Source organism: Hyla sarda, chromosome 2 (genome assembly GCF_029499605.1).
Source record: "Hyla sarda isolate aHylSar1 chromosome 2, aHylSar1.hap1, whole genome shotgun sequence".
In the NCBI taxonomy this organism is placed as follows: domain Eukaryota; kingdom Metazoa; phylum Chordata; class Amphibia; order Anura; family Hylidae; genus Hyla; species Hyla sarda.
Window position 1 is genome coordinate 373542172 of NC_079190.1, and position 72089 is coordinate 373614260.

General features: G+C 41.8%; 1 protein-coding gene across 1 annotated transcript; it reads right to left on the minus strand.

Annotated features, from left to right (window-relative positions):
- Positions 1-37416: 37416 nt before the first annotated feature.
- LOC130357478 (peptidyl-prolyl cis-trans isomerase F, mitochondrial-like) lies at positions 37417-37866 on the minus strand. The gene has a single exon (XM_056560174.1). The coding sequence runs from the start codon at positions 37864-37866 to the stop codon at positions 37417-37419; it is 450 nt and encodes a 149-aa protein (XP_056416149.1).
- Between the last annotated feature and the right edge of the window lie 34223 nt (positions 37867-72089).

Here is a 72089-nt window from a genome sequence, read left to right on the forward strand (position 1 = left end):
GTTCTATAATATATCAAAAGTTTTTCACAAGGATAATGCCTCTTTTACCCCTTAACAGCGAGCGCCGTAAATGTACTTCCTGGTGCGTTGGTACTTAACGCACCAGGATGTACGTTTACGTCCTAAGCATAACCGCAAGCATCGGAGCGATGCCCGGATCATGCGTGGCAGGTCCCTGCTGCTGATCGCAGGCAGGGACCGGCCCGTAATGGCGGACACCCGCGATCCCGCGGATGTCCGCCATTAACCCCTCAGATGCCGTGATCAATACAGATCACGGCATCTGCAGCATCGCGTTCACTAAAATGGATGATCGGATCGCCCGCAGCGCATGCCGCGGCAATCCGATCATCCTGCACGGCAGCCGGAGGTCCCCTCACCTTCCTCCGCTGCCTTCCCGGCGTCTTCTGCTCTGATCTGCCTTCCCGTAGACCAGAACAGAAGATGACCGATAACCCTGATCAGTGCTATGTCCTATACATAGCATTGAACAGGATTAGCAATCGAGTGATTGCTATAAATAGTCCCCTATGGGGACTATTAAAGTGTAAAAATAAAAGTAAAAAAGGTATAAAAATAAAGTTTAAAAAATGTGAAAAACCTCCTCCCCCAATAAAAACGTAAATTGTCCCATTTTCCCTATTTCAGCCCCAAAAAGTGTTAAAAAAATATTTTATATACATATTTGGTATCACCGCGTGCGTAAATATCTGAACTATTAAAATAAAATGTTAATGATACCGTACGGTGAACGGCGTGAACGTAAAAATTTAAAAAATTCAAAAATAGATGCTTTTTTATAACATTTTTTTCCTAAAATTTTTAATAAAAAATTGATTAAAGTTCTATATAAGCAAATATGCTATTACTAAAAAGTACAGATCACGGTGCAAAAAATTAGCCCTCATACCGTCGCTTTTACGGAAAAATGAAAAAGTTATAGGTCTTCAAAATAGGGGGACTTTAAACATACTAATTTGTTTAACCCCTTAAGGACCAAGGACGTACCGGTACGTCCTTGGTCCTGCTCTTCTGATATAACGCGGGGTTACACAGTAACCCCGCGTCATATCACGGCGGGCCTGGCGTCATAGTGAAGCCGGGACCCGCCTCTAATAGCACGCAGCGCCGCGCGCGGCGCCGCGCGCTATTAACCCTTTAGCCGCGCGCTCAGAACTGAGCCGGCTAAAAGTGAAAGTGAAAGTTCCCGGCTAGCTCAGTCGGGCTGTTCGGGATAGCCGCGGCTAATCGCGGCATCCCGAACAGCTGACAGGACAGCGGGAGGGCCCCTTCCTACCTCCTCGCTGTCCGATCGCCGAATGACTGCTCAGTGCCTGAGATCCAGGCATGAGCAGTCATGCGGCAGAATCGTTGATCACTGGTTTCTTATGAGAAACCAGTGATCAGCATAGAAGATCAGTGTGTGCAGTGTTATAGGTCCCTATGGGACCTATAACACTGCAAAAAAAAAGTGAATAAAGATAATTTAACTCCTCCCCTATTAAAAGTTTGAATCACCCCCCTTTTCCAATAAAAAAAAAAACACAGTGTAAATAAAAATAAACATATATGGTATCACCGCGTGCGGAAATGTCCGAATTATAAAAATATATCATTAATTAAACCGCTCGGTCAATGGCGTGCGCGCAAAAAAATTTCAAAGTCCAAAATAGTGCATTTTTGGTCACTTTTTATATCATTAAAAAATGAATAAAAAGCGATCAATAAGTCCTATCAATGCAAAAATGGTACCGTTAAAAACTTCAGATCACGGCGCAAAAGCCCTCATACCGCCCCATACACGGAAAAATAAAAAAGTTATAGGGGTCAGAAGATGACAATTTTAAACGTTTTAATTTTCCTGCATGTAGTTATGATTTTTTCCAGAAGTCTGACAAAATCAAACCTATATAAGTAGGGTATCATTTTAATCTTATGGACCTACAGAATAAATATCAGGTGTAATTTTTACCGAAAAATTTACTGCGTAGAAACAGAAGCCCCCAAAAGTTACAAAACAGCATTTTTTTTTCAATTTTGTCGCACAATTATTTTTTTTTCCCGTTTCAACGTAGATTTTTGGGCAAAATGACTGACGTCATTTCAAAGTAGAATTGGTGGCGCAAAAAATAAGCCATCATATGGATTTTTAGGTGCAAAATTGAAAGAGTTATGATTTTTTAAAGGCAAGGAGCAAAAAACGAAAATGCAAAAACGGAAAAAACCCCGGTCCTTAAGGGGTTAAAAAGTTTGTGATTTTTTTTTAAGCACAAGAGTAATATAAAAGTACATTATTTTGGGTATCATTTTAATCGCATTGACCCAAAGAATAAAGAACACATGTCATTTTTACCATAAATTGTACGGCGTGAAAGCAAAACTTTCCAAAATTAGCAAAATTGTGGTTTTCTTTTTAATTTCAGTTATTTCACCCCACAAATAGTATTTTTTTGGTTGTGCCATACATTTAATGGTAAATTGAGTGATGTCATTACAACGAACAACTGGTCGTGCAAAAAACAAGCCATCATACTAGTCTGTGGATGAAAAGATAAAAGACAAAAACGTAAAAATGTAATTGTCTGCGTCCTTAAGGCCCAAATGGGCTGTGTCCTTAAGGGGTTAAGTCATACATAATTTAGCAATAATATTAACAACATAGGTTTAAAATTAAATGTGATGATCACAGCAATTCTGTTATCACCATGCTGAGCGTCACAAATATGACAACTATTTATTACCAGTGCTCAACAGCTGCCCTGATGTGACCTGTTTCCTCCAGGTCTTGCCATGAGGTTGGGGGGTTGTAGAGCTGAGGTACTTTTGTGCCTCGGGGAGTGGTGACCCTGAGGTGCCGAAACTCAATGGGTGTTATAGCTCACTGAGTAAACGCACTGCACCATATACTCTTCACCTTTGGCACTCACCCTTAGTATCCCGGCCTTCTGGCTAGGATCAGAGAAATATTTATCGATCCGGCCAGATGACCAGGTATTATATCTGCACTCATTCACTTATTTATTATTTTTGTATGTCACTGTGCCACTTCACATGTTTTGTTTGCACTCAGGATACGGTTGCCCTTCTGGGTGTCCCTTCTGGTGGTCTAGAGGAGGTGTCTGTGGACATTCGGTTCCTCACTTCCCTGCAACCCCTGGGCATCTTGGCTTCGGTCAAGATGCCATCAGTATATGGCTCCTCGGTTGATACCTTGGTTAACGCCTAGGTTGAAGCCACCCCCCCCCCCCCCCAAAAAAAAAAAAGACCACATTTGGTTTATATTCTCAAAAGAGGTTTACTAGTTTCTCTACATTTCCTGATACTACTTTCTTTGCAAAAAAACTAGACACAAACCAGTGGGCTCTGTGCAGCATTCCATCACTATTGGGCTCTATGCAGAATTCCATCACTATTCATTGGATGCCATCTGCATGGCTTAGCAGAATAAAACATTTGGGTTTGCAGAAATGTAGTCCTGGGACATAGATGTTGGTTTGGTCAACCATAATCTGGGCAGGTAAAAAATATTAAGAATGCATAAAATTCTGACAGCCTTGCTGTTTGTCCATAGGCAAATGCAGTAGCAGTAAACTTTGATACTTGACAACCAATGAGGATTAGGCTCTATGCTAACACAATCTGGACACTAATCCTCCTGTGGCTGTGAGGATATTGCTTATTGTCACTTGAGGAGAATGACACTGTTGGTATCTGATGCAATGATTGTGTACGCTGCTTAACAGTTCATGTTCTTTGTGCCGTTTTAATTTTTTATATGTATATACAATAGGTAATCTATCTATCTATCTAGCTAGCAAAAAGAAAGAAGTTGCAGCACATTCACAGAAGGAGTGACGTGTTGTAATGGGTACAGCAGTTTTTAGTGGGACTTGTTCCAAAAGCCCTAAGTTGGATCCAAATAAAAAAGGTATTGACTATAGCACTTCATTGGTAGTTAATGGGGTATTCCGGCTTTATACATCTTATCCCCTGTCCAATAGACAGGGAATAAGATGTATGATTGCAGGGGTTCTGCCACTGGGGGCTGCTGCGGACCCATGCAATGATACATATTATCCCTTGCCCTTTGGATAGGGAATAAGATGTATAAAGCCCGAATATCCCTTTAAAAGGATATATGCAGCAAAAATGTTTTAACTCATCCTGTGCCGTGGCTTAAAAAAAAAAAAAAAAACTTGAACTCACCTTCCTGCATTTCCCCGTTGCGGAGATATCACCATCCCGTTCCTCCGGTACTGCTGGCTTCAGGCTTCGATACGCTGACATCGCTGTGACGCTTTGAGCCTAAGAAGCCCGAAGCCAGCAGCACCAGAAGAACGGGACACCGATGTCTCCACAATGGGAAAACGTAGGAAGGTGAGTTAAAATTTTTTTTTTTTGCAGCCCGGGCACAGGATGAGTTAAAACATTTTCTCTGCGTATCTCCTTTAAATAGTAGCAAAAATATATTCCACCAAAAAACATAATTTTTTAATAACATTTTTATAATTTTTTAGTACCATTGGTGTGTTACAGTTAGTAGTTTTCTATCTGTCTGTGTGTTTATCTATCTATCTTCCCACCTAGTTATCATCTATCTCATTATGACTGTTACTAGAACATTAATGAACAGTAACAATATAGTGTAAAATATAAAACATTTTTTAATTTATTTTTAAATAGAACCCTAAAAAGCTAATTCTTCCTAAATGACCTCAACTATATTATTCCTAACTATGCCTAGCTATCCCTAACTACTTGCTCTATACCTATTGATGCCAACTGACTACCGGCAACAGGCTGATGCATGCGGTTTGGTATACAACATGCAAATTCCTAGTGCCCACAGGCAACCACAGACTTTTATTGCTGACTTTTATAAAGAATACATTTCCAATAACAACAAATATTATAGAATAAAAATTGTGGTTTTATATATTAATACAATTTTTTTACATGAAAGATGTGTCTAAAGTATACAGCATTATCACTCTACCTCAGTTAACCATGAGGATTTCAGGTAGTGGCAAAAAATATTGGGCAAGCTCTGTTTATAGGTCTTAAACACTACCATCTGTCCTTTACAATCGTAATGTGATAATGGTGCTATGTTGTATGGTTCTAAGTTGTAACATTATGTTGAGAAACATAATGTTGCTCAAAATATTAATGTACAATTACATTAGGATGCTGGAAGGGGTTAAAGGTTAGGTATGCTTGGACAAGCTCATAAATTCAAAATGCTGTCCATCATTTAAGCAGCCAAGTATAGCGCTGCACTTACTACAATGTCACATTTGTCTATATCCAGCTTAGCTCACAAACTTCATGTGATCTGTCCATACTTCCTCCACAGCCCAAATCCATCTGGTAAGGTTAATTGTCCTTAGAGTATGCATCCATAATTGCCTCAGGTAGGTAAATTAGATTGTAATCTCTTCTGAGCCAGGGATCAATGCATACATTACTTGTATAGAATGTCAATGAAGCCAAAGCCTAGGAATAAAAATAAAATGAAAAAAACCTTCCTGCCAATGAGCAATTTCTGATTGTATATATTGAACAAGCCATTATTATTTTTTCAAATAGTTTTAACTTATACTGTCAATATACACAATGTGCATGAATATATATCTATGATTTTCTACTCACAAGTAGTAGCTCTGTCATAATGGTTTACTAATATGCTTGTCAGGGCTTACAAAGCCTATTGTGCTGAACAGTACCACTCTTGCCCATGTTTCAGTTCAGCCCAAAGGGGATTGACATTCATGGTATTCCCTATTCATGGTATAGACATCTGATTCATGGAACAGTCCCCGTTCCGACATGTACACTGCTCCATGAGCTGGCGTAGATAGAGTACAGTGCTCAGATATCTTCATTCAGCCGACAACAATCAGACAACCCTGCGATATCCAGGCAGCAACCCGGCATTCTAAACATTTTTGTTCAGAACACCGGGTTCAGGCGGCCATGGTCGCGATGTTACGCCATGCCCCCTCCATTTATGTCTATGGAAGACCAAATTGTTCAGTTAGGCTTAAAATGTAACAATCACATTTATTGATGTATAAATATGTAGAACAGATATGCAAGACGCGTTTTGAGGGAAAATTCCCTCTTTCTCAATTGCAAACTGGAATGTCTAAAAACATACAATACAGTTGGATTAAAATAACAGAAAGAGCGCCAAAAATCTGGGTCAGGGGTCGGCCCGGGGGGTGTGACAATAAAGGTTGTATAGCGCTTTTGTAAAAAATAAAAATTATGCAATTAAAACATGTAATAAATGATGGATTAAAAGAAAATATGTGTGGTTTCAAACATTATATTATAATCGTATGTTTGCAGTACGGATCTATTCTTAGTGATTGAAGAGCAAGGCTTGAGAGTTCCGTAATGAGGACGAGGCTTGGAGTTGTTTAGTATGAGGTTTTGTATAGGATTTGCGCTGGCTCATTCATAAAATCAGGTAACTAATCCTACAATTGGGCAGCCGTTACATAATTTTCTGTGTGGAGGATCGGGGCCAATACCTTCTATTTATATAGTCACGTGCTTCAGTGGTGGCCAATTAGTGGTGCCTGGTAAAATGTCTTCAAATTGTAGGCAGCCAATAGTAGTGATGTTGACAAAGATGGTATGATATCATAGTGAGGAACGCGCTCATTCATTGATTCAAAATCGTACGTTCAGCTAATTGGAAAAAAGAAAAACCAAGAGCAATTGCTACTGAACAGTCAAGTATAAATTTTATTAGAATATATTAAAATTGTCACTATGTGGGACTAACAACGATTAAGACAAAATGACATAACAATGGAATCATATGAATGATGGGATTAGGATCTACCCTGGTATGTAGGTAAGACAAATGTCAGTTATAGGTTTCAGTAACTGACAGAATACATCTTAGGGAGGGAACAGTGCTGAAAGGTTCTATGTAGATTGCAGTAATTACAAACAAGTAATAGCTATTGCCCCATGGTCTTTTGTGGGCTAGCAGTTTAGTAACTAATGAATATGCTGCAAAATAAATGATATAAAGAAAATGAATTAGTTCCTCACTTACCCATAGATGTGTAGTGTCTCCACCGTCCCTAATTGGGTACATGCCGACGTTGGAGGTGCCAGTTGACCTATTCAAAAGAGAGCTGTTCAGCCAATCAGATTTCAACTCGTATTATTCTTGTTGTAGTAACAATATGTCTGGGAACATAGAAGTGGCAGCTAATCGGCTACATCTTGAGACGGAGTTGTAACCAATCAGTGTGGTGCTTCCTCGATACTCAAAGCAGGAGGAAATTTTGAAAGAGTATTATAATTGATATGATTAGTACTGTATACGCCGAAGTCCTGTGAACAAGAGTGGTGAAAGCTGAGAAGGAATAACATCGTATATTACGACATATTAAAGGTAAATGGCTCAGGGGAGAATGAATTTAAACAGTGTGTTCAATGTATTCATTCAAGCCTAGCGGAATGAAAGTTTTCAGCTTGAAGATCCAGACGTTCTCTCTTCTGCATAATTGTGTATAGCGTTGGTGACTGGTAACAGGAATTTGCTCAATTGGTAGCACAGAAAACTTGGAGAAGTTGCAGTCATGTTTTAGTGCAGCATGGCGGGAGACACTGTGTGTCCAAGTGATATCCATTTTTAACTACGGAGGAATGTTTGTTGAGTCTGGCACTCAGCATTTGGGTAGTTCTTCCAACGTATTGGATGCCACAGGTACATTAGAGAATATTCTTCTTGGACCAGTTTTTTCTAAACGTTACTTGAGGAAGTGATCGTATGATATCCTTTAGGAAAGGGTCCATCAGGAGTACATTCCAATGCTTCTGGAGTTTTTGTTTAACCCCTTCATAACCCGGGGTTTTCCGCTCTTGCACTTTCGTTTTTAAGTCCTTACGTTTAAAAAATCATAACTCTTTCAATTTTGCACCTAAAAATCCATATGATGGCTTATTTTTCGTGCCACCAATTCTACTTTGTAATGCGTCAGTCATTTTACCCAAAAATCTACAGCAAAAAAGAAAAAAAATCATCGTGCAACAAAATTGAAGAAAAAACACAATTTTGGGGGCTTCCGTTTCTACACAGTACAGTTTCCGGTAAAAATGACACCATATCTTTATTCTGTAGGTCCATACAATTAAAATGATACCCTACTTATATAGGTTTGATTTTGTCGTACTTCTGGAAATAAATCATTAACTACATGCAGGAAAATGTATACGTTTAAAATTGTCATCTTCTGACCCCTATAACTTTTTAATTTTTCTGCATATGGGACAGTATGAGGGCTCATTTTTTGTGCCGTGATCTGAAGTTTTCAGCGGTACCATTTTTGTAATGATCAGGCTTTTTGATCGCTTTTTATAAATTTTTTCATGATGTAAAAATAACCAAAAATACGCTATTTTGGACTTTGGATTTTTTTGCGCGTACGCCATTGACCATGCAGTTTAATTAACTATATGTTTTTATAATTTGGACATTTCCACATGCGGCAATACCACCTATGTTTATTTTTATTTACACAGTTTTTAGTTGTTTTTTTTTATGGGAAAAGGGGGGTGATTCAAACTTTTATTGGGGAAAGGGTTAAATGATCTTTATTCACTTTTTTCATTTTTATTTTTGCAGTGTTATAGCTCCCATAGGGGGCTATAACACTGCACACACTGATCTTTTACATTGTTCAATGGTTTCTCATAGGAAACCATTGATCAATGATTCTGCCACTTGACTGCTCATGCCTGGATCTCAAGCACTGAGCAGTCATTCGGCGATCGGACAGCATGGAGGCAGGTAGGGATCCTCCGGTTGTCCTGTAAGCTGTTCGGGATGCCACAATTTCATTGTGGCGATCCCGAACAGATCCCTGAGCTAACCGGCATTAGTTTACTTTCACTTTAGACGCGACATTCAACTTTGAACGCCACGTCTAAAGGGTTAATAGTGTGTGGCACCGAGATCAGTGCCACATGCTATAAGCCACGGGCCCGACCCACTATGACGCTATAGAATGGGAGCCAACCCATGACGTACATGTATGTCATGGGTCGGGAAAGAGTTCATGGTTCCTGAAGAATATTCTGGCTCCTAGCAAACTGTAGAATATGAAGAAACCTACCTTCACAAGTGAAAAAACGACAGGTTCCTTCCAATGTTGCACCCCAAATTGCAGATGCTTCCTGAACATAAAAAATCGATGCAGAGAGTTCACATCCAAAACCACAGGAGAAACATATAAAATAAAATCTCTAATGTCTTGCAACTTTAACTGTCCCTGTGGCATCCAATACGTTGGAAATGCTGAGTGCCAGACTCCACATATGTATCACTTACACAGTGTCTCCCACCATGCTGCACTAAAACATGACTGCAACTTCTCCATATTTTCTGTGCTACCAATTGAGAATATTCCTGTCACTAGTCACCAAAGCTATACACAATTATGCAGAAGAGAGAACTGGATCTTCAAACTGAATACTTTAATTGCGCTAGGCTTGAATGAATACATTGAACATACCTTTAATATGTTTTAATATACAATGTTATTCCTTCTCAGCTTTCACCACTCTTGTTCATAGGACTTCGGCGTACACAGTACTAATCATATCAATTACAATACTCTTTCAAAATTCGAGTATCAAGAAGGCGCCACACTGATTGGCTACAACTCCATCTCAACATGTAGCCGATTGGCTGTCACTTCTATGTTCCCAGACATAATATTACTACAACAAGAATAATACGAGTTGAAATCTATTGGCTGAACAGCTCTCTTTTGAATAGGTCAACTGGCGCCTCCAACGTCGGCATGTATCCAATTAGGTGAACGTACGATTTTGAATAATTGATTGAGCGCGCTCATCACTATGATATCATACCATCTTTGTCAGCATCACTACTATTGGCTGCCTACAATTTGAAGACATTTTACCAGGCACCACTGATTGGTCACCACTGAAGCACGAGACTATATAAATAGAAGGTATTGGCCCCGATCCTCCGCACAGAAAATGATGTCACTGCTGCTCATTCGTAGGATTGGTTACCTGATTTTATTAATGAGCCAGCGCAAATCTTATAGTAAACCTCATATTAAACAACTCCAAGCCTCGTCCTCATTAGGGAACTCTCAAGCCTCGTTCTAACAGCAATCCCATCCCTAAGAATAGATCCATATAATATAATGTTTGAAACCACACATGTTTTCTTTTAATCCATAGTTTATTACATGTTTTAATTGCATGATTTTTTATTTTTCACAAAAGCGCTATACAACCTTTATTGTCATGCCCCCGGCCTGACCCCTGACCCAGATTTTTGGCGCTCTTTCTGTTATGTAAATCCAACAGTATTTAAATATTTTAGACATTCCTGTTTGAAATTGAGAAAGGGGGAATTTGCCCTTGAAACGCATCTTGCATGTATGTCCTTCATATTTATACATCAATAAATGTGATTGCTACATTTTAAACCTGACTGAACAATTTAGCCTCCAAAAGGCAGTGCCACCGCAGATCACATTTTCCCTTTATACTATATACCCTTTGGATAGGGGATAAGATGTCTAGGGGTGGAGTACCCCTTTAATCCCTCTCCTGTGGATAAGGTATAAGTGTCTTTCAAGTAAAAATCCTTTAAAGTTTTAGTTTATTATTTTTAACTAGGAATTAATATGTTACACTTTTTGTGTGAATAATTCCCAACATCTCCATGCTGATGTCTAAATGCTTTATACAAATGTTGAAATATATTTATTCTACACTGCACCTTATTACTTTAGATGGTATTTTCTCCAGTCTACTTTTCATCTCAATGTTCTTGGCTCTGTTGTTATCTTCTAGTCTATTCACATTATATCCTATGGTGATGAAGAAACAGTGAGTAGTGTGACATTAACAAAGGTTAATGACCCATTAAATAATGCTTTATTGAATCTGGTCCTTAACTATAAAGAGATTTTCTTACACTGGGTATGTAAATGATAATGTTATGCAAATTCATTTTGATAAGAATGGTAACTCAAGGCACAGTTTACTCAGCCCAAAGATGACAGCCAATGGAATGTGATAAAAAATGTTCTACAGAATTTACTATAGTGTCAGCTGTGAATGTCATCTTTTTTCTGCAACTTGAAGTGATTTGGCAGATTGGAAGATTAAAAAAATGTGAATTTCTGTATATTGCTTCAATATAATAATATAACATGTACAATATAATTGTTAACATGGGATACTACAGAAGTTATATACCTACATGTTGGTTACTATCATGAAAAACTCCTGTTTACATCTTAACCTCTTTACATAAAGGTAGGAATAGCCCATAAGATCAAATACTAACTGTGATAGGTACATATCATAGTCATTTGCTTAATTCTAAATTTATACCAAATACATAAACGGTGCTACTATGTTAGCAGAAATGCATTGCTGGTAGAAACACGCCAGTGTTCCGACTGCTAAGCAGTTGTTTGTACTGTATGGACATGACAAATTAAAGGGAAACTCCTGTACATACATTCGTATCCCCTATCCATAGGATAGTGGATAAGTGTCTGACCCCGTGATCTCCTGCCTGACACCCTGGCTCCAGATCCTCATGCACGGAGCTAGATCCGCTTTGTGAACAGATTACTGTCAACCAGCGCATAGAGCCATGGCCAATGTGCCTCCTCCATGCATCTGAATGGGAGATACAGCACTCGTATATAGAGACACATGAAGGGTGCGTGTCGGCCACTACTTCCTGTGGTGGTCGACCATAATCCATGCAGGGAGTGGAGCTCGCTCTGCGCATAAGGAGAGCTGGGGTGTCTGACAGGAGATCACAGGAGTTCCAGCGGTCAGACCCCCCACAATCAGACACTTATCCCCTATCCTGTGGACAGGGGATACAATTGTATGTGCCGGAGTTCCTCTTTAAGTAAGAAATCTTTTAACTGCACCCTCTGGATCCATCTGTTGTTTACCTCTAAGTCAGTGAGTGGCCAGGATTGTGAACACAGGATCCATGCAACTGTCAATTGGGACTTTGGAATGGTGAGCTGGACAACACTCTTTAAAAAAAAAAAAAAATATATATATATATATATATATATATATATATATATATATATGTACATATTTTGTCCATGTCTTGTCAATGCAGCTATTGCCTGTGAGCCACTGGCGTATCACAGAGTCTTGGTGCACAGAGCAGCCAGTTGTCAGTTCTTTTTGTGAACTGGCTATTTCCTGTTGGAGCTCCTTCCCTCCAACTACAAGTCTGAGGATCCCTTGTTTGTAGGTGTGAGGTCACTTTTCTTACTCCCACACATTAGCCACCCTACCCATTGCAGTACAGCTAAGCTGTCTTGCAAGCTGTGCTATGATTGAAACTACTATTTCCTGTACGACAGAAGAAAGAGGAGTCCAGCGTCCAATAACTCAGAGGATGATATTTATTTCACCAGATGGTCATAGCAGGAACACAAGGTACAGTGACGCGTTTCGGCCTTACAACATGGCCTTAGTCATACACAACATATAGTACAAAAAGACCGGTTTTTATACATGTGGGTGGGCGGATATGACACAACGGCACACCTGCATTGACATGAACCACACCTACAGATTCAGGTATATCCACCCACTTGTAGAAACTAATGGCAACCGCCACTGCGAAGCATGTAAAACATTGATTAGAAATCTATAAAATTGTATATAATTTACCAAATATAGACGCTTTACATGAAAACAGTATAAAAAAATGTACATAGACAAAGCAGTTTCTTTATTACAAAAATATATTAAATATAAAAGGGAAGAAAGATGTCAGCACCATATATATGTTGCAGAAATCTATCTACCATAATAATAATAAAAAGAAAAAAGAAAGAAAAGAAAAACCGCATATCCTAGAAACATTCACACTCATGATTTACATATGTGAGTGTATCGCGGAATTATGCTATCGCACTATGAATATAACAGCTTGAACCATGATAATACATTGGAGAACATTTAGACACAAGGGCAGTGACCCGGGAGAGAGGAAAAAAAAAATGTATCAATAGTGTAAAATCGTATCCATTCTTTTGTTCAAACCCCGTGGATATCTAGTCCCCAACTTCAGGATCCAAAAGACCTCACGGTCCAGAATCTTATGTCTGAGATTACCGCCTCTAGCTGGAACCATGACTCTTTCGATCCCCTGAAGCCGGAGACTAGAGGTATCCCCAGCATGTGCCTCCGCACAGTGCTTAGATACCATTGAAACATTCCTAGATAGGAAATGTGGTACATCGGAAATATGCTTCCGAATCCTCATTTTCAGAGAGCTCGTAGTGCACCCAACGTATTGTACCTGACAGCTAATACATGTAAACAAGTACACGACACCAGTTGTATTACAATTCACATACTGTTTGATAGGAAAACTAGTATTATTAGCTGTAGAAACAAATGTGGTAGAATTTGAAATGTAGCTGCAGCAAATGCACCTTTTAGCCCCACACTTTAATGAACCAATATAGGTCAGCCAAGTGGGTTTGGTAGAAGCCTTATCCTGGAACAGGCTAGGAGAGAGTCGTTGGCCAATGGTGGGTGCTTTCTTAGACACACATTTGTCTTGATCACTAGTTAAGATAGGCATATACTTATTGATGACCTTCTTGATTTTCTGAAATTCTGTGCTATACTGGGTGGAAAACACAACCAGTGAGTTACTTTTATTATCCAACTTGACATTTTTATTGTCACTATTGCTGTTAATAATATTTCTATCCTCACCATTGTGTGTTCCACCATGCATATCAGAAGTAATGCCCATCAAGGACTTGCGGTCTTTGCCATTGGCAACCGCAAGGGCCTTATCAATGGTCCAATGTGGATAATTCCTTGCTCTAAGGCGGTTGCCTATGGAAATTGCCTCCCCACTAAAATCAACCTCCCCTTAGGCCGATTGTGGCGGGGATATCTTCTCTCAATGAACGGATGTGTGAGTGGATTGATTCACTTTTGCAGCCACTCATTCCCACTATCCCAGGCTACATCAGGGACACGAAACACGTGTTAGAAATGTTGGACCTCATCCAATGGCATGATGGGTACAAGTGGGTGACAGCTGATGTCATCTCACTGTACTCTGTCATACCACATCATCTTGCCTTATCAGCCTTATCCTGGTTTCTGGAAACCTATTCTCGATACCCCGGTGGTCTCCGGGAATACATGCTATTGGTAGTGGATTATTTGTTAAAACACAACTTTTTTATGTTCAATGGCGTGTTTTTCCTGCAGACCACCGGGGCTTCGATGGGGGCGAAGTTCTCCCCCTCTCTCGCCAACATTTATATGTGTTGGTGGGAGAGGGGGATTCTCTTCGCCCCCAATAATCCCCCCAGTCACGCCCTGGTGTGGTATGGCCGCTACATTGACGATCTCCTCTTTATTTGGAGATCCGATGTAGCGGCCATACAGGATTTTTCAGAATATCTCAATCAGAATGAGCTGAATTTAAAATTCACTGTGACTGTGGAGAAAGAATTGATAAATTTTTGGGATTTGCGTCTGTGGGGTGACAGAGAAACCGGCCAGGTTATAACATCCACCTATAGAAAAAATACTGCAGTGAACTCTATCCTGCATGCCGATTCCTGTCACCCCAGACATGTTATAGAAAACCTCCCAACTGTTGAGCTTATTAGAGCTCGGTGTAATTGTACCCGAGAGGTTGATTTTAGTTAGGAGGCAGTTAGGAGGTAGTTTCCATTGGCGAGAGAGGGGGAGAACTTCGCCCCATCGAAGCCCCGGTGGTCTGCAGGAAAAACACGCCATTGAACATAAAAAGTTATGTTTTAACAAATAATCCACTACCAATAGCATGTATTCCCGGAGACCACCGGGGTATCGAGAATAGGTTTCCAGAAACCAGGATAAGGCTGATAAGGCAAGATGATGTGGTATGACAGAGTACAGTGAGATGACATCAGCTGTCACCCACTTGTACCCATCATGCCATTGGATGAGGTCCAACATTTCTAACACGTGTTTCGTGTCCCTGATGTAGCCTGGGATAGTGGGAATGAGTGGCTGCAAAAGTGAATCAATCCACTCACACAACCGTTCATTGAGAGAAGATATCCCCGCCACAATCGGCCTAAGGGGAGGTTGATTTTAGTGGGGAGGCAGTTTCCATAGGCAACTGCCTTAGAGCAAGGAATTATCCACAGTGGACCATTGATAAGGCCCTAGCGGTTGCCAATGGCAAAGACCGCAAGTCCTTGATGGGCATTACTTCTGATATGCATGGTGGAACACACAATGGTGAGGATAGAAATATTATTTACAGCAATAGTGACAATAAAAATGTCAAGTTGGATAATAAAAGTAACTCACCGGTTGTGTTTTCCACCCAGTATAGCACAGAATTTCAGAAAATCAAGAAGGTCATCAATAAGTATATGCCTATCTTAACTAGTGATCCAGACTTTAAACAGGCTTTGACAGGGGGCCACAAATGTGTGTCTAAGAAAGCACTCACCATTGGCCAACGACTCTCTCCTAGCCTGTTCCAGGATAAGGCTTCTACCAAACCCACTTGGCTGACCTATATTGGTTCATTCAAGTGTGGGGCTAAAAGGTGCATTTGCTGCAGCTACATTTCAAATTCTACCACATTTGTTTCTACAGCTAATAATACTAGTTTTCCTATCAAACAGTATGTGAATTGTAATACAACTGGTGTTGTGTACTTGTTTACATGTATTAGCTGTCAGGTACAATACGTTGGGTGCACTACGAGCTCTCTGAAAATGAGGATTCGGAAGCATATTTCCGATGTACCACATTTCCTATCTAGGAATGTTTCAATGGTATCTAAGCACTGTGCGGAGGCACATGCTGGGGATACCTCTAGTCTCCGGCTTCAGGGGATCGAAAGAGTCACGGTTCCAGCTCGAGGCGGTAATCTCAGACATAAGATTCTGGACCGTGAGCTCTTTTGAATCCTGAAGTTGGGGACTAGATATCCACGGGGTTTGAACAAAAGAATGGATACGATTTTACACTATTGATAAATTTTTTTTTTCCCCTCTCTCCCGGGTCACTGCCCTTGTGTCTAAATGTTCTCCAATGTATTATCATGGTTCAAGCTGTTGTATTCATAGTGCGATAGCATAATTCCGCAATACACTCACATATGTAAATCATGAGTGTGAATGTTTCTAGGATATGCGGTTTTTCTTTTCTTTCTTTTTTCTTTTTATTATTATTATGGTAGATAGATTTCTGCAACATATATGTTACGCCGAGCGCTCCGGGTCCCCGCTCCTCCCCGGAGCGCTCGCTTCACTCTCCCCGCGGCAGCGCTCCGGTCACGTCCTCTGACCCGGGGCGCTGCGATTCCGCTGCCAGCCGGGATGCGATTCGCGATGCGGGTAGCGCCCGCTCGCGATGCGCACCCCGGCTCCCCTACCTGACTCGCTCTCCGTCTGTTCTGTCCCGGCGCGCGCGGCCCCGCTCCCTAGGGCGCGCGCGCGCCGGGTCTCTGCGATTTAAAGGGCCACTGCGCCGCTGATTGGCGCAGTGGTTCCTATTAGTGTGTTCACCTGTGCACTTCCCTATATCACCTCACTTCCCCTGCACTCCCTTGCCGGATCTTGTTGCCTTAGTGCCAGTGAAAGCGTTCCTTGTGTGTTCCTTGCCTGTGTTTCCAGACCTTCTGCCGTTGCCCCTGACTACGATCCTTGCTGCCTGCCCCGACCTTCTGCTACGTCCGACCTTGCTTTTGCCTACTCCCTTGTACCGCGCCTATCTTCAGCAGCCAGAGAGGTGAGCCGTTGCTAGTGGATACGACCTGGTCACTACCGCCGCAGCAAGACCATCCCGCTTTGCGGCGGGCTCTGGTGAAAACCAGTAGTGGCTTAGAACCGGTCCACTAGCACGGTCCACGCCAATCCCTCTCTGGCACAGAGGATCCACTACCTGCCAGCCGGCATCGTGACAGTAGATCCGGCCATGGATCCCGCTGAAGTTCCTCTGCCAGTTGTCGCTGACCTCACCACGGTGGTCGCCCAGCAGTCACAATAGATAGCGCAACAAGGCCAACAGCTGTCTCAACTGACCGTTATGCTACAACAGTTACTACCACAGCTTCAGCAGTCATCTCCTCCGCCAGCTCCTGCACCTCCTCCGCAGCGAGTGGCCGCTCCTGGGATACGCTTATCCTTGCCGGATAAATTTGATGGGGACTCTAAGTTTTGCCGTGGCTTTCTTTCCCAATGTTCCCTGCATCTGGAGATGATGTCGGACCTGTTTCCCACTGAAAGGTCTAAGGTGGCTTTCGTAGTCAGCCTTCTGTCCGGAAAAGCCCTGTCATGGGCCACACCGCTCTGGGACCGCAATGACCCCGTCACTGCCTCTGTACACTCCTTCTTCTCGGAAATCCGAAGTGTCTTTGAGGAACCTGCCTGAGCCTCTTCTGCTGAGACTGCCCTGTTGAACCTGGTCCAGGGTAATTCTTCCGTTGGCGAGTATGCCGTACAATTCCGTACTCTTGCTTCAGAATTGTCCTGGAATAATGAGGCCCTCTGCGCGACCTTCAAAAAAGGCCTATCCAGCAACATTAAAGATGTTCTGGCCGCACGAGAAATTCCTGCTAATCTACATGAACTTATTCACCTAGCCACTCGCATTGACATGCGTTTTTCCGAAAGGCGTCAGGAACTCCGCCAAGATATGGACTCTGTTCGCACGAGGCGTTTCTTCTCCTCGGCTCCTCTCTCCTCTGGTCCCCTGCAATCTGTTCCTGTGCCTCCCGCCGTGGAGGCTATGCAGGTCGACCGGTCTCGCCTGACACCTCAAGAGAGGACACGACGCCGTATGGAGAACCTCTGCCTGTACTGTGCTAGTACCGAACACTTCCTGAGAGATTGTCCTATCCGTCCTCCCCGCCTGGAAAGACGTACGCTGACTCCGCACAAAGGTGAGACAGTCCTTGATGTCTACTCTGCTTCTCCACGTCTTACTGTGCCTGTGCGGATGTCTGCCTCTGCCTTCTCCTTCTCTACAGTGGCCTTCTTGGACTCTGGATCTGCAGGAAATTTTATTTTGGCCTCTCTCGTCAACAGGTTCAACATCCCGGTGACCAGTCTCGCCAGACCCCTCTACATCAATTGTGTAAATAATGAAAGATTGGACTGTACCATACGTTTCCGCACGGAGCCCCTTCTTATGAGCATCGGATCTCATCATGAGAGGATTGAACTTTTGGTCCTCCCCAATTGCACCTCGGAAATTCTCCTTGGACTTCCCTGGCTTCAACTTCATTCCCCTACCCTGGATTGGTCCACTGGGGAGATCAAGAGTTGGGGGTCCTCTTGTTCCAAGAACTGTCTAAAACCGGTTCCCAGTAACCCTTGCCGTAACTCTGTGGTTCCTCCAGTAACCGGTCTCCCTAAGGCCTATATGGACTTCGCGGATGTTTTCTGCAAAAAACAAGCTGAGACTCTACCTCATCACAGGCCTTATGATTGCCCTATCGACCTCCTCCCGGGCACTACTCCACCCCGGGGCAGAATTTATCCTCTCTCTGCCCCAGAGACTCTTGCCATGTCCGAATACGTCCAGGAGAATCTAAAAAAGGGCTTTATCCGTAAATCCTCCTCTCCTGCCGGAGCCGGATTTTTCTTTGTGTCCAAAAAAGATGGCTCCCTACGTCCTTGCATTGACTACCGCGGTCTTAATAAAATCACGGTTAAGAACCGCTACCCCTTACCCCTCATCTCTGAACTCTTTGATCGCCTCCAAGGTGCCCACATCTTCACTAAATTGGACTTAAGAGGCGCCTATAACCTCATCCGCATCAGAGAGGGGGACGAGTGGAAAACGGCATTTAACACCAGAGATGGACACTTTGAGTATCTGGTCATGCCCTTTGGACTGTGCAACGCCCCTGCCGTCTTCCAAGACTTTGTCAATGAAATTTTTCGTGATCTGTTATACTCCTGTGTTGTTGTATATCTGGACGATATCCTAATTTTTTCTGCCAATCTAGAAGAACACCGCCAGCATGTCCGTATGGTTCTTCAGAGACTTCGTGACAACCAACTCTATGCCAAAATTGAGAAATGTCTGTTTGAATGCCAATCTCTTCCTTTTCTAGGATATTTGGTCTCTGGCCAGGGACTACAGATGGATCCAGACAAACTCTCTGCCGTCTTAGATTGGCCACGCCCCTCCGGACTCCGTGCTATCCAACGCTTTTTGGGGTTCGCCAATTATTACAGGCAATTTATTCCACATTTTTCTACCATTGTGGCTCCTATCGTGGCTTTAACCAAAAAAAATGCTGATCCCAAGTCCTGGCCTCCTCAAGCAGAAGACGCCTTTAAACGACTCAAGTCTGCCTTTTCTTCGGCTCCCGTCCTCTCCAGACCTGACCCTTCCAAACCCTTCCTATTGGAGGTTGATGCCTCCTCAGTGGGAGCTGGAGCTGTTCTTCTACAAAAAAATTCTTCCGGGCATGCTGTCACTTGTGGTTTTTTCTCTAGGACCTTCTCTCCAGCGGAGAGGAACTACTCCATCGGGGATCGAGAGCTTCTAGCCATTAAATTAGCACTTGAGGAATGGAGGCATCTGCTGGAGGGATCAAGTTCTCCTGTTATTATCTACACCGACCACAAGAACCTCTCCTACCTCCAGTCTGCCCAACGGCTGAATCCTCGCCAGGCCCGGTGGTCTCTGTTCTTTGCCCGATTTAATTTTGAGATTCACTTTCGTCCTGCCGATAAGAACATTAGGGCCGATGCTCTCTCTCGTTCCTCGGATGCCTCAGAAGTTGAACTCTCTCCGCAACACATCATTCCACCTGACTGCCTGATCTCCACTTCTCCTGCCTCCATCAGGCAGACTCCTCCAGGAAAGACCTTTGTTTCTCCTCGCCAACGCCTCGGAATCCTCAAATGGGGTCACTCCTCCCATCTCGCAGGTCATGCGGGTATCAAGAAATCTGTGCAACTCATCTCCCGCTTCTATTGGTGGCCGACTCTGGAGACGGATGTTGTGGACTTTGTGCGAGCCTGCACTATCTGTGCCCGGGATAAGACTCCTCGCCAGAAGCCCGCTGGTTTTCTTCATCCTCTGCCTGTCCCCGAACAGCCTTGGTCTCTGATTGGTATGGATTTTATTACTGATTTACCCCCTTCCCGTGGCAACACTGTTATTTGGGTGGTCGTTGATCGATTCTCCAAAATGGCACATTTCATCCCTCTTCCTGGTCTTCCTTCTGCGCCTCAGTTGGCTAAACAATTTTTTGTACACATTTTTCGTCTTCACGGGTTGCCTACGCAGATTATCTCGGATAGAGGCGTCCAATTCGTGTCTAAATTCTGGAGGGCTCTCTGTAAACAACTCAAGATTAAATTAAATTTTTCTTCTGCATATCATCCCCAGTCCAATGGACAAGTAGAAAGAATTAACCAGATCTTGGGTGATTATTTGCGACATTTTGTTTCCTCCCGCCAGGATGACTGGGCAGATCTCCTCCCATGGGCCGAATTCTCGTATAACTTCAGGGTCTCTGAGTCTTCCTCCAAATCCCCATTTTTCGTGGTGTACGGCCGTCACCCTCTTCCCCCCCTCCCTACTCCCTTGCCCTCTGGTCTGCCCGCTGTGGATGAAATTTCTCGTGACCTTTCCATCATATGGAGAGAGACCCAAAATTCTCTCTTACAGGCTTCATCACGCATGAAGAAGTTCGCGGATAAGAAAAGAAGAGCTCCCCCCGTTTTTTCCCCTGGAGACAAGGTATGGCTCTCCGCTAAATATGTCCGCTTCCGTGTCCCTAGCTACAAGTTGGGACCACGCTATCTTGGTCCTTTCAAAATTTTGTGTCAAATTAATCCTGTCTCTTATAAACTTCTTCTTCCTCCTTCTCTTCGTATCCCTAATGCCTTTCACGTCTCTCTTCTCAAACCACTCATCCTCAACCGTTTTTCTCCCAAATCTGTTCCTCCCACTCCTGTTTCCGGCTCCTCGGACATCTTCTCGGTCAAAGAAATTTTAGCTGCCAAAAAGGTCAGAGGGAAAACTTTTTTTTTAGTGGACTGGGAGGGTTGTGGTCCTGAAGAGAGATCCTGGGAACCTGAGGACAACATCCTAGACAAAAGTCTGCTCCTCAGGTTCTCAGGCTCTAAGAAGAGGGGGAGACCCAAGGGGGGGGGTACTGTTACGCCGAGCGCTCCGGGTCCCCGCTCCTCCCCGGAGCGCTCGCTTCACTCTCCCCGCGGCAGCGCTCCGGTCACGTCCTCTGACCCGGGGCGCTGCGATTCCGCTGCCAGCCGGGATGCGATTCGCGATGCGGGTAGCGCCCGCTCGCGATGCGCACCCCGGCTCCCCTACCTGACTCGCTCTCCGTCTGTTCTGTCCCGGCGCGCGCGGCCCCGCTCCCTAGGGCGCGCGCGCGCCGGGTCTCTGCGATTTAAAGGGCCACTGCGCCGCTGATTGGCGCAGTGGTTCCTATTAGTGTGTTCACCTGTGCACTTCCCTATATCACCTCACTTCCCCTGCACTCCCTTGCCGGATCTTGTTGCCTTAGTGCCAGTGAAAGCGTTCCTTGTGTGTTCCTTGCCTGTGTTTCCAGACCTTCTGCCGTTGCCCCTGACTACGATCCTTGCTGCCTGCCCCGACCTTCTGCTACGTCCGACCTTGCTTTTGCCTACTCCCTTGTACCGCGCCTATCTTCAGCAGCCAGAGAGGTGAGCCGTTGCTAGTGGATACGACCTGGTCACTACCGCCGCAGCAAGACCATCCCGCTTTGCGGCGGGCTCTGGTGAAAACCAGTAGTGGCTTAGAACCGGTCCACTAGCACGGTCCACGCCAATCCCTCTCTGGCACAGAGGATCCACTACCTGCCAGCCGGCATCGTGACAATATATATGGTGCTGACATCTTTCTTCCCTTTTATATTTAATATATTTTTGTAATAAAGAAGCTGCTTTGTCTATGTACATTTTTTTATACTGTTTTCATGTAAAGCGTCTATATTTGGTAAATTATATACAATTTTATAGATTTCTAATCAATGTTTTACATGCTTTGCAGTGGCGGTTGCCATTAGTTTCTACATGTGGGTGGATATACCTGAATCTGTAGGTGTGGTTCATGACGTCACGTCCACCTGTCAATGCAGGTGTGCCGTTGCGTCGTATCCGCCCACCCACATGTATAAAAACCGGTCTTTTTGTACTATATGTTGTGTATGACTAAGGCCATGTTGTAAGGCCGAAACGCGTCACTGTACCTTGTGTTCCTGCTATGACCATCTGGTGAAATAAATATCATCCTCTGAGTTATTGGACGCTGGACTCCTCTTTCTTCTGTCGTTCATTTTGGGCGAGGTCCACGCCCTGTCAGCGCGCACCTGGGGTGAGCTGAAGCACTGTTGTTTCTCTGTCTTACTATTTCCTGTAGTCATGGGGAAAATGATCTCTCCCCCACCCAGCGATCACTCCACCCATTTAAGCAGACAGGATTGTTTTCAACACCTGACTAGTGATGTAATGTCTCTGGCCGCACTGCAACCTGGGCAAAACCCGGACAACACTCATTTTGCATCAAATACAGGTATAGACACTACATTATGAACTACACTATACAGCCTCTGTAGCATAGTGTGGTAGCCCTTGGGGGGTGTATGGTAGTGGTGGAATGGTACTGGTATATGAGGGGTTAAGGTTAACCCTATAGTTCGTGACGCCAGGCTGAGGGCTGGTATGCTCAGGTAATGCTCCGGCCTATCGACGCCCTTCCCAGTAACGATAGGTGCATGAAATGACTGAAGGTCCACAAGGAGATTGAACTTGAACTTGAACAACTTTACTTAAGTGCTTACGATACATCCAAGCACAGTAACAGTCTCATACAAACAGTCCTTATATCGCTCAGTGATTGACAGTTGTTGCGGACCTTGAGCTATTTAGAAAGTCTCTGAATTTAGGGTAGATATTTGCAGATCCGTCCGGATTTAGGGGTTATATTAGGTCCGGTGATGCTGCAGAGTGTCTGGGAATTGATAAACTCTATTCTGAATTACTCAGCCGTTGCCGCAAGGCTCGGGCCTAACTCACTGCGATAGTTGCTGCGCAGATCCTTCTCGTTTGACAGCCCAGGAACAAGAGAGTGAAAACATGGCGGCTGCTCCCTTATATGGACCGGGGTCGGGGTGAATCCGATTGGTCCGAACATCTGTCATTCACCATTACACAGAGTAATGGGATTGCATACGTCACAGGGCCTCCAAAGGTCCTTAAGCAGAATACTATAGAGTTTACCTAGTCACGTGACCCGCAGGTACTGCAATGCTATGGAACCGATAATTAACCATTTATTTACATATATTACTATATTTACATCACCCTTACATAAATTACTAGGCTATTAGTTGGAATAGAGGCGAAAAAGGGTAGGCTACACAACAGGGATCCCTACATCCTAGGCACTCTGGCTATGGGGACCCACACATACATAGGTACCGTATAAGATGCGGTACCGGGACACCACAATAGTAAAAAAAAAAAATCCCAGACTAACCCTTTAACAGGACACTCTTGTTCCAAGTGGCTCCCCAGCAAACGTAATTGTCCACATAAGGCTATAATGCATAAAGCAGTACTTTTTGAGTATACTTTTATCTTTACAAATCATGACTAATGGCAAGAGAAAATCATTTTTAGATCTAAGTAGGAATATTGTAAATGAGTGAACACAGTTAATAATAAATATCAACAGCTCTGAAAACTCTTCTGCCAGGACTGGAAACTGGGACTTCAATGTAGGAAAACCTATTTTATTACAATGCTCATACAATCTTCTATCCCTTATGATCTATTTAACAGATTTGTAGACATGTATAAAAGTATAACCTCAACACAGACCCACATCAATTTAAAGTTATTGGAATACTTACAAGGAAATGTAAAGGCCTAACAAAATGTATATATTTCCCTTTTGCATGTAGAAGTGTCATTTATACAACTGCATTCCTCTACTTTTTCTTTTTACATTTTTATAAAATTAGAAATATTATCTGCTTTGCTTACATAATTATTTTTGCTACATTTGCCTATTTCCTATCAAGAGATTGTATGTAACCCATTTATAAAATGTGGAATAAAACTGATCTGTCTCAATTGTCTTAAATAGGATAATAATGGTTTTAAGAGTTGTTGAACCTGAAATATACTTGGAAATCACTTCACCTCATGTGTAGTAATGTTGCCATACAACACTGGGTCCATATAATTTAAATATATTGGTAGAATTCTTTGGATGTAAGATAAGCTGAGTTAAACTAGTATTGTTTCTAAGCTTTCTCATTGTGTTTTAATTGTGCTACATTTTTGTAACACATGATTGGTAAAAATGAAAATTTTAACACCATTCAAGACACACATGCATACAAACATATAATATACAGTTTGTGTTTTTCTTTGCTGCCATCTACCAGTAGTAACAAGTAGAGCTCCAGAACACTAGAGAGGATAGGTTCCAGCAAGGTAGATAGAAAAGTCCAAAAAAAAACACCTTCCCCCTGTCAGAAGAATCTCTTTTCTTCACCCATCACAATTACACTCTGTGGGGGTAAAAGTGTATAAGTGCTCTATTGCATCACATTAGTACCCGCATTCCGTGATACAAAGCTGTAGATCAACCCCACTGCAACATGTAGCACATCTCAACATAATAACCCAGAAGCTGACCAGTAGGAATTGTCCTTCGGTGCAGAATAGGACTGGGAGTAATGCTTGACTCTACACAACTTTATTACAAAATGTACACTGCCAGCAACGACCGGTCACCGTTACATAGTTACATAGTTAGTACGGTCGAAAAAAGACATATGTCCATCAAGTTCAACCAGGGAATTAAGGGGTAGGGGTATGGCGCGATATTGGGGAAGGAATGGGATTTTATATTTCTTCATTAGCATTAATGTTATTTTGTTCCATGAATGTATCTAATCCTGTTTTAAAGCTGTTAATTGTTCCTGCTGTGACCAGTTCCTGAGGTAGACCGTTCCATAAATTCACAGTCCTCACGGTAAAGAAGGCGTGTCGCCCCTTGAGACTAAACTTTTTCAAAGGGAACCTGTCGTCAGATTTAACCCTTTACAAGTACCAGAAACACCTTATACATCTGAAGATCAGGTTCTTTACAATCTCCGGATGTCCTCTTTGCCATCCACTAAAGTGGTAAAACAACTTTTAAACATCTCCTGCACCTTATTCAAATTAGCTATAATTAGTCATTGAAATTTGTATTTTAGGAATATTGGTGCAACCTCATACCAGCATGGACCACACTTTACTTTGCTACTTATAAATAACATTTATTTCTTTGATAAATATGGGGAAGTACACATTATGTATGCCCAGAAAATGGGGGTAAAAAGAGCTTGATTTACACAATGATTAATGCCCCCTAAGTGATGACAATTTCTGTACACTGTTGCAAAATACATTTGTGGTATCCTTAATATACAATAGTGTATCCTTCAGTAATAAGTCATTTTATTCTTCATGAACTAACAACTCTAGAACTTATTGTCTTACATATCTGTGCTGTGCTGTTCCTGTATTGTAAAACCTTGCTGCTCTCCAACCTTTGCCAGTTTTAAAGGAGCAGCCAGTACTCCAACCCATTCTAGCTTTGCAAAATCTCAGGTAATCTCTGGTAAGCACTACCTCAGGGGAAGCACCATCAATGAAAATGGAAGTGAGCAGCTCTAAGTGAACCATATGGTGAGTAAGTAAGTTAAGATTCGATTGCCTTGGGAAGGGTCCCAGTTATAGCTGTAGGGACTTGGGAAGAAGTATAGTCATAGGTCAGAGTGAGCTAAGTTACAAGCAGGGTCAACTAGCCAGGTCAGTAAAGTAGAGGCACCTCAGGGACAGAATCAAAGTCTGTAGCATAGTCAAAATCAGAGTCTAGGTCAAATGCCAGGAGGTAACAATATTTAGAAATCAACAGCGTTCCATTGTATTAAAATAAATTTACAAATTCATATTTATTAAGAATTATAATATCACAACATTTTTGAGCAAATCCATAAAGCTCTCCTTTATTTCATAATTAGAAGACATCAGATGAAGGGTATGGAAATGGAAACATTGGGAAAATTGGGGTTTAGAAGGATAAATGATGTTTGGTGAAGAAGGAAATGTATGGACTGGAATGAAATTAAACAGAAGAGAAATAGAAGCTGGCACTTGGTTTGAGTACACTGGGATGAAAAGTATTGTTATGAGCACAATAGGTAAGGGTTTGGTGATTGGTTCTGCCCCGGAATGTCTGAGTAAATTAATGGAGGGTAGTATCGACGAAAAGGTTATGTCTGACACATATAGAGCACTTTGTTGTGTCCCGAGGTTAGGCCAGACGCATGGTAGTATTAGAAGGGGGCAAAATGACTTAGGCATGATAGATGGTAGACAATGGGAGATAATTTATAAAAGGATTCATCAGGTACCATTGAACAATAACCATAGAATTATACAGTTTAATATTGTTTCTAGACTACCGTATTTATCGACGTATAACACGCACTGTCGTATAACACGCACCCCCATTTTAACAGGGAAAATTAAGTTAAAAAAAAATAAAATGTAAAATAAATGACTTGGATTAAATGCCACATCATCCCCCCCCAACTTCGTTTTCTTCTGCACCTCAGTTTGGTCCTGTCCCCTCCAGTGCCACATCATTCCTTCCCTTTTATCAGTCCCTGTGCCACATTTACCCCTCTCATCACCACCCCCCATGTCTCATCATCCACCCATGTCTCATCATTTCCCCCTGTCATAGACCACCACTAGCCATACAGACATTAAGCATTTAGTGCCTCCCCCCTGATCATTTCCCCTGTCTCATCATCCCCCACCCTGTCTCATCATGTCCCCCATCATTCCCCCCTCATAATTTCCCCCTCTCATCATTCCCCACCCTGTCTCATCATGCCCCCCATCATTCCCCCCCTCATTATCCCCCCACCCTGTCTCATCATCCTCCCATCATTCCCCCTCATCATTTCCCCCTGTCTCATCATCCCCCCACCCTGTCTCATCATGTCCCCCCATCATTCCTCCCTCATCATCCCCCACCCTGTCTCATCATCCCCCCATCCTGTCTCATCATGTCCCCCCATCATTCCCCCCTCATCATCCCCCACCCTGTCTCCTCATGCCCCCTATCATTCCCCCCTCATCATTTCCCCCTGTCTCATCATCCCCCCCACCCTGTCTCAACATGTCCCCCATCCTTCCCCCCCTGTCTCATCATCCCCCACCCTGTCTCATCATTCCCCACTCATCATTTCCCCCTGTCTCATCATCCCCCACCCTGTCTCATCTTTCCCCACTCATCATTTCCCCCTGTCTCATCATCCCCCACCCTGTCTCATCATGCCCCCATCATTCCCCCCTCATCCTTTCCCCCTGTCTCATCATCCCCCACCCTGTTTCATCATGCCCCCATCATTCCCCCCTCATCATTTCCCCGTCTCATCATCCCCCCACCCTGTCTCATCATGTCCCCCATCATTCCCCCTGTCTCATCATCCCCCCACCCTGTCTCATCATGCCCCCCATCATTCCCCCTCATCATTTCCCCCTGTCTCATCATCCCCCCACCCTGTCTCATCATGTCCCCCATCATTCCCCCCTGTCTTATCATCCCCCACCCTGTCTCATCATGCCCCCCCTCATTCCCCCCTCATCATTTCCCCCTGTCTCAACATTACCCACCCTGTCTCATCATGCCCCCCCCTCATCATTTCCCCCTGTCTCATCATGTCCCCCATCATTCCCCCTCATCATTTCCCCCTGTCTCATCATCCCCCCGCCCTGTCTCATCATGTTCCCCATCATTCCCCCCTCAACATCCCCCCATCATTCCCCCCTCATCATTTCCCCCTGTCTCATCATCCCCCCATCATGTTCCTCCTATGCCAGTGGTCTTCAACCTGCGGACCTCCAGATGTTGCAAAACTACAACTCCCAGCATGCGGGGAGTTGTTGTTTTGCAACATCTGGAGGTCCGCAGGTTGAAGACCACTCTTCCCCTTTCCTTTCCTGGCTGTGCTTCGGCTGTCTTGTGGGCTGTGGTCAGTGAAGCAGATGAGTGACGTCCTCTGCCGGCTTCTCTGCGCAGCATCAGGGATGTCACTTTTCGGCAGAAATGAAAAGTGACGTCACTGATGCTGCGCAGAGAAGCCGGCAGAGGACGTCACTCATCTGCTTCACTGACCGCAGCCCGCAAGACCCTCCGCCTGACCTTACCTGCCGAAGCGCAGCCAGGTAAGGAAAACAAACAAAACTATGAAAAGCAGGAAAAGGAGGAATGATGAGGGAGGGGGAGGTAGGGAAAATGAAAAGTAAAACTGTCACTTGTTTTCTCCCGCACTATCCACAGGTACTGGTGGATAGTGCGGGAGACGCTAATTAAAAGGTAGCACAGATTCGGACAAGGTAGGGCTCATTTTAATCAGCATCTCCCTCACTATCCACTAGTACCTGTGGATAGTGCAGGAGAAAACAAGTGACAGTTTTACAGAGCGGGAGGTGACTCCGCTAGTCACTGATTTAAAGTGGCCGCAGCCGCTGCTGTGGCCGCTTTAAATCAGTGACCAGAAGACTTATCGGTGTATAACACTCAGGCAGACTTTTTGCCTTAAATTTAAGTTTTAAAAGTGCGTGTTATACGTTGATAAATACGGTATATTATAATCTGCTCTTTCTTTCTAAAATAGGAGACAGAATAGCAGATGTCTGAAATGTGGGGGAAAAGAAGCAGGGGTCCTCCACATGTTGTGGTCTGCGATAAAGTACAAGAATACTAGTTAAAGGTTAATTCCGAAATAAGGGAAAATTTTAAATTTCCGAACTTTTTCTTTTTGACCATGCAGTGGTCACATATTTATCAATTGCTACTTTTATCAAAAGTCGCTATTTTGTGCGCAAAGGTACTTTTTTAGGCGCAATGCTACACCACCTACCAGTAGGCGTGAGAATAATTTCTACCTTCCACAATTCAACCTTTAACCCCTTGTGGACGACGGCATCCCACTCCCCTTCTATGACACGTGTTCAGGACCCGGGAAAGTGTCTACTTCCCTCCCTCACAAGTGTCTAGAAAAAGTGTATGCAGTAGAGCTTTTCCCACCACAGCAGAGCTGCACAAAATCCATATTCCTGCTGCACCTTCTTGATAAATAAGATATACGCCAGTCAAACCCACCATCGAAATAGACATGGGAAAATAGCTCTACCATAGACACTCTTTGATAAATCTGGGCCATAGTGCATAAGCTATTGTTCTGTGTCAGGTTGTTGATTATAAGAAAGTGGATCTCACCGAATCCCCCAAATATCTACAAATTGTTATAGATAATAAAAAAGGAATATTAAATCTATTAAACATAATTTGAAGTTGGGGTTGAATTGAACCTGTAATCTAAAACTAAATGATTGATAGGTTGTAAAAAGTCTGTCAGAGCTGTTTTGGAGGAGATAATAATGGTTCAGAATTTTTATTGTAGGTTTTTTTTTTTTCTTTTCTTTGGGGGGATGGGAGTTTATAGATTATGGATGTATTTTGTAGATTATGTAATATTGTTAAACTGCAAATGATTAAATAAATAATTATTTTTTTAAAATACGTTATATTTGGACTTCTTCTATGGATTCATATGGATATTTCAGTCATAGCGACCTTTGTCAACTGGTATAAATCTGAGATATACTAGTGTATATCAATGTAGAAAAGAACATTTCAAACTCCTCTGTCTTGTATTTTAGTCAGTCCATGCAGATGCAACGAGACTGAGGTAACATTAGTAAGGTGGCCTCTTTTGACCACCCACCTCATTTGACTTGAAGCCGCTAGGTTCGGAGAACATGGGCTGGACTTATCTCAAGCCTTGCTATGGTGAAGGACAACCCCATGGCACTTAAACCTCAGTTGCATGATAACAAAAAGGCTTATACCTCAGCATTAGAAATGGCCATGAAGGTAAAAAGGAACGTACAGAATGTTGATGAGGAGCCCAGGTTAAATAAAAGGATTCAGGCACATGAACAAGCTCTGCCCAGCAGTTAACCTCCTACTTAGGGTGGTTATTCCCCCCACGTAAAAGGACATGTGATCAGCCATCAAATCAGTATTGCCCATTCATCTCTTGAACATAGTTTGTGAACAATGTAAAAATAGGGAAGCACTACCAACAAAACTGGAAGTGAGTAGCTCGAAGTGAACCATATGGTAAGTAAGTAATACGTACTAGGTATCATTGTTTGTAAGTTTCTTCACACTTGAGTAAATGATGCTTTCAACCAGCACCGGACGACTTGTATATAGATCATAATAATTTACTTGTGTCAAAGGTCCCCCATTATTATTTATTCATGTTCTTTTCTTACAAATAAAATATATCTTCTCTTTAAAACAAGGGCAAATCACTTGAGGTCAACCCAGTGGGAGAAAAAAAATTTTTTATATGCATTTATATGTTCAATATCTGCATCTTTATTCCAATATACAGTACTGAATTCTTTAAATTATTCAACTCTGTGTGTAAGTGTGACCGTAGCTGGCAAGTAAATCTAACAGCTCCAGAATAACCAACCTCCCTGATGGGAAAAATTGAAGCCTTAGTTACCAAGTCACATTGTAAATCTTGTTCTGTATATTCTACAGTATGTGGAGCAGCCGAAGTGGAAATGATGAATTCTAGCCTGTGGAACATCATTGCTCCATATGATTAATTAATGAGAGATACTACAATGAAAATGAATGTGTTTTTATAAAACCTGCTGTAGAGCTACTGTTATTTATTTTATTCTATGTATGCATAGTTTATTGTGTATTGTCAACACACACTGGGTCCCAGGACTTGGAGTTAACCTTTAAAAACCCCGCTGTTTTCCTTTAGCATACTGTGACAAAACCTGACTTTGTCATATATTATTTTGTTTGTTTTGGAAATTATTGTACAACTTGATTAAATTGATTGGTCAGCTTGCAACAGATATACAATTTATTTTTCTGGACCTGGTTTTGTTTACTTTTAACATCCTCATATTTCTGGATCCTTTCTAAGGACTAGTTGTTTATAATACCGGGAAAAGTACACTACTGTTATTTTATTTTATTAAATTTTTTTTTAATGACTAACATGTTAAAAAAGCAAAGACATATTTACAGAAATACAGCATGAAGCTATTTTCTCACAGTGAGTGTAAAATGGGATGTATTTAAAAAAAAAAATGAAAAATACGGCTGTAAAATGAAGTTAATATTGCAGACATATTTTTGTCATATGATGTGTTCCATTAGGGTATCTTTCTGGCATTAGGGTTTTTTCTGGCATTATTGCAACATAAAATAATGCTGATGCTTTTTTCATTTCTATCAGTAGTTTGGGCTTATGTAAGGTATATATAAATATATTTTTTTTCTTATGTGTACACCTCCCCTATCCCCCATACCCCCTCTTCCTTATCCCCTATCCATTTAATGGATGCATGTGAACATAGCCTTAAAGTTTAGGGAAAAAACAATCATTAGTGCCCACAATGAATAAAGATGTGTTGACCTTTAAAGGGGTACTCCGGTCCTGAGACATCTTATCCCCTATCCATCACGCCCCCTCCCATAGACTTGCATAGCAGGGGCGGTGGGTGACGTCACGATACTCTGGCCCCGTGGTCGCCACCCGACTGTTTGTGAGCTTGCACCGCGGCGTGCAGCTCAAACAGGTGGGTGGCGAATACAAGATTGCAGGGGTCCCCAGCAACGGGACCCCCGTGGTGAGACATCTTATCCCCTATCCTTTGGATAGGGGATAAGATGTCCCAGGGCCGGAGTACCCCTTTAAACCCTTCATGGCCTAGTGATTTTTTTTTTTTTTTGGCTCATGCTTTTTTGCTCCTCACATTCTAAGACCAATAACTTTTTAATTTTACCATTGTCTAAGCTGTATTAGGGCTTCTTATTTGTGGGACAAGTTGTACTTTTCATTGGCGCACTTTATTTTATCATATCATATGTGTATTATGGAGCCTGAAAACAAATAAATGTAAAGCAAAATAGAAAAAAAAAAATATGGAATTGCGCAATATTGTGGGGTAATAATTTTTTCAGAGTTCACAATGCGGTAAATCTGACATGCTTTCTTTATTCTATGGCTTACATAGATCATTGCAATGCTATTACATTACATTAATGCCTTTGGCAGCCTTAAACCATCACCGATCCACCAAGGACCAGAAAGAACGGTTAAGTCCCCGTTCTTCCCCAGCAACCTATCTCCATCGCAGAGCTGCAGATGGTTCTCTAGATCCCAGGGATTTCCAGCATTTAATGTTTAAACATCGTGATCGCTATTGATCACGGCAGTTAACCATTTCAAAGACAAACATTGTTCGTTATTACTGGCAGATGTCAGCTGCTGATCGTAGATCTGCTGGTTATGACATGGACCTGACCCGTGCCTTGTGGGATGTTCCCCGCACCTGACCCATGACTTACAGGTACATCATAGGTCAGGAAGGGGTTGAAATATTGAGCATGTTCATTATTTGCAGCCTCAAGTATGAAATAGTTCTAAAAAAAAAAAAAAAATCTAACAGTAAATTGCCTAAACAATAAAACATGTGAAACAAGTTGCAGCAATTTTCATAACTTTGCTAGAAAAATTATTGTATGTTTTTACAAATACAAATATGACAGAAAATGCACTGTGTGAAAACACTCTAAGGGCTGTTTTGTATTGATCTGTAAGATATTGTTGACAAGTATAGGATTTGATACAGATTTCTGCTTCAGTAAAAAGTCACATCTTTTGCATGTAAATTAGATTTCTGAAAAATTTGTCAAAGAAATAAGTATTGTGTCATTTATTTTAGGCAGGAATGCTGGTTATTTAATGCTCCATTAAATAACAATCGGATCAAATCCTTATCCAAATCTGTTGCAAATCTCCTAAAAACCAAATATCCTTTATTATGTATGATACTAAAAACCAAATGTTCTTTATTATGTATGATACTTTGGTATAGTAGGGGATTTTTCTATCATATGCAAACTATTTATTTCAGGTGCAACACAATAAAGAACCTGTATGGATTTGGCCAACTCCTGTAGTGAAATCTAAGTTCCCTCTAGGTCTACACCTTTCATCCTGCTCCAGTATATGGAAGCTGGATTTCTGCTGCTATAGGATAACAGGTCACTTCACAAGCCTGATCCCAATTTGAGTAGTAGCTGGCTATGCAGACCAGATGGTGCCAGTGCAAGGAACCAGGAAATCAGGCAGGTAAGCATAGTCTGGAATCCAAATTGTACACAGAAGAGTCAGAACAGTACACACAGAAAATCCAGATCATTTATGCAAATGAGGGTCTAGGGGCATGGGCGGAGCACCGAACCAAGCTAGGGGCACACTGACGTCATCTTTGCCAGGCGGGCGCTCCTCCTCCCTGCTCATCAATATTCATTACCCCCTCCCTGCTCTCGCACCCCGTGTTAGTGTACGGCACATGCGGCACCACCTGGGTACTCCCGGAGGTGGCGCATGCGCTGTACACTTTAACGGGCTGCAATAGCAGGGAGGAAAGCAGCGCATGCATCGTACACTAGCACAGGACACAAGAACAGGGAGGGGGTATGAATATTGATGAGCCGGGGGCGGAGCACTCGTCTGGTGAAGATGACGTCAGCGTGCCCCAAGCTCAGATCGGAGCTCCGCCCATGCCCCAAGGCCCTCATTTGCATTAAAAGAAAAAGGCGAATTGTGGCGGAACTGCTGGGTGAATCTGGTCATCTAGATCAGCATCACCCGTACTACAAGCATGTGTGACAGGTTTAGTGCGGGTGATACTGCTGACAGATTTCCTTTAAATGTGAGGAGTGTGCAACTGACTGTTATAGGCTAAACCCAGAATGGCAGAAGGATGGAGGCATCTGAGAGGGGCATCAAGCTGGAAACAGACAGTGCCCTGGGCAGGGACCAGAGAGAGAAGAATTTGCGGTGGGAGCACAGTGCCTGGAGTGGGAGACAGTGCTGAGACACAGAGCACTGATAGGGAGTATCTGCCTCTGTTACATAAAGTTGAAAAGGAAATTAAATCTTGAATTATTTTTCCAAACTAAGAATTTCTTAAACTTACAAATCTGTTCAGCCTTCTCAAATGGAGGATGGATAATTAAATCGCCAATGAAGATGAATGAAGAACTTTACAACTGAAGTCAACCAAATAGGAAGATGATGTTTACAAGTAGGGAGATCATGGCCGACATTAATCATTGTCTTTAGACTGTTTTTTGTGTCTAGAAAAGGCGCAAAAAAAGCGCAAGCAGGGTTTATTTGCGCCTTTTTTGCGACTTTTAATCTACACATTTCTGCTGATTTTGAGTTGCAATCCACTGATTTTGGCAATACACATTATATGGAAGGGTTTTATGAACTGCACCTTTTTCTGAAAAGGCGCAAAAAAGGCGCAAAGACACTGAAAGTCTCTAAAACTACACCAGCCCAGACTTAGGTTAGCTTTTTGGTGTATGTGAAGAGAGAAATTTCAGAAAATGTGACCTGAACACAATTTATCAAATGCTCTGTGACCATTTAATAAATTTGGTGATCCTCCACATTATCAGCACACAAAAAAAAGGTCAGTAAGCTTCACTTACACCTGCAATGATAAATTCCGGCCAATGTGTACAAATTAGCAGATGGGTGAGATTTATCAACTTTTCTTCTTCACTGGTTTTGATAGATCTCCCCATCATGTTTACAAGTATAAAGATCAGGATAAAGAGATTATCAAAAACTTCTGCAGAGGGAAAGTTGTCCAGTTGCCCATAGCAACCAATCAGTTTCCTTCTTTCATCTTTCAGAGGCCTTTTTAAAAATGAAAGAAGCGATCTGATTGGTTGCTCTGGGCAAGTTCTCAACTTTTCCTCTACACAGGTTTTGATAAATCTTCCTCCGTGTGGGATCATGTTTTAAGTAGGGAGATCATGTTTACAAGTAGGGAGATCATGTTTATAAGTAGGGAGATCATGTTTACAGCCAAAGTGGGAATAGTTTCCCATTGGAGAAGCAGTTTTCAAAGCTGAATATCAACTGCACATTTCTCTCTTTCTTTAATGGTCTAAATAAGCCAAGGTCACAGATCTGAGAATTTCCGCTTCGACTTAATAGTTTTGTAATGAATTGCCTAATGTACATGAAGATGTTTTGTGACATCATATCTGGTTTCCTTCACCAAGGTCTCTTTTTGTCTTGATGTTTTTGCTACACTTTCAGTTATATTATTGTTGAGAATACAACTTTCATACTCCAAACCAACAACGAGACAATATTCCGATGCTACATGGATGATAAGTGAAAATACTACAGAAGGAAATTTGCATCCATTTTGGAAGAATAGGTAGTATACTCAATAAAATATTTAAGTACTGCTCCAGGCAGGACAGAGAAATGTGTTACGAAATGAAACTGAGATGCTGGGCTGTTATATTGTATTAGCCACAGAGGACTGCTTGTACACTTCCAATCATATGATGAACTGCAAGCAGGCATGCCGGCAAATGCAATGATTGTTCAGTAAGGAAAAACATAATTTCCGTAGTCATCACAGCTAAACTAACTTATTGGACATTAATACAGATCTATGACCAAGTGGCAGAACAGCAAATACCAGAATAGAATTCTAATGTGCCAATTTCTAGGCAGCGAAATAGATGTGTTTGGTGGGAATTGTGACCAAACAGAATAATGTCTTGACTATCCATCATTTTCACCACTTATGGCAGAGCTTTGCTGCAGGCTTTAGCATTAGCTTATTCACATCTTAAATGCTATTACATATTGCCTGGAAAAATCCTTTTACAACGTTCGATGCCTGTGTTACCCGCTGCAGACTGTACATGGTTTCCAGCAGCGATATAAATGCACACTGTCTTCATTTATTTCCCACAGATGTGTACGGGAGGAAGTTTTACTGGAAACCATTTGGTTTATGTTCTTAGGCAGGGGAGAGATGTACTTTTTCTTTAGTCATCTCAAACGTAGCCTATTTTGGATACCTATTTAGGGTGCGTTTACACGTACAGGATCCTACGCAGATTTGATGCTCAGGATTTGTAACTGCAGATTAGAAGCTGTGCTCAGTCATTCAGTTTACATTGAAATCTGCAGCAGAAAATCCTGCGCATCAAATCTGCATACATGTGAACGTACTCTTAGAGAATGTTAAGTGATTTTAACTACATCTGTCTGCCCCTCCACACCCCCCCCCCCCCTCAAAAAAAAATAGTTTAATGCTTATAAGAAGAAAGAGGAGAGGTTTTAGTATTTGAGCCCTGGTACCTCATAGGGCCCGAAAGCACCTTATATGTCATGTAGCATTTCCAGATATATTGCAACTACTGTAAATAATGTATAGAAGTGCTTAGTGTTAAATATGCTATATAGTAGTGCCCATTAAGTAAAGGAAACATGACCTAATATGACTTAAAAAGATGAAACAAGACCAAGATCACTTGCTAATATTCAAACATCTTACAAATGTTGAGGATGGTGGCTATAGCTAGGCGGAAAAGACATGTGGGGCTATTGACAGCTCTGTCCTGAGGGATGTTTAGTGATTCCTCTATCCCCAGAACAGGGCTTTACTAATCTTTTGATAGGCTTGTAAGTTATGACAACCTAGCCCCCTGACTTTATGGGTTTTGGTAAAGGGGTAAATATAGAATTACATGATAAGGAAATGTATAAGATAACCTAACAAATAATCATATAAAAAAGTTTTAATGCCAAAAAAATTTAAAGGCCAGAATGTACTAGATCTGAACATGACTTGGGTAATAGGACTGGAACTGCATTTTTTTATGATGAGAAATGACAGATTTAGCAGCCTGCTACTTAAACCGTACCACCAGCTAAGCTTCCACCTATGGCTACGTGACCTGACAATGAACCAGGGTCATTGATTTCTCTGACCTATATGCGGTTATCTAGATGTAGCAAGTTGCAAGCATGTGCAGTATGTAAAAACTTGTTCAGTGGAGATCCATCACTACTGACACTAAATATAGCTTAAAATGTATTCACAACTTAAAACTTCAGAACAGGTAAGTAAAATGTGAACAACATGTGACGCACAACACATTTCAAATTGGTCATTTAAGGCTTGCAAGCATTAGTAAGTGAATTAACTTTTATACTAATTAATTTGCTATTTGGTAGCAGCACTTGGTCCGGGCACCAGAGTCTACATGTGCAGTATGGCTCTATAGACACACATGGGGCTGTATAATAACCATTGGGGGTTGTAGAGAACAGTTATTTACCTATAAGTATGAGCCTTTAAATAGATGGAAAAAAATGAGAACTTCGTAGCCTTCAACTACTTTGCCGAACAGTACATGCTTTCCGTCCAGCCATTCAGTTTTAGCAGTGCAGATAAAGAACAGGGAACCATTTGTGTTAGGTCCAGCATTGGCCATAGACAAGATATCAGGTCCGGTGTGCTTCAGGGTGAAGTTCTCATCAGGAAACTTGGCTCCAAAGATTGACTTTCCTCTGGTTCCATTGTGATGAGTGAAGTCTCCTCCCTGGCACATGAAGTTTGGGATGATTCTGTGGAAGGTGGATCCCTTGTAGCCAAATCCTTTTTCCCCAGTGCACAACTGGAGGAAGTTATCTGCTGTCTTTGGGACAACATCTGATTTCACCTCTATAATAACGCGGCCAATAAACTCTTCATTTGTGGTAACATGGTAAACTTTAGGAAATGCCATGATTCGGGATCAAAGCTGAACTCTGAAACGTTAATGCATTTGTATGATCTGTTTTGTTAATATCAGTGCTTTGATTTACATAACATAATATTCCAACAGTATTACAACTCATTTGCATACATAGACTTAGGGGTTACCTGATGTTAACCCTTTAACCGGAGTGAAGAAATATGTCAATTATTGTGGGAGTATTCCCAAGTCGCAGTGCCCAGAATAGTCTTGGATAAGAATCAGTAGTGCTGGAGATGGCATGGCCAAGAGTGGAGTTAAGGTTTGTAGCCTGGGAGCAGCCATTTAATTAAGAAAAAGTGGAGTATTCAAAAAATAATCCAAAGCCTGCTGAAAAAGACTAAACTTGAAACTGGCAAATAAATTAAAGTTAAAAAAAATGGTTTGGACACATGTGTCTGTGGCCACTGTAAAAAAGCAAACAAAAACCATATACTTACCTACCTCAGTTACTCCCAGGGGTCTCCCACAGGGTCACCCAGTGGATCTAACCCCCCCCCCCATTAAATTGACTAATTTCTACAATGTTGAACTGTTCAGCCAATCACTGACAGAACACTGCTGCAGCCATTGGTTGGATTTGGAAGTAGCGGCTGAAGAATTTAACGGGAAATGAAGGACTTCACACAACATTTTGTAAAACAAGAACAAATCAAGAAAGAGATGTTCTAAGCTTTTTTTTTTTTTTTTTTTTTAAATATTCGATCAAACAGAATGGGGTTTCATGTGGCGATAAATACTGCAATATTAATGAATATATTGTGGAGAGTCTTTCTTCTTATTGCTAAATCCCAGATAAACTAGCTTTAGGTTAATAAACTTGAAGCATTTCAGACATGAAAGAGGTTACAAAGAATTCAGTCATTGCCCTGTAGATTCAAAGTCTACAACCTCCGCACAGAGTAGCTCTTAAATAATCCATAATTCTCTTGAACTATTCTTCAGGGTAAATAAATAATCCCACACAAAAAAAAAAATGCAGGTCAACTGTCTGTATAATTATGGCTATGTTCAGGTCTAATTTTAATTGTCATAGTATTTCTTCTGCTGGCATAGAGAAAGAGAGGTATTGCATAAATCACTGGCAGGCAGTCATCCATACAGTGTATAATGACATTTACAGTACATCCCTGCAAGGCAGAGCTGGAAGTAAAAAAAAATGTCTAACACATAGAAGGATTTTGTACTTGATACTGAGAAAGTAAAATTGTTTCAGGTACTGGATATGGAAAGTATATTAGTATACTGATTGTTTTTTTCTGCCAGTGTCCCTTTCCACTTTTCATTTAAATTGGTCATTATCTCTCTCCAGCTTTTAAAAGGTGATGTACACGTATACAGTGCAGTAAGAATTATTTCAGGCTTGTACTTGTGGCTGTGTCAGAGATACAGTTCTTTTGATTCATGATACGCATTGAGATAATTTGTGTAGCTGAAGGTCACGGAGAGATAGTTCATAGGAACCCGGAGCAATGTCTTATGACACAGAGAGATACACAGTTGTGGATGGATCTGGAACCGTGAACACATCTTAAAAAACATCTTTTAATCTGCACATGCTATGGCTCGGAGAAGAAGTATTAGGTAAAAGAAAATGTATTTTCCTTTTTGCATTTGTAACATTTGAGAGAATAGGTGGATGAGATCCCAAGACAGATTATCGAGATTGTAGTTATTTCATTAAGAAAAAAAGATAGTTCAGAGGTGATCTGATCACCATGTACCACTATATAAATGGACAGTACAGAGATGTGATCTTTTTTATACCTAGGCTGGTAACCATGATAAGGGGCATCCTCTACATCTAGAGAAAAGGTTTCACCATCATCCTTTACTGTAAGAGCAGTGAGACTATTGAACGTTCTCCCACACAATGTTAATTCAAGAGGGGCCTTTCCTAAACTATAATTTTTAAAGTTATGAATATTGGATTTCTAGAGGTGGTAGAATTCAGAAGGAATTTTTCCTTAGTACAGGCAATTGGAATTTGATTCATAGTTTTTTTTTTTTTTTTTGCCTTCCTCTGGATCAACACAATAGGGGCATAAATCAGGGCTGTATTAAGAGAATCATGGTCCTCGTGCTGAAGATTTTTATTGGTCCTTTTTATGGAAACCTATCAAATAAAAAAACAAAACAGGCTTTGCAGGTTCTCCCCCTCCCTGATATGTCAGTGACAGGCAGGCAGTCTGCAAGTGGCTGTTAGTAGAGCAAACTTGAATGGCACAGCCGACAAAAGTATAGCGTATGTACATAGTGACTCCTCCAGCAGAATAATGAGTGCAGTTCTGGATTATAATACAGGATCAGTATAGGATAAGTAATGCAATATTAATGTAATAGCGTATAATACTGTATGTAACGCAGGATCAGTGTCATGTCTGTATTGGCCTGTGTTCACACACAGTTATTGGTTTGGTTGTGTGTGAACAGTTTTATGTTCCCTGGTTAGGGAATAGTTAGGCCTTTAGCTTGCTTAGGTGTGTCTATTTAAAGTCCGCCCAGTCTAGCCTCTCGGCTAGTGATTGAGATCATTATATCCTGGCTTGCCAACATGCTGGACATGCTGCTTTGTAGCTCTTGGTGAAACACTTTATTTAAGCTTTTTATCGACTATCTCTGTCTTTGCGTACACTTTTTATTTTCTGGGTTTAGGCATGCTTATAGTAGATTTTAATCTGTGTTTGTATAGTCGGTTTTACGATTTGTATATCTTTTCTGCTATGTGTCTGTTCACACTGTGTTTTCTCTTGTATCCGTTCTTATGAAGTTATGTGTTTTATATTTCTGTTTTTCTACTGGTGAGTGTGCCGCTGGCCAGTAGTCTATTTAGATTTATTATTAATGGCTACTAATGCCTACTTGGGACAGATAAAAGTATTTATGTAGAGCAAGAGGTGGCCCAGGAGATCTAGCTCTGAGAAATGAAAAAACACAAACACTGACTGAGATCTGTTCCTTAAATTGATACTCCGGTGAAAAACTTATTTTTTTTTTTTTATCGGCCTGTGCCAGAGAGTTAAACAGATTTGTAAATTACTTCTATTAAAAAATCTTAATCATTCCTGTACTTATTAGCTGCTGAATATTACAGTGGAAATTATTTTCCATTTGAAACACAGTGCTCTCTGCTGACATCTCTGTCCATTTTATGAACTGTCCAGAGTAAAAGGAAATCCCCATAGCAAACATATGCTGTTCTGGACAGTTCCTTAAATGGACAGAGATTTCAGCAGAGAGCACTGTGCTCATGATGTCAGCAGACAGCTCTGTGTTTCAAAAAGAAAATAATTTCCTCTGTAGTATTCAGCAGCTAATAAGTACAGGAAGGATTAAGATTTTTTAATAGAAGTAATTTACAAATCTGTTTATCTTTCTGGTACCAGTTGATTAAAAAAAAATAAATAAATAAAACGGAGTACCCCTTTAAACCTATTGCATTCAAAGACTGCCGCTATGCAATGTCCAAGATAAATTCCTGCAAATATTTTTGGTGTCAGATATCATGCTTTTTAAGGCAGGGATTAGCATAGAAAACTCTAGAATTCACTTGTACTCTAGAGGTCCCTTGTAATGGAGGTCAAGATCATTAAATGCTGAGGCGCAACAGAGTATTATAATGAGGATAACCTTGATTTAATCAGCAATACTTTACTGCAACAAGGTTACAAATTGCATCAGCTTCTTATGATTCATATAAGTTAGCAAAAAAGGATTATTTCAGCATGTTACTATTACATCTAATAGAATACTATCCCGATAATTGGGGATGTTTTTACCTCGTAGTTAAGCGTTTAAACTAATTATCCTGTATCTGATTACATTTGGAGCATCTGTGAGATAGAAAGAACTCTCTTAGCTTCAGGCATAGAAAAGGTTTATTTTAAAACTTTATCCCATGGAATAAAGATGTTGGTTTAGATGCTCTTAAAGGTGTATTCACAACTTGCAAAGTTATCTTGTATTCACATAATAGGGCCTTACAAATGTAATCAGTGGAATCTGACCACCAAGCCCCTTAAGGTCTATTCACACAGCAGAATTTCTGCAAGCGGAATTCCACCTCATATTAAAGCCCATTGACTTCTATGGGATTCTGCACTCCCATTCACTCTTTTGAAATTCCGCTTACGGAATTCTGCTTGCGGAATTTGAGGGGGAATCCCACAAACAGAAATTCTGCCGTGTGAATAGACCCTAACCATTTGCAAGAGCAGAGGGAAAATTCAGTATTAATAGATTATAACACATGTACATGGCCAGCATTCAATTCATTTTCTATGGAGTTTGGAGCTCTATGGAGGTGAAGAGCTTAATAGTATAAAACTACATGTAGGAGAGCACACTCACTTTATTGTTTTTTGTTTTTTTTTTCCCAGTAAGTAATGCAACATCCAGGGACATTTATGTGCCCAGAAGAAACGGTCTTTGTAAGATTATGAAAGAATTATGATAGAATAAAGATTGGAAAGATAAAAAAAAAAAAAAAAAAACAACAACAAAAGAACAATTCCCAACACATTAATTTTAAAAGTGAACAACATACACATAATAAAGCGGTATATGTTAGTCATACATTTTGGTTGCTTAACCCCTTAAGGACGCAGGACGTAAATGTACGTCCTGGTGAGGTGGTACTTAACGCACCAGGACGTACATTCACGTCCTGTGCATAACCGCGGGCATCGGAGCGATGCCCGTGTCATGCGCGGCTGATCCCGGCTGCTGATCGCAGCCAGGGACCCGCCGGCATTAACCCCTCAGGTGCCGGGATCAATACAGATCCCGGCATCTGCGGCAGTGCGCGATTTGAATGAATGATCGGATCGCCCGCAGCGCTGCTGCGGGGATCCGATCATTCAGAACGCCGCACGGAGGTCCCCTTACCTTCCTCCGTCCGGCTCCCGGCGTCTCCTGCTCTGGTCTGTGATCGAGCAGACCAGAGCAGAAGATGACCGATAATACTGATCTGTTCTATGTCCTATACATAGAACAGATCAGTATTAGCAATCATGGTATTGCTATGAATAGTCCCCTATGGGGACTATTCAAGTATAAAAAAAAATGTAAAAAAATGTAAAAGTAAAAAAAAATCCCCTCCCCCAATAAAAAAGTAAAATGTAAGTTTTTTCCTATTTTACCCCCAAAAAGCGTAAAAAACATTTTTTATAGACATATTTGGTATCACCGCGTGCGTAAATGTCCGAACTATTAAAATAAAATGTTAATGATCCCGTACGGTGAACGGCGTGAACGAAAAAAAAAAAGTCAAAAATTCCTACTTTTTTAATACATTTTATTAAAAAAAATTATAAAAAATGTATTAAAAGTTTTTTATATGCAAATGTGGTATCAAAAAAAGTACAGATCATGGCGCAAAAAATGAGCCCCCATACCACCGCTTATACGGAAAAATAAAAAAGTTAGAGGTCATCAAAATAAAGGGATTATAAACGTACTAATTTGGTTAAAAAGTTTGTGATTTTTTTTAAGCGCAACAATAATATAAAAGTATATAATAATGGGTATCATTTTAATCGTATTGACCCTCAGAATAAAGAACACATGTCATTTTTACCATAAATTGTACGGCGTGAAAACGAAACCTTCCAAAATTAGCAAAATTGCGTTTTTCGTTTTAATTTCCCCACAAAAATAGTGTTTTTTGGTTGCGCCATACATTTTATGATATAATGAGTGATGTCATTACAAAGGACAACTGGTCGCGCAAAAAACAATCCCTCATACTAGAGGATACTGGATGAAAATATAAAAGAGTTATGATTTTTAGAAGGCGAGGAGGAAAAAATGAAAACGTAAAAATTAAATTGTCTGAGTCCTTAAGGCCAAAATGGGCTGAGTCCTTAAGGGGTTAAAGGCAAACTCAGATTACAATGAGGTATCACTTACCTGGATCATCGGTCCGGTATTATCTGTTGTATTAGCCAGCAATGCTATTCTGGAAAAAGCCGACTTTGGACAATTGAGACGGGACCCGAAACACCAAGCATTCTTGCCCCCGTCCCCTTTGCACCGATATACCCGCCAACCTTACGCTGACTTAGGCTAAGGAGGCCCATGAATATTCATGAGGTGGACGAGCATATGCGAGCAGGAGGGGAAGGTGGCAGAGAAGCTGGGTGTGTCCTGGGTCGTGAGTCAATTCCGCAAAGCTGGCCAATTCAAGATGCAATGCCGACTAATACAACTGGTATTTCTGGAACCAAACCACAGATCCAGGTAAGTGATACCTCATTTTAATCTGGTTGCCCCACACCATAACTCTATGCATTGGGTTTAGTGCAGGTGAATCCACTATCAGTTTCCTTTTAATACGCTAATAAATAAGGCACAGCATTAAGGCTCAAATAATACTTGGTAACTTAGAGAGTTGTCCCAACAATTATTTGTGAAATTCGAAGTTAGGGTCGGTTCACACTACATTTATGTTTCCATTGAACATTTTATTTACTTATAGGTTATAAACATTATAAACATATAGATTACCATATGCTAAAATCAGATCCAGCTGCATGCCATACAGTAGAATTTGACATTATTAAAGAAAAACACATCGCAATGTATGCAATTTTTTTGTATATAATGTAGTAGTTGTAGATTTTTTTGTTTTGTTTACAGCTAAATTAAATAAACTGTAGGAGAAACACTATTTGAATCCAATCTCATAGCAAACCTTAGAGTTTATCAAAATTGTTTGAAATTCTGCTTTGGAATGTATATCTTTTCATTATACATATTTGACTCTGTTTTTGTTTGTATGAGAATTTCCATATCCAGAAGAAATAGGAAAGGAAATAAAGGACATTTCTATTTTTGTGTTTAATGCTAAAGAAAGGAGGTAATATGTCATTCACTAGAACTCTGAAAGATGGTTTGTAGTAGAGGCTGTGATCTCTTATCTAGTGTGAATACAATACAGCTCCAATCAACCCCATCAATTGCTTTCTCGGAATCACTATTGAGATAATGTACATTCCCATGATTCTGTGCTTAAGAGTTCTCCCATAAAGAACATTTACCACCAGTTTATAGAATAGGAGTTAAAGGGGTACTCCTTTTTTTTTTTTTAATCAACTGGTGCCAGAAAGTAAAAAAGATTTGTAAATTAAAATAGAAGGGGATTGGAGAGGCTCTTACCAATCTGTTAACTCACGGCCTGAGCTGCCAAAATGACACCTACACCCACGGTGTCTAGCAAAAATACAATAGATAAAGAAATTGGGGCTCAAAGGTCTGTGAATATTTGATATAAAATTAATTTATTTGTAAAATTGATTTATTAGTGTACAATTGATAGAAAAAAGGATATTAATAAATAGTAAATATTATAGTGGTCTGTGACCTACAGGGCCCTTGCAGGTCAACTAGACTACAGATAGTAGATAGTAGTATACTGGCTAATGTCTCAATTTTACATCAGTTTTGAGGGTTAGCTAATGCCATTGTTTACATTAACCACAGTTGTGAAACCACATTGTGATCCATAGGTGCAGGTCCTCCACTCCAACGAAGGTGCACAACTGCACTTGGGGTTGAGCACCTTGTATCACCTTAGATCACATCAATGTAAGTGTTTCGTAGACTACAGATAGTGTAAGATAAAATCAGTGTATATGAAATGGAATAAAACAATATAAAAACAATAATATAAATACAATGGTATAAATTAGTATAAAGTGTCCACAAAAATACAAGTGACTTCAGAATTGTACTGTAGTCTGAGTGAATACACTCTTCTTTCATTGCATGTAATAAATATTAGTGCAGATTCTGACAAATACCGATATACTGTAATCCAAGTGTGGGTATAGATCAGCAAACTACTTTCTTTTAATATGCAGAGCGCAACAGCACAAGTTGCAATTGCATTCAAGTTATAGTAGTTTGTATCAATTTTCAAGATAAGTGTAAAGTGAGCTTTCATTCGTGCAAAAATCGATCCTGGTTCTTAGGCAGAGAGCCTGCTGCAGGAGACTCAGCCGTCTCACAGTGTAGCAGTGGTAAGTGTAAAAGACAGTCATGGATCGATGTGCAAATGTTTAAGATAGAATTTGTACCTTTATTAGATGTGTGCTGGTCTCGGTGCAATCCCGGCTGTAGCACAGAGGGCCCACTCCTGGAGACTCGGCTGTCTCCGATTTGGCAGTGATGGTAGTGGGCTCCTTTTGTGTGGACTGCAGCTGTTCTGTAGGTAACGACCAAGCTGTGTTCTCTTGATAGGTGCTACGTGCCTGTCCAATGAAGGAAACAGGAGTAGTGATGATTGTTGGTACTTTGTCTATGAGAGGTAAAATTGGGTATTGTGGCACTTGTAGTCGTAGTTAAGGCTGGACGCATTTCAGGTCCTCCTTAGGACCTTTCTTCAGCAGCTAAAAGTGATAGAGATTCTATCACTTTTAGCTGCTGAAGAAAGGTCCTAAGGAGGACCTGAAATGTGTCCAGCCTTAACTACGACTACAAGTGCCACAATAGCCAATTTTACCTCTCATAGACAAAGTATTAACGATCATCACTACTCCTGTTTCCTTCATTGGACAGGCACGTAGCACCTATCACGAGGACACACAAAAGGAGCCCACTACCATCACTGCCAAATCGGACACGAACGAGTCTCCAGGAGTGGGCCCTCTGTGCTAGATCGCACCGAGCCAAGCACACATCTAATCAAGGTACAAATTCTATCTTAAACATTTGCACATCGATCCATGACTGTCTATTACACTTACTGCTGCTACACTGTGAGACTGCTGAGTCTCCTGCAGCAGGCTCTTTGCCTAGGAGCCAGGATTGATTTTTGCACGAATGAAAGCTCACTTTACACTTACCTTGAAAGTTGATACAAACTACTATAAGTTGGATACAATTGCAACCTGTGCTGTTGCACTCTGCATATTAAAAGAAAGTAGTTTGCTGATCTATACCCACACTTGGATTACAGTATATCGCTATTTGTCAGAATCTGCACTAATATTTATTACATGCAATGAGAGAAGAGTGTATTCACTCGGACTACAATTAATTATACCAGGGGTACAATTCTGAAGTCACTTGTATTATTGTGGACACTTTATACTAATTTATACCATTGTATTTATATTATTGTTTTTCTATTGTTTTATTCCATTACATATACACTGATTTTATCTTACACTATATGTAGTCTAGTTGACCTTCAAGTGCCCTGTAGGTCACAGACCACTATAATATTTACTATTTATTAATATCATTTTTTCTATCAATTGCACACTAATAAATACATTTTACAAATAAATACATTTTATATCAAATATTCACAGACCTTTGAGCCCCAATTTCTTTATCTATTGTAGATTTGTAAACTACTTCTATTAAAAAATCTTAATCCTTACAGTACTTATTAGCTGCTGAACGTTACAAAGGATATTCTTTTTTCTTTGGAACACAGAGCTCTCTGATGAATCACAAGCACAGTGCTCTCTGTTGACATCTCTGTCCATTTTATGAACTGTCCAGAGCAGCATATGTTTGCTATGGGGATTTTCTCCTACTCTGCACAGTTCCTAAAATGGACAGAGATGTCAGCAGAGAGCACTGTGCTCGTGATATCAGCACAGAGCTCTGTGTTCCAAAAAGAAAAGAATTTCCTCTGTAGTATTCAGCAGCTAATAAATACTGGAAGGATTAAGATTTAATAGAAGAAATTTACAAATATGTTTAACTTTCTGGCACCAGTTAATAAAAAAAAAATTAAAAAAAAGAAGTGTTCCACCGGAGTACCCCTTTAAGTGTGTATTCATATGAACCTCATCCACTGCGGATTCTGCTACTCATTCACGTCAATGATACGCAGAAAATCTTCATGTACACCACTGTTGTGGAATTTCACTGGATTTATTGAGGTCAATAGGCAGCAAAATCTAAAATTACCCATGTTAATTTTGGTGCTGGATATACTGCGGATTCATTAGGGATTTTCTCTATTGACTTCACTTGGAAAGTTAAAATTTGCAGGGTTGTGGATCTTGCTGTGGAAATTAGGTGAATCTGAGCAAAGCTGAGCAGTAAATCGAGATACAAACAGGCCCATCACTCTCTTTGTTTTAGTGATCAGTGGGGGACTTAGCTTTTTAAACATACCTCCAGTAAAATTTTTTACAAATGACTATTGTGCAGCAATGCGCACAACAGTTGTCTTTTAAATAGACATGCATTACAAATTTGGTGCTTAAATACTGCAACAAGGCTCTGTTCTCTTGCCGCATATCACTGTCCATGTGAGATGGAGCTTCCCACTCCATTCTCATAGCATCAGTCCCCATGACTATTATATGGTGCTGGATCTCAAGCTGAGATAGCTGCTATTGAGACCTGCTGCCAAACCAGCAGGGTAGGCACCCCTCCCCAACTTCTTCCTCCTGATGCCGATTACTACAGCAGCCGAGGAATGCCTACCAAGTGACTCTGCTGCTGTATGGCACATTCCCCTGCCTCCGCTCTACAGTCTCTCAGAATTTCTCACTGCCGGACCTCAGCACACCTATAACATTGCACCACTGAGTCTGTGTGACCAATTGGTGGAGCTACACCTGTAGATTGATAAGTGGTTAGGGAGGCCTGAATCCCTCCTGCCACAAGGGCCTGGTCGCGAGTGCAAACTTTGTGACTCCTTTTGCCATGACACTGCCTATGCAGAATATTTTGATATTTAATAAACATGGAGTTTGCCACAATTGGCATGTATAAAACAAAAGCCCCATACCATGATATACTGATATCATGTTGTTTCCATAAAAAGTGCAAATGAAAAATAATCTATTCTTTCTGCATCAGAGAAGAAAATATAAAATCAGCCATGCAGTGTGTGCTTCTCATCAATAAATGGCAATAACTTGTGAAACCCATAACACTTGACAAATAATTATTCATCTATTAACACTGCTTGCTTCAGGTTCCTTTATTAGTGAGGTTACAGAATAATACATTAAAATGTTGTACTTTGTAAAATGCAGAAATTAATGCAAGGATCTGCGCTTTTTAATCAGGGAAGTTGGAAAATATCTCGTTTTCACTTAATTTGCTCAGCATGTGTCTCTATAAAGATGGAGTTTGTGGTATCCAACCTAATTACTGACCTGTACTAATCGTAAAGCTTTTGATTTATTTGTAGCCCGAAACTCAATAAGGATTCTTTTGGAAGTTTTTATCAGTAATGTATTTGTGGTGGCTAACCGGAGTGATGTGTCTGCAATAAAGTTTGTGTCCCCAGAGTAGCGTTAACCTCCAGGCTACAAGGGCAGTAGCTGCTTGGGCCAAGGGCTTGGGTTACCAAAGATGCAGGATTACTTAAACTACTAAATTTTACTCAGGAATGTGCATAAATATACGGAAACAGATCATCAATTAATGCATAGTTCGCTGGAGTTTGCTTTAGGGATCACAGTTGCTTCAGGGCACTATGGGACTTGTAGTCCTCTCTGACTAACTAGCTTCTTGCTTGCTGAAATTTATGTTAGAGAATCACTGACTCTCCTTTATCATATCTGTCTGTTAAATCTTTAGATGTTGAGAAACACTGACTCTGCTCTCCATTTAGGAATCCTTTATCAGGGCTTACCACCAGGTTTAGACTGTAGATTTATGGACCGGAGTTACCTGAGGCTTTCTGTCTCTAATAATCCTCTTCTTTAAAAATGGGGTCCGTGTCTGTGGGGTGGTGTGGCCTGGAGCCGGGGGCTTTGTTGGGCAGCAGTGGGTATGCCTGGGCACTGGGCCATTCCCCTTGTGAGCTTGATGTCGCAGAGGCAGTGGTTGCCGCCCGGACCTACGCCAGTGTTAGGTTAGGGACCCACTCTGACTAGGTGGCCTTAGCATGGCGAGTGGGCTCATATTTTTGATTAAAATGTATACTAACAACCTGTTAGTTTTTGAAATCATGCTGAGAAGCATGTAGATCAAAATGCAAATGGTGGATGTGCGGCTTTGTTTCTCTATTTTTGTTGCCACTGTAGGGGACATGACTGACTATACTAATCTCATTCTGGTGATAATAACTGAACATTAAGGATTAAAGAAGTCTCTTTGGCTGCAGTTCAAATCACCTGAACTGAAAGCATTACCGATCCATTTGATACTTTCAGTTGAGGTCAATAGACTTGTTAACTTGGGTTTATAGGAACAGAATCTCTGACCAAAATTGTGGCTGTAGGTCTGCTCAGAAATGTATTGCCATCTATGGGGATGGCAATGCAGTCCACACAGTCCTAACTCTGACTACTGTCGGCATTGGCCACCCTCAGGATTTCTGGTCTTAAAGGAGATTTCCGGTGAAAAATAACTTATCGCCTATACACAGGATAGGGTAATTAGCTGATCGCAGGGTATCTGACCAGTGGGGCCCCCCTGCGATCACTGAGGCGGGTCTCGGCACTCAGTGAGGAGCTTTTACGGCAGCCGGCACATGCTCCATTCATTCCTATGGGAGCACCGGAAAGACGGGCATCATCAGCGCTCCCATGGAAATGAATGGAGCGCTTGCTATCTACCGGTAGATGACATGTGCTCCTCACGGAGAGTGGCGGAGTCCCGTCCCGGTGATTGCCGGGGGCCCCAGCATTCAGAACCCTGTGATCAACTACTGTGGATAGGGGATAAGTTAATTTTAGTCGGAGTACTCCTTTAATTCTGGTTGTAGATTCCATTCATGTGAGCTCAGCCTTACACTCTGTCCTTCTCTGTAGGGATTAACCAAATGGGACAACAGCTTTAAGTATGCTTTATTTATTCTAAGCTATAATATTTTTGGACTGTATAACCTTTCGAACCCACAATGTATTGTTGGGATTATCCAGGTGTTTTATTTATTTATTTTTATTATTTTTTTTTACTTTTATTTATTTATTTTAAAAGGTCCAAAATGTATTAAAATAACATAGCAGCAGTGCAGATTCCCCATTAAGGCTTTGTTCAACACCCTACAGTCTTCCTTTTGAGTAGATATAATATGACCGTCTCAGTCAATTAGCAACCTCAGGGTTAACGAGCCATACTTCAGGCATCATGACTCTCAACACCAAGCAGTAATGCCCAGAATACAACATGCTACAACTAAAATTGCTGAGGTGGCCATGTGACATTCGCTCCGAAAAGTAGTACCAACAATAGACTGAATGGGGATCAGCATAGGATAGGAGAGGTGAGTAACTGTTGCTTTGTTATTTTTAATGCATTTAGGGCCCTGGATAACCCCTTTATATAACTTTTATATGAAAAAAAATAACCTTTTTATTTATGTTTACAAGGCAACATGCAGGGCAAGAAGTTATCTACTGAAAACCTTTACTGCCGATCCATACAACTATTCTTCGTCATAGGCATACAGACCAACTATACCACTGACTGGCGGGCTATTATCAGTTCTAAATTCATGAAATAAGTTCAGTATAGTACATTTCATATATTGGTTTTCCTGAATTCAGAAGCCTATGCTTAAAGGTGCTTTTTCAATCATAATCAGATTTTTTTCTAGGATAGTAATATAAAAGTGATGATATGCAGTAATCCCCAAGCAGTTTGAAGAGTTACACCAGCAAAGCATGGGTTTAAGTACAATTTCAGCAGCTATATCTGTTGCAGAACAGAGCTCACTTTTATGTTGAAGTTACAGCACGAAAAAGTAATCTCTCTAAGTAAAGAGATGTGAGGATCAGTCCTATTTCCAATTTCTATTAATCTTGGACAGAATCAATGTAGTCCAATAAGAACTCAACAACATTAGTTAAAATGGCTTCAGTTGCATTTTATGCAAGAGAATTGAATTCTAGATTAAGATAATTGAATTCACTAATTTCCTTTTTGCTTTCAAGTTTTATTGTTTTTATTATATATTTTCTATTTTAATTTATTTTACATATATCTTTGTAAAAAAAAATAAAAGTAACCTGCTATAACTGCATTTGTATTATGATTTATTTATTCTTATTTATTGTTCCAACATAATAGAGAGAATGCCATACATATTCCTGTGGCCTCTTCTGACCTGTCTGTGTTCGTAAATAATTGTATCCCTTGAGATAACAATTATGGAACACTTTTTTTTTATAGCTATATATTGTGCCATTTATCTGTTATTCTAGATAAAAGTGTATGAGTAAATAGCCAATTGAATAATACCAGTTGAGGGCATGCTCATACTACATCATAAACTAACCAATTAACGCTGACAGTGATTGACAATGAAGGGACACACTCCCAGCTGGCAACACCCAGTTGGCTATTTACTCTGGTAAGAATGACAGAGGAAGAGACCAACACAGAGGTATAACAATAGCTGTTCCAGAATTATCATTTCGTGAGAAGTATTTACTAAACAGACAGGTCAGGAGATATATTATTTATTTATACAGTTTTTTTATACCTTGCACTGGCTTCAACATGCTTTTGTATGACTTACCCAGACAGAAAGTTGTGTAGACCTTTCATTGTCAATGTGATATTGTCTCCAGCTCCCCCCTCTCCCCCAATACAACACATCATCCTCTGGAGGCTTGGCTGTATCTTATCTCTGAGCTCTAGACCCTCCCTCTGAGTGATTTCACCACTTCTGACCAGCACCTATAGCCTACATTTTCATCTCCCTGTCATATATACATATTTGCCTTTATTGGGAAATTTAGGGATACTGGGGTATGTTTATAGCATGCTGCCTTGTGCTGAACAATGCCACAGGGAGAGGAGCAGACAGGAAATTAATACAGTAGATACTGCACACTATCTTTGTGGAGAGAACATTTGCAATGTAAAGCAATGTATTGCAGCAGCTCTTGTTGGGAAAATAATAAGAGTAAAGTGGAAGAGGAGTGGACAAGATAGGAGGGCTGTGATGAAGAGCTGAGGGAAAGCAATTAATTATGGGAACTGTAGTACGGAGCAACTGTTCAACAAGGAAACACAGCAATTATCTGAAATAGGAAGACACTCACAGACACACAAAACAAATGGATTTTTGTGGTGTCAGAATCTGGGCGGGCAGCAGCCTTTTTATATTTTTTTTATCTGATGTCGGAATACCACTTTAAAGCGGTACTCCGGTGGAAGCAATTTTTTTTCATATCAACTGGCTCCAGAAAGTTAAACAAATTTATAAATTACTTCTATTAAAAAATCTTAATCCTTCTAGTACTTATCAGTTGTTGTTTGTGCCAGAGGAAGTTGAGTTGTTCTTTTCTGTCTGACCACAGTGTTCTCTGCTGACACCTCTGTCCATGTCAGGAACTGTCCACAGTAAGAGCAAATCCCCATATCAAACCTCTCCTGCTCCAGACAATTCCTGACAGAGATGGCAGCAGAGAGCACTGTGGTCAGACAGAAAATAACTACTCAACTTCCTCTGAAGCATACAGCAGCTGATAAGTAATAGAAGGATTAAGATTTTTAAATAGAAGTAATTTACGAATCTGTTTAACTTTCTGGAACCAGTTAATTTGAAAAAAAAAAAAAAAAAAAATTTCCACTGGAGTTCCCCATTAACCATGTCTCTGCAACTGGAAATTTCCCAAATATAGTTTGACATGGTTGTCAAAAGCCTAAGAGCAGCACTTCTCAAACTGGAAGATGCAACTCACTGGTGAATTATTGGCCCCCCATTCTCTTCTGGGAACCTGCAGCTCAGTGTTAGTGTAAGAACAAATATACTGAGATGACATTAGCCAGGCACTTATTAAAGGGATATTTCACTGCCCCAGTGTTCGGAACATGATGTTCCGAACGTTTGAGGTGGGCGGCGAGGTTGTGATGTCATGGCCACACCCCCTCAATGCAAGTCTATGGGAGGGGCCTGATGGCTACCACGCCCCCTCCCATAGACTTTCGTTGAGGGAGGGTGGTGTAGTGTCACGATGAGCATGAAAGGGAGGTCATGACCCTGCTGCCTGCACCCAGCATTCTAAATGAACGCCGGGTACTGCACAGAGATCACGGGGGTCCCAGTGGTGGGACCCCCGTAATCAGATATGTTATCCCCTATCCTTTTTTTTTATCTCTCATTTTCTGCAGTGGCTTTTCCACTCTGAAATGTTCCAGCAGAAAGAGCAATAAACAGTTGCTGCAATATGTGTGTACTGAAGCTGCCCCGCATGTTTGAGCTAGTGACTGAGTAGTGCAGAAGGACAGTGTTGCTAGTCCATTAGCACATGTGAGGACAAAATGGTTCAAATTGGGGAATGCAGCTTCTATTTATAAAGAAACTGTTGACAACATTTACAGGCACTTTGTGGGCAGAAAAGCTTACTTTTCTCTAGGCCAGTGGTCTCAAACTGTAGCCCTCCAGATGTTGCAAAACCTCAACTCCCAGCATGCCCGGACAGCCAACGGCTGTTTTGCAACACCTGAAGGGCCACAGTTTGAGACCACTGATCTAGGCAGTGTGGCTGTACTTTGTGCTCTCTTTGTGCTCTCTTTTTTAAATCAACTGGTGCATGAAAGTTAAACAGATTTGTGAATCACTTCTATTAAAAAATCTTAATCCTTCCAGTACTTTTTAGGGGCTGTATACCAAAGAGAAATCCAAAAAAGAAATGCATTTCCTCTGATGTCATGACCACAGTGCTCTCTGCTGACCTCTGCTGTCCATTTTAGGAACTGTCCAGAGCAGCATATGTTTTCTATGGGAATTTTCTCCTGCTCAGGACAGTTTCTGAAATGGACAGCAGAGGTCAGCAGAGAGCACTGTGGTCATGACATCAGAGGAAATGCATTTCTTTTTTTGATTTCTCTTTAGTATACAGGCCCTAAAAAGTACTGGAAGGATTAAGACTTTTTTAATAGAAGTGATTTACAAATCTGCTTGACTTTGTACCCTCCCAGCTATCTATCCCATTGTTCAATACAAAAATAAGGGCTGATTCAAACAGACATGTTACTATGCACTATGGTGATATAATTTTGGAGGTCTAAATAGCGTGTAGGGATGTCCCGATACATTTTTAAATGCCGAGTACAAGTACCAATGCTTTTTTCTTGAGTACTCTCTGATACTAATTACCGATACCTTGTGCGGCATCCATTTTTCTTTTAAAGCAGCAGGTGCACAGTATGGATGAACAAAATTAGATATATTAACCCCTTAAGGACAGTTTTTTTTTTTTCGTTTTTGCATTTTCGTTTTTTGCTCCTTGCCTTTAAAAAATCATAACTCTTTCAATTTTGCACCTAAAAATCCATATGATTGCTTATTTTTTGCACCACCAATTCTACTTTGTAATGACATCAGTCATTTTGCCCAAAAATCTATGGCAAAATGAAAAAAAAAAAATCATTGTGAAACAAAATTGAAAAAAAAACCGCTGTTTTGTAACTTTTGGGGGCTTCCGTTTCTACGTAGTACATGTTTCGGTAAAAATGACACCTTATCTTTATTCTGTAGGTCCATACAATTAAAATGATACCCTACTTATATAGGTTTGATTTTGTCGTACTTCTGGAAAAAATCATAACTACATGCAGGAAAATTAATACGCTTAAAATTGTCATCTTCTGACCCCTATAACTTTTTTATTTTTCACGTATGGGGCGGTATGAGGGCTCATTTTTTGCGACGTGATCTGAAGTTTTTAGCGGTACCATTTTTGCATTGATAGGGCTTATTGATTGCTTTTTATTCATTTTTTCATGATGTAAAAAGTGACCAAAAATGCACTATTTTGGACTTTGGAATTTTTTTGCACGCACGCCATTGACCGTGCGGTTTAATTAATGATATATTTTTATAATTCGGACATTTCTGCACGCGGCGATACCACATATGTTTATTTTTATTTTTATTTACACTGTTTTTTATGGGAAAAGGGGGGTGATTCAAACTTTTAATAGGGAAGGTTAAATGATCTTTATTCACTTTTTTTTCCACTTTTTTTTTGCAGTGTTATAGCTCCCATAGGGACCTATAACACTGCACACACTGATCTTTTACAATGATCAGTGGTTTCTCATAAAAAAACAGTGATCGATGATTCTGCCGCTTGACTGCTCATGCCTGGATCTCAGGCACTTAGCAGTCATTCGGCGATCGGACAGCAAGGAGGCAGGTAGAGACCCTCCAGCTATCCTGTAAGCTGTTCGGGATGCCGCGATTTCATCGCGGCTATCCCGAACAGCTCCCTGAGCTAACCGGCGTGGTTTCACTTTCATTTTAGACGTGGCGTTCAACTTTGAACGCCGCGGCTAAAGGGTTAATAGCACGCGGCAGCGCGATCAATGCCGCACGCTATTAGCCACGGGTCCCGGACGTTGTTAGAGGCCGGGCCCGACCCGCTATGATGGCCCCGCATTATAGATCGGGAGTGGACTCAGGGCGTACAGGTACGCCCTGGGTCCTTAACAGGTTAAGTAATTTGCATTGCCTATAACCAGGGGAAAGTGTCCTAGACGATGCACCCATCATTGACTTCCTGTTGAAAACCACTGCTATAAATCCTCTATTTCCTGGTACTGTTCATCAACCCTCACATGCTCCCAGTACATCTTTCATAATCTGGAGCCCAGTCTACCGGTCTTCCCCCACATTGTGCCCTCCACTGTGCCCATATTTGAATCATCAGCAGCCGAACTGTCATGGCAGCCTCTGCCTCTTTGTGCCTGCCCATCTCTCTCCTCCAGCTGTTCTTAGTTCTTCTCGAACTGTCCCACCATCTTTTCGAGCAGGGGCACAATCATCTCCACTGTTATTGCATATAGCGTGATCTCACATTGCACATTCCATCAGCAGAATACATACACTGAGGTAGATACAGAGAAAGATTAGCTTGGCAATGGGAAAGGGGGTGGGATAGGTAATAGATTAGGCATCGGGGACATTTGCACATGTATAAGTACTTGTGCAAATGCACAGTATTGGTGCACAATACTGGGATATCCTTAGTATTGTGGCCGTAATACGGTCACCAGAACAATTGTCATTCTTATAATTATTATTATATATTTTTATAGTGCCCTTGGTTCTAGCAGGCTATACATATGATAAGCCTGAGTACAATGAAGGTGAAACAGTAAGGCTGGGTTCACATAAATCAGTTGTCCGGCACAGTTTTCCTGCAGTGTTCACTAATGCTAGGAAACTGATGCTAGAACTTATCTTATTCATTTCAATGGGACAGTTCACAATCATCCAGCGCCTCAATTTTGATGCCGGATCGTTTGACACGCCGGAGAGCACCGGATAGAAACAATGGGTGCTGATGAGTTGTGGCACCAGTTGAGTCCAGATCTAGGCTGAGTTCACCTATGCAGGATGCCAGACATATGTGAACCCAGCCTAAGTGATACAGAGATTAAGGATGCATTGCAAGCATTTCCTATAGGACCACAACTGTAATTTCTCTCCAACCCTCACCATTTTCAATTCTCACAAAATAATTGTGTACGGTTAATAATATCTCTCCCAATGTGAACCTGAATGTCTTGTCACATGATCAAATTTTACTTTTGAATATTCAGACAATTAATTTGCATTAACTTACTTCATTCGGCTGCACTTTAAAAATTGAAACAATGAAACTGGTATCTTGAGAAACATCTCCTTAATTCAATGCATGGGGATCCGACATTGTTTAATCCCTAAACATCTGTAAGAATTAAGGAGAATTCTATTATCTAGTGCTACTATAATATCAGCGGAAACTAAGGAGTTGCCAGCAATTATTAGTGTTGCCAAGTCCTACTGGAGCACGTTTTAATTCTATTATAACTTGCAGCCGGTCTGCCCATGCATATTAATGCAGCCTCAAACTTTTTACTTAATAACTTTCTTCTGTTCTCATTGTGATGGAATTCTCTATACACTGGCTGAAAAAAATATAAAAAATAATATGAAACAAAATAAAAGTGATAAAGTGTGGAGTAATCGAGAAATATTTCCTTTATTTATTTATTTAATATTATTATATTTATTTAATTATTTATTTCCTTTAACACACATACCCTTTGGGTCTATTCACACGGCAGAATTTGCGCTTGCAGAATTCCGCCTCAAATTAAATAGATAAATGTATAAAGTTACTATTGCAGTGGTGCGATTGTTATGCTGCAGGGTATACTAACATTAAGTGATGTTGGTATGAGATATTAATATATGACAGTATTTTGCTATATGGGTGCTGCATGACCCTATGTTATGTCAAACGTGGCAAAATTGTGTAGTTTATGCGCATAATTTGGTGTATTTGAATGCATATCAATAAATGTAAATTTTAGGCACTTCCCCCCTTATTTATTTTCTCAAATTAAAGCCCATAGTCTTCTATGGGATTCCGCACTCCCATTCACATTTCTGAATTTCAATGCGGAAATTCAAAAGTGTAGATGGGAGTGCGAAATCCCATAGAAGTCTATGGGCTTTAATTTAAGGCAGAATTCCATAAGCGGAAATTCTTCCATGGGAATAGACCCTTAGGCTGGGTTCACACTGCAGAATTTTTGGGCAGAATTTCTGCCGGAGATCGAGCCGGCGGCACTAAGACCGAGCAGACTGCATTGCTGCCCCCATAGAATGGAATTCATTTCTGGGTGAATCTTTTGGGAGCTCTGCTCAGAAATACATAGCCATCTATGGGGATGGCAATGTAGTCCGCACGGTCCTGGTGCCACCAGCTCGATCTCCGGCAGAAATTCTGCCCAGAAATTCCACAGTGTGAATCTAACCTTACACTATACATTTAACTCACTTGTATTTCCTGAAATATTCCAGCAAAGCAAAATTCACAGGCACCAATTTATTAGATGCTGAAAAACAAGAGCTTCCGTTCATTCAATCCACTCATATGTATCAATCTTACTTCTATTGTTTATTTTCTTAACAAATGATGATTGTCCCTTTCATGTGTCACTCTCAGTTTTCTTGGCTTTTTGCTCATGTTTCATTTTTCTTTCCTTTGCCTTGTACTGCTGCAGGTAACAATTCAGATTTTTATTTATTTAAAAACTTACGTTTCAGGAGAATGCTTGAGATGCCTTCAATTACCACCACCCTGCTACTGAATAAAATCCACTATCCAAAACCAATATCCCCTAATACAGTGATTATATAGTGGTATAAACTCTACACAAGTTCTGCAGACCACATATATGTAAGTAGTTTCATCCATTGACTCACAGATGGCATCTTCTATTCGTGAATCACAGGTGACAACTTCTTTGTTCTTGTGTGTTCACTTTTCTTTTTCTTCTCTATCTGGACTGGGCCATCTTGAAGACTTCTCCTGACAATGACTTCTTTCTTCAGAATCTGCCAGACAACATTTTAAGTTCTTCACTTCTGCACAATCCCACCTCTATAACAAAATTCCCATGTATATTTCCCCACACAGTACTTGTGTCCCCATATAGTAGTTAGGGCCACTCTGTGCTCCCGTATAGTAGTTAGGCCCACCTCTAGCCCCCTCATGTAGCCTTAGGCCCCCCACTGTGCACCATATAATAATTAGACCTTCCTCTGCCCCCTATGTAGTATTAGGCCCTACACTGTGCAACCAAGTAGTATTAGGCCCCACACTGTGTCCCCATATAGTATCTAGAACCACATCTGGCCCCCATGTAACTCCATATAGTAGTTAGATCCCCCTCAGGGCCCCATGTAGTATTAGACCCAACAAGGTGCCCCCATATAGTTTATAGGTTCCCTCTGGCCCACCCCTTGGAGGCCGGAAGAAGTGTCAAGTGACATAAAACAGCCTTTTGTCTGTAATTTTTCCCTGCAGCTATTCAACCTCCCAGCATCTGAGCCGCTTGTGAACCACATCTTTAAGAAAACTAAGTTTGTGCATTAAATATCTAAAGACAGCAAGAAGAACAAAGGTGACTGCATGTCTTTCTTTTCAGTCTTAGATTGATGCACCTTTCACTGATATCACGTATTAGAACCAGATGTCAAGTCCTGGGAAAAAAAGTGTGTGAACTCACCCAATATTTCTACTGAAGGGCTGGTCCCGCAAGACTTCTGCCAATGGGAGTGGTATTCCTGCTGTGGAAAAAGTGTAAGAACTCAGTTCCTGCAGGACTTGAGCCCTGGTTAGAACCATATTGTTCGCAAGCGGTTGTACATAGGAGCCACAGTGAGAAGCTGTAAATATTGCTGTTCCTTAGTCAAATTGCTCTTTTCTCTCCTTAAATTGGGCCACCATGTTGTTTTAGACCCCAGTACTGTGACTACATGTAGTTTTAGGCCCCCATAATGTTACCCATGTAGTTTTAGGCCCCCGTACTGATCCCCCATAAAGTTTTAGTTCCCAATGTTATTTTAGGCTCACACATTGTAGAGGAGTACACTGATGGTACAGTAAAGGCATTATATTTGAAGGCACACATAATAGCCGTATTATGATGGATCATATAGTATTGTCAATAAAGGGTGCTCTTCTATTAGAGAAGAAAAATGAAAAAGCATGTGAACTTGTAAACTTGCATGTAAACATGAATACCCAGTTGAGTATGTATGTTTGTGCATAAACTTGAGTGTCACTGGAAACTATTCATCTAGGGATGAGCTAATCGAATCTGACAAATCCAAATTTGTTACGAATTTCAGGAAAAAATTTGATTTGCAGCAAATTCAATTATCTCCGTGATTCAATTGTGCAATTCACTTTCTTAAACTCCATTTAGTGCGGTCCAGGCTTCAAGGCATCTAAAATAGCAGATCCACATGTGAGGACATGGGGCAAGGAATCCTGGGAAGGCAGGAACATGGGTAGGCGGGATGACCCTGAATCGCATGCAGCATGCAGCCTATCAGCAGCCAGATACCCCTGTGTTGTCACAGCCCTATATAATCGGCAGCCATCTTGCGGCCAGTAACTTCAGTCTTTTATTGCAGAGATAGAGAGGGACAGACAGCATTGTGTGTTGCACAGAAAAGCATTTTTCCAGCAGCGATTCACCTCCTAGTCACTACAGCGTTCTATTACTTTTACTATTGAGAGGGACAGAGAGCATTGTGTTGTACATTGTGTTGCACAGAACAGCAGCGATTCACCTCAAGCCCAAATCCTGCATAGAAGCACTGAGAGGAAAGGGAGTGAGATTGAGAGACAATTTTGGATGTAGTACACAGCGAATGTGTGCTGCAGCACTGGTGTGTACTGCTGGTGTTGTACACAAATACTTTTTTAAGCGTACTGGAGCACATTGTCCTCCCCTCCTTAGTGCATACCACATACGTACATCTAAGTGGTGTACTACTTTGTTCCTGTTAAAGTCTTAAGGGCCTGGATACTGGGAAAGGCCAGCCAAAAGTATACACCGGCTGGTGTTGTACATAAATACTTTTTTAAGCATACTGGAGCGCATTGTCCTCCCCTCATAAGTGCATACCACATACATACATCTAAGTAGTGTACTACTTTTTTCCCGTTAAAGTCTTAAGTGCCTAGATACTGCGAAAGGCCAGCCAAAAGTACACACCGACTGGTGTTGTACATAAATATTTTTTTAAGCGTATTGGAGCGCATTGTCCTCCCCTCATAAGTGCATACCACACATGTAAATCTAAGGGGTGTACAATTTTGTTCCTATTAAAGTCTCAAGGGCCTAGATACTGTGAAAGGCCAGTCAAAAGCCAGTCGGCTAGTGTTGTAAACAAATACTGGTTTTAGTGTAGTTGAGCATATTGTACTCCCCTCATATACGCAGAGAAGTGCCAGGATGTGCACAGAGGAGTGTTAGAGGCCTAAATCTATCAAGCAGTTCCCTGTATCAGCTAGCGATCATGTCTCGCCCAGAACCATCTGCGTCATCAGTTGGTTAACACGTTCATCCACTTCATCACAAGTGACATCTGACACCCCCAGTCAACAGTCGGTGGGTTCCTCAGACACAACCCTCAGTTGGCATGGCCCGGGAGCAGTCCCTGTCCTCCCATTGCCTCGGTCCTATGCTGTTCACTCCCCCACAGAAGTATGTGGGTTAGCTCCACTATTTAGTGAGGAAGATCTAGAGGACAGTCAGCAGCTACTTCCCAGCCAAGAAGTGGAGGAGACATCCGCCGCTTCCTCCGCTGGGCAGGGAAGTAGTAATGAGGAGAGTAGTGTGGGAGATGGTGTTGCGAGCATTCAGGCTCCTGAAGCACACTGTTGAGGAACCTGAAGAGGACACAAGTTACATGCAGACACAATTCAATGATGATGAAGCCGATCGCACTTGGGAGCTGGGTGCAGAAGGGGCATCATCATCATCAGGAGAAGAGGGTTGCAGGTTGCTTATGAAGCAGCAGCTAAGCCTGCAAAGTGGTAGCATGGTTGGCAGTCAGCATGGTGGCAAAAGTGGAAAGTCTGGAGTCTAACGTGCCCGGGGTAGACCACCTGCTTGGTTGCAGCATATCTTCCCAGGAGGTAGTGAAACAGGGGTTCCTGGAGTCGGCGGCAGAAGCAGTCAATCGGTGTGTACTGTTGGTGGGAAAATCAGCTACTTGGCAGTGGGTCAGTTTTGTATCAAGCATCTGGAGGAGGTAAACATGGCCGCATGCAAGATGTGTCGGCAGAAGGTGAAGCGTAGCCAGGGTCCCAAAGTTGGCACCACGGCCCTGTGTCAACCTATGCAGCGTCAACATAATGCATCCTCATCCTCCTCCGTGTCCTCAGCCTCTACTGCACGGACAAGTCTCAGTGCCCCTCCAGTATACCATGTGTGAAGGGCACGGCGGTGTCACGCTGTTCTTCACATGGTTTGCCTTGGCGAACGGAGTCACACATGGGAGGAACTGCTAAAAGTCATTCATCAAGAAATGTAATCATAGCTTACTACACGAACACTGGAAGTGGGAACCATGGTGACCGACAACGGGAACAACATCTTATCTGCGTTGCGACGAGGAGGGCACACGTGTTCAATCTGGTTGTCAAGCAGTTCCTGAAGTGTTCCCCCCATCTGCAAGACATCCCAACAATGGGAAGGAAACTTTGCATGCACTTCAGCCACTTGTACACCGCAAAGACCACCCTCCTTGAGCTGCAGCATCCCCCAACATAGTCTGATTTGCGACGTTTCCACACGTTGGAATTCCACCCTCCATATGTTGGACCGAGTATATGAACAGAGAAAAGCCATCACCGATTTCTTGATGATCCAATCGGATAGGGAGACTCCCCTGTGTAAATGCAATGTCAACCAGTGGCAGCTCATACGTAACACCTGCTGTTTGCTCAGGCTCTTTGAGGAAGCCACAATATTAGTCAGTCGCCAGGATTATGGGATGAACAACATCATTCCACTGTTTCATCAACTACAACACGTGTTGGAAACGATGGCGCCTACATCTCACGGCCACATGAGTCCTGTGAGGGCTGAACTGGAGGAGGAGGGGGCACAGTGGAGCAAAGTTTAGGTTTCTTGAAATGGGTGTTTTTCTAGTCATCTGACAGGAGAGGAGGAGCAGGAGCAGTTAGAGGAGCTAGAGGGTTATGAGGATGGGAAGACAGAGGACCAAGACACACCGTGGCAATATGCAGTGGAGATGGAGGCAGGGAGTCCCTCCGAGTCATTTGCACAAATAGCACGATGCATGCTCACTTGCTTGCGTAGTGATCACCGAATTGTCACCATTCGGCAGCGGGATGACTTCAGGCTCCCCACCTTATTGGACCCTCGCTACCGGCACAAAATGGGGGCCACTTTTACACCCACTGAGAGGGAGGACAAACTGACCTACTAAAGAGACATCCTACTTAGTCAGTTGACTGATGCCTATCTGCGCCATCGTCCATCCTCTCGCAGGTCTGACTCGGGGGGGTTCTCTGCACTCACCTTCCACTACCATGGCTGCTGGGGAGGGGTGGGGTAGCAGGAGCAGTACCAGCTACATCAGCAGCAGCCTGCTGAAGCAACTGATCAGCAGCAGGTAGACCTGGAGTACGACCTGAACCAGCAGGTGGTGGCATACCTTGACTTGATCATGCCAACATACCTTGAAGATCGGCTGGACTTCTGAGCAGCCAAACTTGATTTGTGGCCACAACAAGCAGAGTTTGCCCTGGAAAATCTGTCCTGGCTGGCCAGTAGTGTACCATCAGAGCGGGGGTTTAGGGCGGCGGGGGGCCATAGTAACACCAAGGAGAACACATCTGTCCACGAAAAATCTGGAGAGACTGACCCTTGTGAAGATTAATCAGGCATGGGTCAGCCGGGATTTCCACCCACCAATGCCTGATGCATCAGAGTAGATTGACCATGGTGCCACACCAACACTTCAAAAATATGGATAATTCTAAACAAATTTAAGGCACTTATACCCAGTTACAGCCATTCCTCTGCATCAGACCACAAGTAAGTATTGAAGATATGCATTAGGTAAAATGTAACTTTTAATGATATGCTTAGGATAAAATATAAGGACCAACATTTTTTTTTTAAATTAAACAAAAGGAAAGGTGTGCAAAAAAACACCATGTGCCACCTACACTACCAAGCATTGATGTGATGCAAATACCTCTAAAAGGTGGAAGGGAACGACGTATGGTCCATTGTAACTGGTGGGGGTAAAAACATGCCCTGTAAGGCCTTACTCTCGCATTATTAATTCCCTTCTTGGCAAGTGTTACTCCGCCTAAAAAGGGCGGCCCCACACAGGAACCTCTCCCTATGTCCCCCTACGAACACTGCCATTTCCCAGGGTTTTTAGGTTGAAATAGAGAGTTTCCTGTGTGGGGCCACCCTTTTTAGGGATGAGTAACAATTGCAAAGAAGGGAATTAATAGGGCGAGAGTAGAGCCCTACAGGGGAAGATTTTCCCGCCACCTGCTACAATGGACAATACATTGTTCCCTTCCTCTTTTTTCAGGAAAGTGTTACTCGTCTAAAAAGTGCAGCCCCACACAGGTACCAATCCCTATTTCCACTTAAAAACCCTGGCAAATGGCAGTGTTTGTAGGGGGAAATAGGGAGAGGTTCCTGTGTGGGGCCGCCCTTTTTAGGGCAAGCAACACTTGCCAAGAAGGGAATTAACCCCTTAGGGACTCAGCCTATTTTTGTTTTTGCACTTTTGTTTTTTCCTCCTTCCCTTCTAAAAATCATAACACTTTCAATTTTGCAAATACAGACCCATATACAGTATGTTCTCCTCATGCTGCTGCCAGTTCCAAGCTGTCTCACACTGCCACCATATGTTATCCTCATGCTGCTGCCACCTCCAGGCTGTGTCATTCAGACACTATATGGTCTCCTCATGCTGCCACAAACTCCAGGCTGTGTCATTCAGCCACTACATGTTCTTCTCATGCTGCTGCCAACTCCAGGCTGCATCAGTCAGTTACTTTATGGTCTCCTCATGCTACCGCCACCTCCAGGCACTGTCATTCAGCCACTATATGTTCTCCTCATGCTGCCTCAACTCCACGCTGTGTCATTCAGCCATTATATGGTCTCTTCATGCTTCTACCACCATCAGACTGTGTCATTCAGCCACTATATTTTCTCCTCATGCTGCTGCCAACTCCAGACTGTGTCATTCAGCCACTATACGGTCTCCTCATGCTGCCACCAACTCCAGGCTGTGTCATTCAGCCACTATATGGTCTCATCCTGCTGCCACCACCTCCCCGCTGTGTCATTCAGCCACTATATGGTCTCATCCTGCTGCCACCACCTCCCCGCTGTGTCATTCAGCCACTACATGGTCTCCTCATGCTGCCACCACCTCCACGCTGTGTCATTCAGCCACTATATGGTCTCCTCATACTGATGCCATCTCCAGGCACTGTCATTGTGCCGTTCTGCAAAAGTGATTCTAATAGCGATGCCTCTGATCTGCATGTCATACTGAATAACAGTATTATTACACTAACCCAGCACCCAGGGTGTCTATGTGTGTTTTAGCCTCAAAAAGAGCCCCTTTTGAGGCTCTCTGTAGGCCAGAAATAGTCATTTTTAATAGTGATTCGCCACAAATAAATTCGGACCGAAACACATTTTTTGGGAAAATTCTGCGAATCAGACAATTTTTTTTTCAAAAATTGGCTCATCTCTATTCTCATCCACTGACATGAATGAGCATAAGTGGAGAGAGTAGAAATGTCAATGACTGTGAAAGGAGTTTCTCCTATTATGATGCTTCACTCTAAAAGGATTTATCATAACGACAATGGCAAGGTTGGAAACAGCCCTGACACTGATGAACCATGTGTTTAACATTTTAACAAGCTGACAAGGATGAGAATAAAGCATACATCACTGGCAGAAGATAGGTTTCTAAGTCTGGACTAAACTAAAATTAGAAAATGAGGGTGTATCTTTTTATATTGGTCTAACAGAAGAGTAGAGTATTTTGATATGTGGACATATTAAATATAAAATGAGTTTAAGACAAGCCACAATGTAATATTGAAGAACATCCACTCATACATCTATTGACCTTTAGGATGGCATTCTAACTGCACATAGATAAAAATATGCCACTTACATAATTACAGATAGTGCACAATACTGGCTAATAGCACATTCATATTATTAGATTAGCTGCACTATCCTGTACCTACTACATATGTAGTGTCCATCAACTGTATTGGCAGTGCTCTACACTATTTCTGTAAATGCTACACTATTGGCATCGCATACCATGGAATGCAAAACCATGGTGCTTGGGTAAGCTGTGCTAAGAGTAATGGCATGGTGGCCCATTGTTTGTTGTGGTCAGGAACCACACAATGTACTAAACACAGGACTTTAGCATGACCAACCAATAAGATACAGTAGTCATCATCATTAGACAGATATGTGTAATATATTTAAAAACATAGAATCATATAATGGGTTGGCAGCTTAGACCTGTTAGGCCCATCTAGTCTGCCTGATTATTATTTTTTTATCTAAAGCCGAGGAACGTGCTCTCGATTCACCCAAAGTGCAAGAAAAAGTGCAAACGTGTTACACTAAAAAAAATGTGCACAAAGGATGCGGTCTATCGCAAGCCCTTCTCCGATAGGAGAGAGGCCCCCCAAAAAACCTTACCCTTCGCCTCCAGACCCAAAGGGACCTGCGAGGTTCCAGGTTCGATGTCCCTTTTCGCCGAAGCTACTAGGGGACCACAAATGCTCCCGGCATCCCCCTTGGCGTTAGCCAAGGTATCTGCCCGCAGAGCCGATAACGGTAGGTACCCTGCCAAAGCAGGAGTACCCGGGGTGTTTGCAGGGAGGTGCGGAACCTAATGGCCACACACACTCCTCCCCTAGACCGCCAGGAGGGACACCCAGAAGGGCTACCACATCCTGACAAATCCTGTGAACACACAACACGCAAAAAGTGACACAGTGAGACAAAAATAAATAAATAAGTGAATGTGTGCAGATATACTGCCCGGACATACGGCCGGATCTATAAAAATTTCTCTGATCCTAGCCAGAAGGCCGGGAATCAAAAGGTGAGTGCCACAAGGTGAAGAGATTATGGTGCCCGTGCTTCAACTCAGTGAGCCAGTATTCCCAGTGAGTTTCGGCTCCTCGGGGTCACCACTCCCCGAGGCACAAAAGTACCTCGGCTCTAGACCCTCTCAGCCTCGTGGCGAGACCCGGAGGGATCAGGTCACATCGGGGCAGCCGTCGAGCTGATTCCTCAGAACCAGCCCCGGAAAGCCCTAGTACACCTGCACCCTCCATGCAGCACCCATCCCCACCAGCCCCATACTGGCGTTATCTAGTCTGCCTGATATTCTATTATAAGTCCCTGACCCTATCTTATATGGTTTCTGGTCGTGTGAGCGTTCAGTAGGCACAAACTCTCTGTAAGTACACCTTACCTCACAGTGTCTCCCTTTTCTTCATCATACTGTAACTATGCTAGACTGCATCCTGTATACATAATAATAACAAACTCAAGATATTGGCTGATACTTTGATCAAAATACAGTACATAGAATTAAAATATAATAAAAGGGTTCCCATCTTCCATCTTAAACAAAAACAAAAAAGAGATAACATTTACATGGGATGTTGGTGGTCCTTGAGGACTGGGTTAAGGACCACTGGCATAGATTATGCAAATAAAGATAAAAAGAAGGATGGGAAAGATGGGAAGGTTTCTTTAGTTTTTTAATATTCTAACCATTATTTTTTTTTCTCTTTTTTGTTATGGACTTGAAATTAGGCAGCTCAAGCAAGCCACAAAATCAACTTATCCATAAAATTGTCTTAATCGTCCCCATCTATTAAAATGATCAATATGGTCGCTATATTAACAATCCAGGTTTAGAACATGCAAACATGAGTGTGAGCTAAAACAATAGACATTTAAACATTTCACAACAACTAGATGAAAATTAACAATGATTAAAGTCACAAGCATTCATAGATATATTAAACTGCGCTATAAGCAATAATTCTTCCCATTGTAGTCTTTGCCTGTAGAAATACATGATTCTGGCAATTTTCGGTTATATATTTGCTGGAAAAAAAAATCAATACAGCTGATAATGGCCCCAATTTGTATTACTGCTCATTTGCTCTGAATTGCAATATTAATGACCTTAGAAAAAAGAACAACATAACCAAGCTGTCGCACCAATCATAAGGAGTTGTAGTATCCTTGGTGTAACTTAGCAACTGGATGATATAATGGAATATTGCACAGCACACTACAATTACAGTAATCACCCACCCAGCTTTAACCCATCTGTCTGTCTAGCTTAAAAAAAAAAAAAAAATATCCTGTCAGGAAAAATATTATTGAACAGACACTTTCTGAAGTCATTATTGGATATGATAGAACAGGTTTTTAATAGCAATTTATCTCACAGGAAGCTTTAAAGTCTCAATTTGTCTCTGTCACCGGCAATGTTTGGATTAATCTGTTGCTTTGTGACTCCCTTACTGCAGTCATTCCCTGTGGGATAAAATGGAATTGATATACACGGAGAACTGGATTTCAATTAATGCAAACCCTTACTAATTTCTTTCCTAGTGCATAACAGAAAAACATTCTAATTCAATACTGTTTTATCATGGTTGAGACCTCGGGGGGGAGGAATTTCTTGCTTAATATTTATTGAAACTGCTGTTACTGTTCATTAGAGATGAGAAAATTTTTTAAAAATGTGATTCGGACGATTTGCCGAATTTTCCGAAAAAATGTGGTTTGATACGAATTTATTTGCGGCGAATCGCTTTTAAAAATAGCTATTTTGGGCTACAGAGAGCCTCCATAGCGGTGTAGAACACTTTGCCTTGCCATAATACGCATAGTGCTGGGTTAGTGAAATAATACGGTTATTCAGTACGACATGCAGATTTTTTGGAAATGTCCTTCATGCCATGAGAATGTACTGACAAAAGTTACCTTCCATTCTGGACTTCTTACCTGGCTTTTATGTATAGCAATTATTTATTTAAATTATTTTAAATATATAAAAAAATGTACAAGTCACTTTTCATAAATTATAAAATGTCTTTAACCTCTTCAGGACGCAGTATCCATACGCCCTTGGGAAATCCGGTCCCCACCGCTAGCCGGTTGGGGACCGGAGCCCGATGCCTGCTGAAATCGTTTAGCAGGCATTGCGGAATATCGCCCAGGGGGGTCATTATGTCCCCCCATGTCGGTGATGGCCGCAGATCGCTGGACAATTCAGCCCAGCGATCTGCAGCGGATTCCAGGTCAATCAGGTCTCCAGTGACCCGGAATTACAGGCTGTTCGGGGCCGTCTCTGATGGCCTCAAACAGCCATAGCCAGCAGGGGTGAGCAGGGGTTTACCGGCCGACCAATCAGGGCACCTGCTGCGTTTGTCACTCCCGCAACCCGCTCCGCCCCTCTTCCGGAGGACGTGAGCGGGTGCAGGAAGTTGACCCCGGCAGCTGGGGACCCCGATCCTCGGCGTCCCTGTTGGGATCGGGGCCCCAGGAGCGGTGGCGATGAGGGACTGACATGTGTGCAGGAGCAGCAGTAGGAGGTGAGTGAGAGCCTCCTGCTCATGCAACAGCAGGAGGCAGACCACCACAACTCCCAGCATTCCCTTATGGGCATGCTGGGACTTATAGTTTTGCAACAGTTGGAAGCACATTTTTTCTATGGAAAAGTGTACCTTCAGCTGTTGTATAACTACAACTCCCAGCTTGCACAAACAGCCAAAGTGCATGCTGGGAGTTGTAGTGGTGCATCTTCTGGTTGCTTAACTACAACTCCCAGCATGCCCGTTGGCTGTCGGTAACTGCTGAGAGTTACATAGTTAGTAAGGTTGAAAAAAGACATACGTCCATCAAGTTCAACCAGGGAGTTGTAGTTTTGCAACAGCTGAAGGCACACTGGTTGTGAAACTCAGAGTCTTTTTTTTACCTAACTCAGTGTTTCACGACCGGTGTGCCTCCAGCTGTTGTAAACTACAACTCCCAGCATACATGCTGGGAGTTGTAGTTTTGCAACAGCTGGAGGCACACTGATTGTGAAACACTCAGTTAGGTTACAAATTCAGTCAGCGCATGCTAGGAGTTGAAGTTTTGCAACAGCTGGATGCCCCCCCCCCCCCCCCAATGTGAACGTACAGGGTACACTCACATGGGCGGAGGTTTACAGTAAGTATCCGGCTACAAGTTTGAGGTGTGGCAAATTTTCTGCCGCAGCTCAAACTGCCAGCGAGAAACTACTGTGAACCCCTGCCCGTGCGACTGTACCCTAAAAACACTACACTACACTACACTAACACAAAATAAAATAAAAAGTAAAAAACACTACATATACACATACCCCTACACAGCCCCCCTCCCCTCCCCAATAAAAATGAAAAATGTCTGGTACGCCACTGTTTCCAAAACGGAGCCTCCAGCTGTTGCAAAACAACTACTCCCAGTATTACCAGACAGCCACTGACTGTCCAGGCATGCTGGAAGTTTTACAACAGCTGGAGGCACCCTGTTTGGGAATCACTGGCGTAGAATACCCCTATGTCCACCCCTATGCAAGTCCCTAATTTAGGCCTCAAATGCGCATGGCGCTCTTACTTTGGAGCCCTGTCGTATTTCAAGGCAACAGTTTAGGGTCACATATGGGGTATCGCCGTACTTGGGAGAAATTGTGTTACAAATTTTGGGGGGTATTTTCTGCTTTTGCCCTTTTTAAAAATGTTAACATTTTTGGGAAAATAAGCATTTTAAATATTTTTTTTTACATTTGCAAAAGTTGTGAAAAACATGTGTGGGGTATAAAGGATCACTTAACCCCTTGTTACATTCCCCGAGGGGTCTAGTTTCCAAAAAAGTATGCCATGTGTTTTTTTTTTTGCTGTTCTGGCACCATAGGGGCTTCCTAAATGCAGCATGCCCCCAGAGCAAAATTTGCTTTCAAAAAGCCAAATGTGACTCCTTCCCTTCTGAGACCTTTAGTGCGCCAGCAGAGCACTTTTCACCCCCATATGGGGTGTTTTCTGAATCGGGAGAAATTGGGCTTCAAATTTTGGGGGGTATTTTCTGCTATTACCCTTTTTAAAAATGTAAAATTTTGGGGAAAACAAGCATTTTAGGAAAAAAAAATAAAAAATCTTTTACATATGCAAAAGTCGTGAAACACCTGTGGGGTATTAAGGCTCACTTTACCCCCTTGTTACATTCCCCGAGGGGTCTAGTTTCCAAAATAGCATGCCATGTGTTTTTTTTTTTTTTTTCTGTTCTGGCACCATAGGGGCTTCCTAAATGCGGCATGCCCCCAGAGCAAAATTTGCTTTCAAAAAGCCAAATGTGACTCCTTCTCTTCTGAGACCTGTAGTGCGCCAGCAGAGCACTTTTCAACCCCCTTTGGGGTGTTTTCTGAATCGGGAGAAATTGGGCTTAAAGTTTTGGGGGTATTTTCTGCTATTTCCCTTTTTAAAAATGTTAAACTTTTGGGAAACCAAACATTTTAGGAAAAAAAAAAATTTTTACATATGCAAAAGTCGTGAATCACCTGTGGTGTATTAAGGATCACTTTACCCCTTGTTATGTTCCCCGAGGGGTCTAGTTTCAAAAATGGTATGCCATGTGGTTTTTTTTTTTGCTGTTCTGGCACCATAGGGGCTTCCTAAAGGTGACATGCCTCCCAAAAACCATTTGTCGCTCCTTCCCTTCTGAGCCCTCTACTGTGCCCGCCGAACACTTTACATAGACATATGAGGTATGTCCTTACTCGAGAAAAATTGGGTTTCAAATACAAGTAAAAATTTTCTCCTTTTTACCCCTTGCAAAAATAAAAAAATTGGGTCTACAAGAACATGCGAGTGTAAAAA

What these genes read in the sequence shown, in the direction of transcription:
- LOC130357478 (XM_056560174.1), bottom strand. Translation starts at nt 37,866, where the DNA reads ATGGCATTTCCTAAAGTTTACCATGTTACCACAAATGAAGAGTTTATT.